Source organism: Choristoneura fumiferana, chromosome 14, assembly GCF_025370935.1.
Source record: "Choristoneura fumiferana chromosome 14, NRCan_CFum_1, whole genome shotgun sequence".
Lineage (NCBI taxonomy): Eukaryota > Metazoa > Arthropoda > Insecta > Lepidoptera > Tortricidae > Choristoneura > Choristoneura fumiferana.
Window position 1 is genome coordinate 9397503 of NC_133485.1, and position 72089 is coordinate 9469591.

At 37.1% G+C, this 72089-nt stretch overlaps 3 protein-coding genes and 1 long non-coding RNA gene across 7 annotated transcripts in view; 2 read left to right on the top strand and 2 right to left on the bottom strand.

Moving 5' to 3' along the window:
- Window positions 1-28419: 28419 nt before the first annotated feature.
- Window positions 28420-46024, bottom strand: LOC141435073 (growth arrest-specific protein 1-like). The gene is made up of 3 exons (XM_074097613.1): window positions 45678-46024; window positions 34067-34300; window positions 28420-29884 (listed from the first exon to the last, which is right to left on the bottom strand). Exons 2-3 carry the CDS (start codon window positions 34295-34297, stop codon window positions 29414-29416), a joined length of 702 nt encoding a protein of 233 aa, XP_073953714.1. The 5' UTR covers window positions 34298-34300; window positions 45678-46024; the 3' UTR covers window positions 28420-29413.
- Window positions 29920-34178, top strand: LOC141435074 (uncharacterized). 3 transcript variants are annotated; one of them, XR_012452110.1, is made up of 3 exons: window positions 29920-30146; window positions 30411-30766; window positions 34093-34178. It is a non-coding gene; the product is annotated as an uncharacterized lncRNA (long non-coding RNA). The 3 variants fall into 3 exon arrangements; XR_012452109.1 differs by lacking the exon at window positions 34093-34178 and adding an exon at window positions 32588-33808 and having other exon boundaries at window positions 30411-30770; XR_012452108.1 differs by lacking the exon at window positions 34093-34178 and adding an exon at window positions 32588-33808.
- A 10291-nt stretch (window positions 46025-56315) lies between the features above and the next one.
- LOC141435076 (uncharacterized) lies at window positions 56316-57490 on the top strand. Its single transcript, XM_074097616.1, has 2 exons — window positions 56316-56636; window positions 57218-57490. Exons 1-2 carry the CDS (start codon window positions 56441-56443, stop codon window positions 57385-57387), a joined length of 366 nt encoding a protein of 121 aa, XP_073953717.1. The 5' UTR covers window positions 56316-56440; the 3' UTR covers window positions 57388-57490.
- Window positions 57383-72089, bottom strand: part of Mfe2 (peroxisomal Multifunctional enzyme type 2) — a 17739-nt gene continuing 3032 nt past the window's right edge. For both annotated transcript variants that reach the window (XM_074097614.1, XM_074097615.1), the window contains exons 3-14: window positions 70603-70754; window positions 69751-69922; window positions 68871-68977; window positions 68300-68429; window positions 67901-67997; window positions 65056-65216; window positions 64409-64535; window positions 62736-62919; window positions 61680-61802; window positions 61141-61298; window positions 58713-58919; window positions 57383-58263 (exon numbers count right to left, since the gene is read on the bottom strand). In XM_074097614.1, the coding sequence (XP_073953715.1) occupies window positions 58052-58263; window positions 58713-58919; window positions 61141-61298; window positions 61680-61802; window positions 62736-62919; window positions 64409-64535; window positions 65056-65216; window positions 67901-67997; window positions 68300-68429; window positions 68871-68977; window positions 69751-69922; window positions 70603-70754 (1830 nt within the window). In that variant the 3' untranslated portion in view covers window positions 57383-58051. The remainder of the gene's footprint in view (window positions 58264-58712; window positions 58920-61140; window positions 61299-61679; window positions 61803-62735; window positions 62920-64408; window positions 64536-65055; window positions 65217-67900; window positions 67998-68299; window positions 68430-68870; window positions 68978-69750; window positions 69923-70602; window positions 70755-72089) is intronic.

A 72089-nucleotide genomic window follows, 5' to 3' on the forward strand; every position in this document is an offset into this window, starting at 1 on the left:
GGCCCTTTGAGAGACTGCATAGGCTCGTTTTAGGGTTCCGGAGCCAAAATGGCAAAAACGGAACCCTGTGTCTGTCTGTCTGTCTGTCCGTCCGCGGCTTTGCTCAGGAACTATCAATGCTAGAAAGCTGTAATTTTACAAGAATATATATGTAAACTATGCCGACAAAATAGTACAATAAAAAATTCAAAAAAAAATTTTTTAGGGTACCTCCCACAGACGTAAAGTGGGGGTGATTTTTTTTCTTATCCAACCCTATAGTGTGGGGTACCGTTGGATAGGTCTTTTAAGGGGTTTGCTAAGACGATTTTTCGATTCAGTGATTTTATTGCGAAATATTCAACTTTAAAGTGCAAATTTTCATTTAAATCGAGCGTCCCCCCCCCTCTAAATCTAAACCGGTGGGTGGAAAAATTTGAAAAAAACAGGATCGTAGTAAGTATATCAAACTTACAAGGAAAACTATAATGGCTAAATTTTCTTAAGAATTATTAGTAGTTTAAGAGTAAATAGCAGCCTAAGGTATAAAATATACCTACCTAAACTTGGGAGATTCCGTATAAAATACAAAATCCTTAGAAAAATATTACCTAATTTTTCGTAATGGCTACGGAACCCTATTTTTGGCGTGTCCGACACGCTCTCGGCCGGTTTTTAAATATCCCTAAGCTGTATCGCTCCGGAAATACAATTTATTTATTTATTTGCTATTTACTGGCGATTTTATTTTATTTACGCACCCAAATAGAGTGCAAATTAAAAACAGATTTTCGGCGAACCTGAAGTTTCGACCAACAATTGGCGAAAACCGAAACTATATGATCGAAACTGGCCGAAACCAAAAACGATAACTTCGGTCAGTTACTAGTTAAATATAATCCATTCTACGGGCCGCCTGGCCGCTTATCATTAGCCATACATCCCTTGATTTTTCAGCTTACTGCTCTAAGCTGTTTGCGTGCTTGATATTTGCCTTTCCGGCTCATCACGCCCAGAACAAGATAATCCCAGCCCGTGGCATAGATACCTGCTCAAATTATGGGACTGTTTGACTCTGGGCTGCGTCAACATTTGCTCAGTGCCTACCGTATGTAAACTGACACCATCACAAAGTTATTAGTACGGTTGGGAATTTAGAAACTGCGTACTGGCATTAGGAGTTAGTAAGAAACGAGCGTTACAAATTACGTGGTAGTGTTGCACGTGTCGACAGCTCCTGTTTTTGGCTGAGCTGCTCTGTTTTTGGTAACTTTAATGTGAATAAAATGTGGTTCTTTAATACTTAATTAATATTTTCCCAGAGATTTATAATTTCCCAAATTAAATTACTCATTTACCAACTGTTTTACATGGATAAACGCTCTTTTAATCTATTTCTGGATTGTTATAAAACTAACCTAAGGTTCTAAAAGAGAGAGAACACATATTCGATACACAGAAAAATACATTAGAAGGAAAGAATAAATACAATGAATGAAATGAAGAATAGTACAAATGCTACAATGCTATTTTTCTGGTGGGACCTGAAGGGTTGGGTTCTATACACGATAGTCCTGAAATGTATCCTGAATAGTTTACAGTTTCAGAAAAAAATCGTTCGTCCAAATGTAACATTTGGGATATGAATAATTTTGGATTACATAATTTCGGCGAAAAGCCACAACCCCATAAAATGTATTCGTTGACAAAACGTAAATTGAGAAAGCGGGTCTCGAGAACCGTAAGTTTTATAAACATTGTAATATAAACAAAACCGATACCAAATCGAAATGTTACTTGCATACGTACCAATAAATATACGTTTTTATTCATCTTATTCGAACCAATAACACTGCATGGCTTTAGTATCGTGCTTTAGTAGCATCTGTAGACGTTTTGATGTTGGGCTGGTAGCGATCGAAAACCTTTGGTGGTATTATTAAGTTATGAGCAAGATTTGGTTTGATTTTCCCCTTTGTAACTAGTAATTTATTCGCTTTATCGGTTCTGTCAACGGAATTGTCTCAGTTAAGTAAACTTCTAATTGTGAATTAATCGCCAGTGTTGTTTTACTACTTTACTGTAATAGTTACGAAGGCGACAAATAATGAGCTCCAGCGACAATAATGAGGACTTAAGCCTTAATGTAGCATCTACATATTAGTACACTTTTTTTAAAAGCTTTAATACTGTCTCGTCGTTTCTTCCTCGGCTGTACGTACTGCAACAAAAGACCATGGCGGAAACCGTGTCATGTCGGAAATAAATATTACTGTGTAAGTTCAATGTAGGTTTATGAGCGAGATAAAATCCTACTATCCTATATTTTGAACATATCAAAAATGTTGCTAATCGCTGTCCACGATCCTCTCACATCCAGCTGCGATATCTTCATTTGGCGGCCGGCAGGTGTCACGTGGCTCCATACGTTGCATCCCTCTCCAACACTACCTAAGCTGTGTACCCATCTCTTTCGCTTTTGTGCTCGGCTACGTAGGAAAGCTTGTAGTTTTTTATTTTTATTTAGTGAAGGTTTTATTTATTTCTCTCGTATTCCTGTGTACAAATAAATATGTTTGTATATGTCGTAAGTTTATAGCCGTTAATAGTCGTGAGTACTTTCGTGCTAAGTTATGAATATGAATATGTAGATGGGCACCTACTGGCTCTACTAATTTTAACCCCCTTTCAAAGAAAAGAAAGTTGCAACTTATTGCATGTCTGTGTTTATTCCGAACAGGACAATTAAACAGGTACCTACTTACTAACTCTAATCTAGCAACCTGTCACTATTGTACCTTTTTTTTGTCAAACTTTAAACCTAAAATTGTGAAAAGTGGCTCTGAAGCGGTAACGTTTCGTGTGCTCTGCCTACCCCGTTTGGGAATACAGGCGTGATGTTTGTGTTTGTGTGTGTACTTTAATTGTTATTATTAATAGAAACCAGATTATTTACAACATTTAAAGCTTGAAATATGCGTATAAATAGGAAAGAAAAGTTCGGGCAGTAGGTAGACCATCTTAGTTTCTATGATTCAACGTAGCACTCAAGTCTCACATATCAAAATTCAACTTTAAATCCCAGAAACTAAAAACTACAACACAACCCACGCGCTAGCAGGAAACAGCTAGTTTCAAATGATCAATCAAAATTGTGTATGCTCATTAAAAACCCCGAGTTAATTGTAGGCACCTGTCTGAAGCTCACAGGCCGCATGACAGGCGTTTTCGTGCTCTTCGTTGTTTTTAATGGAGATAAAAGGAGCTGTCAGAAGACAAGGGAAATTTGAACTTAGCGTTAGTGTTTCTATACTACCAATCAATACTTAAAACATTAACATCAATGGATGTATTATTGGAGTAGGCAATTTTTGCACGTAAAGCTCCTGACCGATTCAAAGTAAAAATGGACACATAAAACACAGTGCCTACATATAGGAACAAAAATTGTTATGTAATAAATTCATTTAAGTTTAATTCAAAAACCGGCCAAGAGCGTGTCGGACACACCTAAGATAGGGCTCCGTAGCCATTACGATAAAATCAAGTAATATTTCTCTAAGGATTTCGTATTGTGTACGGAATCTTGGAAGTTTAGGTATATTTTATAAATAGGACTTTTAAACTACTAATAATTGTCAAACAATCTTAGCCGTTATAATTTTCCTTGCAATGATATATTTACTACCATCCTCAAATTTTTCAATTTTTTCCACCCAACAGTTTAGATTTTAGAGGGGGGGGGGAGACGCTCGATTTTAATGAAATTTTCACCTTAAAGTTGAATATTTCGCAAACCAATCACTGAATCAAAAGATATTCTTGGAAACCCCCCATTGTTTTAAAAGACCCATCCAACGATACCCCACACTATAGGGTTAGTCAAGATAAAAAAAATCACGAGCTTTGTGGAGACACATGGCGACACTATAAGGGATCCTAGTTGACTACGGAACCCTAAAAATGATGCTCAATATATGTATTATGTTAGAAACAGTAACTTAAATACTAAATAGAAACTTATATAGTTACGTTCTAAGATGTAATTTACAATCAAATCGGTTGAAAAAAAATAGAATTAATAGCTGCATTAAATCAAAAATTAATTTAAAAACAAAATAAAATAAAAAAATAACAAAAATTAAAATTAAATTGTCAGTCAAAATAAATAGAAATAAGATTATAAATAAAATAACATAATTGAGCATAGTTGAGTCGACAATCGACGTTTATCGGAGAACCACCGTCACAAAACGGCTACTTACTCGTATATCTGAATGTGATAGAAACTTTATTTTTACAATAAACCAGCAGTTAAATTAATCTCACCTGATGGAAATTGCAGACAAGGCCAAAGATAAATCACTGGCCTTTTCACTATAGCCTTGAGGAACCTCTAATCATACTTATCTGTCCGGTAATAAAGTGAATCTCATTCCCTAACAGTTTGCATTAAAAATAAGCAAAATGAAACTGCAGTCAGGTTGAGGTTGGATCACAGAGAACCTAGCCGGGAGTTGGTTGTATCCACAGAGTTCAATATACTGTACGGCTAAAGTGGTGGGGTCGCCCACGTGTGGTGTTCAGTGGGGGGCGGCCTAGCTTTGCCTCCTTCAGAGGTGGTCATGCTCGTGAATCTCTCGAAATAAAAAAGCTAGCAAACAGTTAGTGCTCAAAATCAAATTTAATGCAAAAAAAAAAATATTCAAAAAAATTATAGACTAGGACGTTTTCAGTAAAATTCAATAAATTTCGGTAAACTTAAGAATGTTTTCGTTTGAGATTCATTATTATAATAAAATAGTACGTTATGAAATTAAGGCAAAATATACCGTTGCTACACTTAAAGGGTTTTCATAAAATTACAGCGCTCTATAAGTGGTTCAACAATACCTTGCAGTCGAGTAACGAAATGTGGCGATTGTATTATAAATGCACTTGCGCTACCAATACAAAAGACATCAACGGGCAATGCCTCGACGTTCGAGTACTTTTCTGGATTAATATTCAACAAAAATGGTCGGTATCTCTAGTAAAGTTCTTGAATATTTCTATTTTATTTAAAAAATAAAAAATATAAAAAGAAAACCCCGTCCAAAAGATCTGCCTGTGGCAGAGTTCCCATTAGTTAAGGTTTCTTAGGTAAGTTTTATTTGTCTTTTTAAATTATTGAGGTTTTCCTAAATATTTTCAATTACATGGCTCGGTATTTTATTTTTATTTTAAAATTAAAAGAAAATTGGATCTTATTCGATCTAAAAATCATAATTTTTCCAATCTAACTGTTATAAAGTGTAATAATAATTAAAAAAACCTACTAATGCTACAGGTTCATTTAATCGATCGAGTGTTGCCATTATTTCCGGATTGAAAGTTTCTTTGCGAACTTCCTTCCGCTGGCGTTCGTGTCGTCATAGTGTGTTGTATGTTTTTATATGTTTTCGTTTTTAAATGGGTCCCACTGAAAAACAGCGTTGCGGCTTGCCGTAACACTATGCCGAGTGGGGTCCACTTTATACTATTCGATGTTATTTTAACTTTTTCCATCTAATGTATTTTGATGTGTATCGAATATGTGTAAATAAATGTTTCTCTCTCTCTCTCTCTATGCTGTAAAATTACTTATATTAAATTAATTACTCGAAATTAAATGAGTACCTACTTAAAAATTTACAAGGAGTATTAATTTCAGCTTGATACGAATCAAGCAGACTTGAAACGAACCTCTAAGCTGATAAGCTGATGATGACGTTTTTGCGATGGTGTCTTTTTTTTCTTCACCCTGTTTCTTTAACTCAAAATCATTTTTAGAAGAACCTTTCTCGTAACATCATCAGTCTTACGGGCAATTTGTCGCAACACCCACAAAAGGCTTTCTCTTTTTTAAAACCGTATATTTTTTATCGATACACGTTTTTTATGGCTCTAAATCCGTCCCGTCGATAAAGATTTCAGTATTTTTTGGTCAGGTGTAGGATTCGAGAATTCATATAATACTTCAGGTTAGAATTGTGTATAGGTACAGCGTGTTTTTTGTTATAACATAATAAGTAAATAAAGGCCATAATTAACATTAGTTTCATATGCTTTACTAAAAAAATGCAAACTTACAAAATAAATTATCGCACAAAGTTTCACTCTTGCAACAAGTACAAGTAACATATTGTGCATAAGTTTCAGCCATATATCTATTACAGACAGAAATACAGAGAGTATAGCGACATTTGTTACCCCTTGGGCATGGAACCCTAAAAATCATGGCTGCTAAATAGAAACAAACGATAACATTTTTATTCTTGAACTAAACCAATTATTTGCTCACCCGCGACTTTATGTTAGCTACGTGACATAAGAAATGCGTGTTCATGCAATTCCCCCACGTCCATACTGTAAAACACACACAAATCACATAAACCCATATATCACCACCACACTATATACTGACGGGTTTTGAACTCAACCAGAGCTCATCTTCAGATGTTACACTCAAAACTGTGGCTGGTGTGGTGGGTGAGCAAAGTAATTATTTTAATTCATTGATATGATATCATATTAATATGAACTTCCGCAAAGTAACGCCTGATTCAATAACTTATTTTTATTCTTCTTTTCTCTCAGTTTTGTGAAGAACATTCCCTGTGCCATGGATTTAACTAGGCACGTATTGGTACGTATAAAACGAATCTTCATCCAATGTCCTGGCCCTACACTACGAAGTGCAAAATTCAAACTTTATATCTTGCCGTCCCGCTGACGCTAACATTATTTAATACGAGAGTGAGAGGGGCGGTACGATACGAACTTCGAATTTCGAATTTCGTAATAGCCCCTCTGCTACCGCAGACGTTATCTGCCTCCCCGGCGGAACTGGTTCCTCGTTAGCGCCGATGAAGTTGTTAAACGCGGCGACTCGCGCCCGGTCTTGTTCCTTTTGCGCTTGCGCGACACCACACGTTAAACTGGAAAAAAAGACGCCATTTTGCGGAATTTCATGGGACAGTAGGATTAATCTTGTCGCTATAGAGATAGCCTTGGGAGATTTTATGGAGCTTCTTCCAGCAGTCTATTAAATTTTTCCATGCGATAAATCACCCTATTGCTTACCTTGTTAATCTTGTAATTTTCTCAAATTTTCTCTTTAATGAGGAATCCTTGTACTGGATTATTTTGTGTTATATATTTCATGTTTCTAGGACAACTGTAAGTACCTAGCCTAAAGGTTTTTCGGTTACCTGTAGGGTAGTATATATCTACTGTAACGTCGTATACTATACCCAGAGTTTGATGGATAGAAATACTGATTTCCATTGCGATCGTGCGCTCTCGATAATAATAAAACTACTGATGTGGCCATGGTCACTAAGAAATACATTTTTTACTTACCTAATTTACTATTGAGAGTTTTCACAGGCAGCCTAAAACGGAAAGTATATATGATAAAAAAAAACATAGAGTATTGAAGAAGGGAAAAAATCCTCTTGGATTTTCTGTGCCGAACATGCTAAATGATAATAACACCAACTCACACGATTAACTTGATCAAGCACTTCAAGGCTTGCTGGGGTTGAATTTCTTCTTCATAAAACAATAAATGACGGATTTCTGAGGTAACAAACATAAAAAATTAAAAAAAATTGTTTTTGAAATTTTTTAATCCGTGTAAACAACTGCTGGGCAAAGGCCTCCACGACTCCCGTTCTGACGCTAAAAAAATGATGCTACATGTAAATGTTTATATGAGATGGTAGGTTTTCATACAGATTGAGGTGTTTGCGTTATCTAGTATAATCTATATCTGTGGTCAGGCCAGTCCTTTGCAAAGTTAATTCTAAATCGCTACACTCTTGACAGAGTGCTCGTGGTCTTCGGTTGAAGTCTTCGTGACGACTGTCTTAGGCAAATGGTGCAGGATCCCCTTGCCTTTCACATCACGCCGCATCGCTAGAGCACGCTGGAGCCTGAGGGGCTACTATGAAATTTGAACATAAAAGTTCGTATCGTACAGTCCGTTCGTACCGTCCCTCTCCCTCTCGTATAAAATATTTTTCTTTTTTATTCTACTGGATGGCCAACGAGCAAGTGGGTCTCCTGATGGTAAGAGATCACCACCGCCCATAGACACCTGCAACACCCAGGGGATTGCTAGAGGCCTAAGATGGGATACCTCAAGTACCAGTAATTTCACCGGCTGTCTTACTCTCCACGCCGAAACACAACAGTGCAAGCACTGCTGCTTCACGGCAGGATTAGCGAGCAAGATAGTGGTAGCAATCCGGGCGGACCTTGCACAAGGTCCTACCACCTGCATCATGTAAGCGTCAGCGGGACGGCAAGATACGAAGTTCGAATTTTGCACTTCGTGGTATAGGCTCTGGTGTCCGTAGTCAGCAACGAAGAACACAACACACCAATCCAGTCCCACAATCGCCATAATCCTCTTTTACCACACCCACGGAAGGCAGAGGTCCATCCTATTCTAAAACCGGCAATATCACAAACGTAAGATTACGTAAAACGTAGGTATGTATTAAAAAACCGGTCAAGTGCGAGTCGGACTCGCGCACGAAGGGTTCCGTACCATTATCTATACAACATTAGACATTAGCAAAAACGGCATAAAATCACGTTTGTTTTATGGGAGCCCCCCTTAAATATTTATTTTATTCTGCTTTTAGTATTTCTTGTTATAGCCGCAATAGAAATACATCATCTGTGAAAATTTCAACTGTCTAGCTATCACGGTTCACGAGATACAGACTGACATTGAAGTCTTAGTAATAGGGTCCCGTTTTTACACTTTAAAGTAAGAAAAGAAAATAAGTAAGAGAAAGTAAGTTTTAAATCTTATTTCAAATTCGGGCCCAAAGGGTCACCAAAAGGTAATAAAGTTATATGTATAATCCCCCAGCATCCGGGCGCGCGCGCACGTGTAGGCTCGACTCCCACTCGACCCACTCGTCCGCATTAACGGGGCTAACTAACGATTGTATTTTAATTTTCTATATTATTTAAATCACTTCCTCTCCAGGACATGCATATGCATCTTGCAAGGAGTGTGGGTACCTTTGTGATTGCTACATGTCATGCTTGCTTCTAGGTTCTGTTTTGTTCTACACATTATTCATCCCACTAGTCCCACTAATATTATAAAAGTTTGTAAGTTAGCTTGTTACCTCGTCACGGCTGTCGCTTAACCGATGATGAAATTCGGTATACAGATAGCAACTTTCGAAAACTTAGTTTCCTCATTTCCTCAATCCTTTATCTATCTTATTACTGGTTTTTTAAGATCAGCGAAAGGCTTTATTTGTAGCGGAATGCTGCAAGAAATACCTAGTACTATTATAAAGCAAGGTACTAAAATGTAAGCTGTATAGCTTTTGACTCCGCCGCGGCCGCCCAGCTTCCCTCCCGCGCCCCGCGACGAGTTAATCAGGCGGTGAGAATCAGTGGTGGTCAAAGTTTAAAGGTCGATGATTTCATTTGTCATAAACACGATGCGTTGTGATTTCTTTTTAGGGTTCCGTAGCCAAAATGGCAAAAACGGAACCCTTATAGTTTCGCCATATCTCTGTCCGACCGCGGCTTTGCTCAGGGACTATCAATTAAACTTACTAGAAAGCTGTAATTTTGCACGAATACATATGCCGACAAAATAGTACCTTAAAAAATAAAAAATAAAAATTTATAGTAGGTACATCCCCATACACGTAAAGTGGGAGTGATTTTTTTTTCTCATTAAACCTTGTACAGTGGGGTATCGTTAGATAGGTCTTTTAAAACCCTTAGGGGGGTTGCTAAAGCATTTTCTCAATTCAGTGATTTGTTTGCAAAATATTCAACTTTAAAGTGCAAATTTTTGAGAATTATTAGTAGTTTAAGAGTAAATAGCAGCCTCAGTTATAAAATATACCTAAACTTGGAATATTCCGTACAAAATACGAAATCCTTAGAAAAATATATTACTTAATTTTTTCGCAATGGCTACGGAACCCTATTTTGGGCGTGTCCGACACCCTCTTGGCCAGTTTTTTAATGACTATGTAGGTTTGCAGGACTGAAACATTACTTTTGGAAGTGAATAAAGTTTTTTAAAGTAAGTTAACTAGGTACTATTGAACTAAACTGGGACCCGCTGTGAAACCATTGTATTACTTAAATGTTTCTTTTGTCATAGAGACATCGCATTGCTTGGCAAAGAGATAATTATGGCACTTGTATGGTACTCGTACTTGTTATGAAAACATTAAATGATAAGTCGATAATGCAATTGTTCAATCCCACTGTTTGCATAAGCAATATAACTATCGAGTTTTGCCTTTTATTTCTATTCTAATTCGCTGTGTCAAATTTTCTGAACATCGCATTTAATTCCGAAAGTTTTGCACGACTATAAACTTATGCTTATACACTGTACTAGAACGGAAGAGATTGTCAGCGATGATGTTTCAGCAGATTGAGGTTAGTTTGCCAGATAACCCTTATCAACTTCCTATTTATTTATATACCCATTTATGTGCGAATGAAGGATAATTTGGAACTGAAATCACATACATTGGCATTTATTTTGTTCTTTTTTGCGGTAATCATATTTACCTCAAGAATACATTTGGTTAATATCTTAAATGAGATGACCATTTTAGTTAATTTTTGACAGGTACCTATTGTGGTCAACAAACGATCCCATGCATTGATCAATGTTCAAATTGTATAGCGTCAAAGGAGTGACTATACTTCAAATTGATTATAACTCCGATGAAAAACTTTTACAAGGACGTTCAGTGAAAGTAACCAAATAACCTGAATTCCGGAAGAATTTGAAGGCATTCTGATAGCTATTAGCAAAGTGAAGTGTCAGCATAAATATTCAGACAATAATTATTTACCATTACTAATTTTCTTAAGCCTATATAGCTAAAGTAAACTTCTACCACCGAATAACTAATAGTACTACCGCACTTCTACTCACGCAAACACATTCACACAACATTTATTTCAATTCATAAAATTCAGGTTAATAACCTTATGTTATAATTGAGCCGACGACTATAAAATGTTGAGTGCCGTTGTCGGATAATGGCACATAATGACTCTATCGGCTCGAAGGCCGAGGGCGAGCGGATCAGACGGAGCCATCCGCTTTTTCTGCCGCTTCCTTCTGGGAACACACAACCGCTTATTACTGGGATGTAAATGTACGCACGACAAGGATGAAGGCATAATCTATGTTACAGGATACAGGAGCTTCTGTTTTCAAACATGTTTTCTTTTTACAAGTTTTTATTTAACTTACAATGTTCGTTTGTAAGCAAGACGAGATTTTAAAATTTGCAAACGATTTTTCAACCACTTCCTCGTCTCTCATTCAGCTGAAATTTGGTACTTATGCTTAATTTGACCTCTCAAAAAGCAACTTAAAATCGAATTTTACAGTTATTTGAAAACTAGTGGTTATAATGTAACATTTTTGTTAGAGTTTACTGGTTAATGATGCTACCTTAGCTAGTCAAATTACCACAAATAGGACTTATCACGCTAAAACACACGAGTAATATTTACCTCGACGTTTCGACCACATTACAGTGGCCGTGGTTACGAGTAGAATCTCCCCTACATGCGGGTAGATGCTACCATTTATTATGTCTTATTATAATATAGTTAAATGCAAAGGGCAACTGCCAAAAATACGATGATACCCAAACAACAAATGTTGTCCATGCATGACTGTTGGAAAATTAAAGTATGTACAGTCGAAACATTTGATTCCTAACCCACCGTAGTAAGTGTCATAATAAAGTGTGTACAGTCGAGAGCGTAATTTACTATCTATATAGCATAGCGTCAAAAATTTATGTATACATCGACCTAACCATAACAAAAACATAAGATTTTGTCAAATAAATAAGATCCCACCAAAAACATTTCATGTACAAAAGTTTTGTGTTAAAAAAAATATTTTTAATACAAGCTTTTTTGCATTGTCGCCAGATTTATCTACATAAGTATGCCAAATTTCAAGTCAGTCCGACTACTGAAAGTAGGTCAAATTCCACTTACAAGATTTGACCCGCACATACATACATAGTTACGTACATACATTGCAAGTTAAATAAATGCTTGTAAAATGGCGGCCAAGACTCACAAGCACATAACGCTTTCGGTGTAAAATGTTATCAGATCCAAGGAAAAGCCAAGCTCCTTAACTCTGGCTTTACTAACCCTACACCTTGGTTTTAAAGTGTGACCTGGCAGTTTCATAGCTCTATTGCATATCATAAAATTTAAGACCTGTGACTTAATTTTCGACCGTACAGTCTATCGGAACGTCTGGCTAATATTGCAAGAAATTAAATTTGTCTCCAATATAGTGATATTAATATATTATTCATATAAATTTCTTACAATATCGGCCAGACGGTCCAATAGACTTCATGCCAAATTTCAGCTTTCTAGGACACTGGGTCGGAAAGTACCTACCCTTTATTTTTAATAAGTAAGTGAGTGAGTGACTAAATTGACATATTTTGGTATCAATAAAATCTCAAGTATAAAAATAGATCAACAAAACTTGGTGCGTTTAATAAGTTTTCTAACCACAACTTATGCTGTGAATTTGGGCTCTCTGGCATAAACGGGGACGATTGAGGGTTTGAAAATACGTCGAAATGGTTCGAGAAAAGGATGGTAATGCCCCGTCTTCTTTTTTTTCGTCTGGGCAGATTTTCTACCATTCCACTTTCGGTTCATACAGCTGTAGTTGGTGGGTAAAATTATTAATTGTTTTATAGAAGATGTAAAATAGAACATTAAAGTAACAAAACATGTAATTCGTAATGACGATCGATCAACGAGAACATCAAGATTTTAAAAGCACTACTTATATCACATTTTTTCGCTCCATCAAATACTATGATGAGGCTTTGACTGATAATAATCTCAGAACAATCATAGTGGAGGTGTTCGAAACAAATGACAGATCGAAAAAGGCTTAATGAAGACCTCATGCGCTCGCGCAGCGGCTGAAGTACAAAGACGTTCGTTTGTAGTTGCCGCCGCGCTAGGGTTGCCTCAGCAGCATTGTAAATAAAATATTATTGACCTGTTATACTAAATTCATAAAAGTTGTGATTAAGGCCAAAGTATCAGTTCTTCAAGGGTGGTCCCTTCTTTCGCAGACAGAACTTTCATAGAATTTCGTTTCGCAGAAAATGCTCAATATAATATTTGGTCCTTGTATTTTTACTTCGAATATTATTGTTTCAACGACTATTTACTTGAATAAAACATATTTAATAGAAAAACTATTCAATGAGTCTAATAATCTCACTTTATTATTTATCAAATTTTAGAATTACTTTTTAACAAATATTATTTGTTCGATAAAATATATTAGAATAGGTTAGAAATCGCTGAAAAGTTGGTTAGGTTAGATTAGGTTAGAACAGTGACCTCGTCAGAAACGACTAGCTACTAAAAAAGTAGGTTAGGTTAGATTAGAACTGCGACCACATCAGAAAACTAATTGCATGTTTTTCTTGGTAGTAAGTTTTATAATTAAGTGTTCTGCGTATTGATTATTCTATGAAACGATAATATGATAAAAAAACTGTTAAAAAATTCTATTAAGTCTATAAAACAACGTGTGTTCTTAAGATATAAGAATAAGAAACTGTGCCATGGCTGGCACATGACTTATCTGGATCGTGATGATGTGCTTAACCGGGTCGCGGCCGGGATAGAGATCCGGCCCGGGTCACCACCAGAGGTCGGTGGTGACCCAAACACTCACAAATATCGCAAACAACAACATAATCCCAACATAACCACCCAACCCAACATACCCTAAAGAAACATTTATTTCATAACTTACATAATCAATAGGAAGTAAAAATATTTCACTATCTAAATACGTTTGTTATAAAAAAGGAATCCACTCAGCATTCGTCTGGCCACGGAAGGTGACTCGACGCTGATATTATGTAGATCCTAGCTTTCATAATTTAACTTAATTCCTAATATAGTAAAATTATGCTGTGCTAGTCGATTAATGATACGTCATACCCTTTTCTGTATTCTTAATTCAGTTATTGCATGAAAATTAATGAAAGGATTTTGATTTTAAAAGGGAAAGTGCGTATAAAAACCAATCCGGAGTGACCGATTTTTGATACCACATCAGTCATCAGTCTAAAATACCGTTTTAAAGTGCGGACAAATTGTGCGGAATTTGAAATACGAGTAGAGCAATAGAAACTAGTTAATCATGTCTACTTTTTTCATTTCTATCTTGTAACATACGCAAATTTTAACTTATTTCCAATGGTGTTTTCTAGTAATGCCACTTTGCTTTGGCATTCGGTCTCTGAATTCAAGAATACAAAACTTCTAAGTATACTTGAATAAGTATGTTGAACTTTGTTTATTTGTTAGTTTGTAAACTTGCATGAAAAATTGTTTTGCATAATTACTCGTAACGCTCGCTCGAGCAACAAAAAATGATTTTTCTTTATAAGTGGACTCTGCTTTGGCCTAGGTATTGGCTAAGTTATATTTATATTCAACTGTGTTATATATGCTGTTTGTTTCCCAAATAAATAAATTAAAAATTAGTAACCCAAAACAAAGTAGGTATAAATATGTAGGTAAAATTCGTTAAAAATTACGGCAAAGTCGCAACCCTTGCAAGCCGGGTGACAGTGCGGAGGCGATGACGCCTTCATAAAAACCCAATGATTTATTCCTCGCCGATGTGTTCATCCCAATGCGCAAGGGCATCATTTGTTTTAATTGGGATTTGAACGTGCCTAAGCCTTGGTTGTTAAAAAAAAACATACCTGCATACTTTGTTTCGCACCGAATTTCATAAAAAAACTTAATTTAAGTGAATTTTCACTCTTACTTGTTTTTTATCCTAGGAAGATGGCCAAACATTAGAGATTTGTCGCTAATATGGTAGATTACTACCTACCAACTTACCTAACCTACTAGTACCTAAGGTAAGGTATACCAGCAGGTATACCACGTACTATTACACCTACCTACCTACCTACCTACCTACTACTAACATCATCAAATGTGAGCTTTTCGAAATGATAGAATCTAAAACAAGATTTTACTCGTAGCAGTTCTTCGTGTATACTTTATAGCATGGATAGATTAAAGAGTCTTTTTAAATAAATGACCATTACAAATGCACATTTCTCTACTATTTTTCACCCATGTTTCATAAGTTTGATCACACACACATCTTTGTTGACGATATGATACTTTGCCTGTAGCAATACAGCCGCATGTTAAGATTGTTAGGCCTGTTAGTTTCTTAATCTCGGACGTGGCTCCACCAGTTTGCTATGAATTAGACAGCGGTCCCATGTAGCATAACGGTACTTAAATTTGTTGCGATACATCTTAATATTATTATTATGAATAGCTTAGAAACCGGGTTGAACATGATAAATGTTAGAAGTCGCCAGTTCGATGTGGCTGGTGAATAGTAAATTAACTTTTCTATTACCTATAAACCGACATCCACTCGGAGACTTTCGGTATTTTCTCATGGGTTTCATCATCAAATCTTCACAATTTAGACTTATATGTAGGGCTACTATAAGGGTTATATTTCGATCCAAAAATTATCAAAGAAACTATAAACATTAGGTACTATTTACTCACCACCACGAACTTACGATAGCTACGTCTGTGCAACAAATGTGTGTTCCAGCAGCTCCTCCGCCTCCAAGCTGTAGGATAGGAACACACACACATCACACCACTCCAACTAATCATCACCACAATACGCTGGCGAGTTTCGAACTCAACCAGAGTTCGTCATCAGAGCAACACAATCGTTCACCTCGCTATCAGATTTTCAGGTGTAGTAGTTAGCGTGGTGAACGACTGTGTTGCTCTCAATCTGGGGTTTACAAAATAAACTTAAGATTTTCATTTTCATTTAATGTCAACACTGGCATCTTGTCAAGGGTCTTGCCTAGTGACTCGTGTCTTCTTTGTTACTCATACACTTCTCCATCCTAACGAGAAAACCGCTTACAGGCTTTAGCCGAGTCGGCGCACGCCACACACGCGGCCATGGCGCAACAATGAGGAAACTATTCGGTTTGGAGGCATAATTACTGCATCATCAGCGGTCATTACGGGACGGGTGACCACCCATGGTGGTTGTTTATGATTTCAGTAGCCTGAGATACAGTCCTGCAACCGTCTCCAAAAGAAAGACAATATTTCGGAAAAGGAGCTCTTTTAGGACTCGCGATCGCTCATGCGACTGACTTTCTTTTACTCTCATCTACATTCACATGTACAGCTAAGAACATATGAAGACTGGTCGGATTCTTGGCATAGGTACCCACTTATACATATGTACATATATGATGATTATAACAAAAAATTGATCCGACTACAAAAAACCGTGAAAATAATTTTCTACCAGTCTGAAGTCGGTTGGTGTATCAGCACGAGCCAGCAGGAGTGATTGAAACCCAATATAAAGTGCGTAGGTGAGATAGATGACTATAGATCCACTCCTGCTGGCTCGTGCTGAGGCACCGACCGACTTCAGACTGGTTGAAAATTATTTTCATAGTTATTTGTAGTTGGTTAAATTTTTTGTTATATTTTTTTTTCACACTTTTTAGTGTAAATAATCTGAGATACAATAGTTTAATATCAACTGCTCGTCACTTTGTACGAAAGATTGCTTTTTTCGATGCAGAGACGTTCATTATTGATGAGTCCTGGTGCTTCACCATCCGTTTTACCATACACATTACGAGGAGCATAAATTGCTTAGCAACTGTGTCAAAGTAGGTAATTAAAATTCAGCCCGTGAAATACTTGTTATTGGGTAGTAACTCCGATGGTCAACTGTGGTCTTCATCGTCAGTTCCACTTCAACAAATAATGATTTTCAAGAGCAAATGCACGAGTTACTACTTAGTACTTACTAATTATATCCAATTTACTATAGGTGTCCCTACAACATTTGAAGAGTTCCCTCGATTTCCTTAAGATCCAATCGTCAGATCCTGATTTGGTGCTTATGGGACGTAATTGAAGACATTCCTAGACGAACGCATAAAAAAAATATTAAATCGGTTCATAAATTACGGAGTTCTGAGGTAACAGACATAAAAAAAAAAAAAAAATACAACCGAATTGATAACCTCCTGCTTTTTTTGAAGTCGGTTAAAAAAGAAGCTTTTTAGAGTAGCTTATTCCTTCGAAAACTCGAGAAATTTTATTCATCAAGTAATTCAAGTAAGAAAAAGCGTCCCTGTACTTAGTTAATATGCCCATTTATCGCGTAGAGTAGAACTAACCACGTGGGTAATAACTTTAATTCTACCTCTTTCCGACCAAAATTACGACTATTAGGTAGTTACTCTGAAACTTGATGGTAAAACGCTATTTAAAGTTAGTCTAATGCAATTAACGGATAAAGGAAAGTCATTAAATCCCAAAACATTAAATTCCGTGTTATTCTACAAATAAATTGCAATCGACGATGTTATTTACTCGTTCAACTCACGGGAATAATTAGCATTAACTTGACAACTTAATCAGGTTCGTATTTTCCGAAGATTTAAAGCTTTTAGTTGAGTGTGGAGTTCTTATAGCAAAATTGAAATGTATTAGTGATAGAACATGATAGAACTTTAACTATCAATATTATGTAACCTAAAGCTAGAAGTCCCTATAATAAGGGTATTTCTCATTTTTGTGTGCACAGTAACAATGAAATGAATGTCACTACTGTGGATGTAATTACCCCTTCTAATATTTTGAGAAAATGTAAATGTTACAATGGATTGACTAATTATTTATGAAACGCATGAACTTATCATAAGATTACTGTTTTTTTGCAATAGGTATTAAGTATAAAAGTTATTACATCCACGGAAGTGACTGTGTGCACAAAAATGATAACACTTATTATTATTCGAAATATGAGAAACAACTTAAGTCGTCATGTACTGGCATCAATGTTTTATGTAGGTTTGAATATTACTTCAGTATATACTCATAACCACAACCGCTACAATGTGACTAAAACGTCGAGGTAAATACTCATTTCGTTAAGTGTAATTAATTACGGGTGTTGTAATAATTATATGTATTTTGTTCAGATCCCTTAAAACATTTTTAAAGAAATTTTATTCAGAAATTATATTGGTTATTTTCTACGCATAAAGATTATTTAGGTATACGTGACCAAAGCAGGAAACAGTTAAGCCAAACCGTGAAGGTTACAATTCTTTGATGAGCTCCGACAAAACGACTTAATAATTGAGATTACCAGATAGCCGAATGCCGGTTACAAAAATAATATAACATTTTGACAAAAGTCGCTATCACTGTTATCTCTACAATAATTTATGGTATAAATATTACTTATCATCAATAATTTCATTCGTATTACATGGCACGTAGGAAGTCAGGGGAATCACATATCATTATTATATAGCAAACTTTTATAAAACGAATCCCTCTTAATTTTCTTCTGATATATTTTATATTTTGCCATTAAATTAAACAATCTTTGAATTTAACACGTGTCAGTTCTAAAAAATACGTACTGCATGTACTTACTGTACACGCTCGCTCATAGCTTTGGTTTGATTTTTACCCATTTCAAATGCATCTTCCAAGTCCATTTCTAAACAGACATGGCGAAACTATAAGGGGGAAATTCGTGTCTGTACCGTTGTCCAGCAGTGGTGTAGCGGTGTAGCACGCGGCACGGAATGCCGAGGACCTGGGTTCGATTCCCAGTGCTGGTCTTATTTTTCTGGTTTTTCTGTGCATCTATATTTCAGTTTGTATTTTCAATATAAGTTTTCCGTTTTTGCCATTTTGTCTCCGGAACCCTAAAAACACATTAGCCTTAAACATTACGGACGGACAACGTTCTAACTGCAACAGGAGACTGCACATACATTTCAGTCGCATTAGCCTGCAGTTTTGCAGCTGCAATAGAAAATGTATGAACAGTCGCCAATATGATAGGTACCTACATAATAAGTATCCGGAAACGTCAAATTTGCAGACGAACTGCGTTCCAACTGTACAGATTTATTATGTCGTACCTATGTATGATAGCCTAGCCTAGTGGATAGAGAACCTCGTCCTGGATTCCCCTGAGATCGTCCATCGGGCCAGATATTTGTATGAAAAATACATATAAAAATTTATATAACAATACCCGAGATGGATTTTAAATAAATATTTAGATAAGTATTCATTTACCTGTATAAATAGATATGTTTAATTTATCCGTTGTCTACTGACACATAATAAATACCTTATTGCTTAGTTTGGAACTAGGTCAATTGGTATCAATCATAAGTCATTATTAGGTACAGTCACCAGCATTAATATCTGCCACAGCGGAGCGTGCAAAAATATCTGACACGTCCTTCCGGCCCTAGAAATAGAGTCGTGTCAGATATTTATGCACGCTTGTTGTGTCAGATATTGGTGCTGGTGACTGTACCTATAGCTCTTAGTAATTTATCGTAGTATAAGTAATCTAGTTTTACGAGCTTATATAGGTCTTTTATAGAACTGTTATAGCGCTCAGTATCATCAGTCGTGCTGAGTGTATCCGTCTCGCATAAGAGGCGTGGAGCGTCGTGCGGTGCGCCCGAGCGCGGTGGTCTGCGCAAGCGCATAAAAATTAAACTTTGTTACTCAGAGCAGTTTTAGAAATTGAAGCAAATCATCCATGTATACAGGACAGTAGGTCATTTTACCCAGAAAATAATTAAATCAATATTTTTATCTGGTACCTAGTTTTATTACTATGTTTGTTTCAGTCAGAGATTCGACTTGTCTCCAAAAAATAATAATAATAATAACGATTTATTGAATAATTAGCAGCACAAGATAACAAAATACAATGTTTAAACTAATGTGATTGTTTCGACTATTGAGTGAGTGGTCCAATGCCAAGTAAAAGGCCCTCTTCTCTTTCTACCACCGGTTCTGCGAGGAGCATGCTCCTGCTACACTATTTTATATGCGCCCAAGTCGTTGCGCTATCTCCTTTTTCACTGATTTGATTTTCTTAAGCTTCAAAGGCCATCACGTAGAACCCAAAAATAAGGATTTGGGTCCATCATTTAGGTATTGTATTGTATTGTAACTCTTTATTGTAGGTACATAAGACATATGAAAATTACAGTTAACAAGAACAATTAGAGTTATGTTATGTAAGTATATGGCATCCACATCTGCAAAACGGGTTTTGAATTGGAGATCAACAATAAATAACCTAGCCTAACTAACAAAAAGTTGGAAAACCCCCGAAATTGTCACTTCAAAGTTCAATATCTCAAAAACAGCTGAACTGATTTTGATAAAACATGTCTATGAACCATCGCTAGAAAATCTGTTTTCAAATGAAAAAACCGCATTCAAATCGGTTTACCCGTTTAAGAGCTACGGTGCCACAGACATACAGACACATAGCGGTCAAACTTATAACACCCCTATTTTTGCGTCGGGCGTTAAAAATAAACAAACGTACTTTTATTTTCTTTCAAAATATTCTTTTTTTTTGTCTTTTGTCGCAATCGAAGTAAAAAGTAGAGTTTTATCTTAATACAAACTCCATACACCCTCGAATTTTCTTAGACTTATTATGTAAGTATAGGTACCATGAGTTTAATTTATGGCCCGAATTACTACGCTTCGATATAAAATCTGTTATTGTTCACTGTAGAAACACCTCCATATTACCAATATTTTTGACCACCTCAATATTTTTAATAAAAACCAAGACATTATTGCATAACTCTCAATGCAAATCTGTTAGCCCGTTTTTCTATTGTTTCGTTAATAAGAGCAGCACACGAGCTCTAATTCTTCACTTCCTCTAACTTTGTTTAAATGCCAACTCAAGCAAATCCAACTTCAGTCCAATTTTGTCACGGCGCATCACGACTTACGACAGCCTAAAAGTCTAATTATAGAATTCACCATAACAAAAGCGAACGACCTCAACTTTTTGTTCCGTCTGTAATGCTCTGTTATTGTATCGGCTAATGTTCATCTTTACTTGAATTGCTAGTAATTAGAAGGCTTACGCAAGCCGGAGAGACAGGGCTCGTGTAATTGGGACCACCCGCGGAGGCCGGGGCTCCAAGCTGTGTAGGAAAACAATGCATTACCTATGCGAATTCAGGCCAAGCCATTACTTTAATTAAGCCGTCCACAGCGCCGAGGCGACCTCGAAAATTCAGCTAAAGGTCGCTTATCTGAGTCACGGCAGGGTTTTAAATACTTTTAACAGTGATTTAGTTCTATGGGAAAAGGAAATGAAATTGTTTTATCCTTCTGTTCTCTTGCTTGCTCAGTGCACCACTTTTAGAGCCGGGCCACGACCTCGTACAACCGGAGTAGCGGAGAGACCGGAGAGTTTTCTCTGTTCATTGCGCGTGTTGCCAGGTAGTCACTGTGTGGCGAAAAACGCATGGAGAAAACGTCCGCCGCGCCATCCATCGCACATAAGTCGTGGTTGGGCCGTTACATTTTTATTTATACTTCCTGGAAGAAAATGGCACTGGACGGCCAAGCAGATCCAAACCGCTCGTACCAGCCGTGCAAGGCCTTATTGTCTAAACACACTTGAAATCACAATCTTTTCACCACTTCTTTCTGTCAACCGGTATGAGACGAGGGTAGAAACAGATGGTGATTGAGATCGCGAACATCAGTTAGACAATACGGCCTCAGGTTTGGTAGATGAGCTTCTGTTATATTGGTAAAAAAAAACAAGTGACATCTGAACACAACGAATCAGTGCAATGGCCTATAAATTAGCAAAAAGATGAAATGCAGGGTAGACAAAAGGCGATACTACGAGTATTGTACTGATGTGTCACATAAAATCACCAATCGTACTAATTACTCTTCTTCATCTTTTAGTCTTCACAAGATTCTTCACCATCATCTCATTTCCGGTTACCATAAAACTGACTTCCTCCCACAGCGTGAGATATTTTAAAGTCTCTTTTAAACCGCTAATATTGAAAACTGCATTAAAATACACCAAACTCTCTATTTTTCTCACGCTTACACGGGATGTGACACTCAGGAAGTGACCTATTGTGATTTTTTAACGCACTTAAATGGTTAATACGTAAGTGCCACTTTATTATACGTGAAAGCACTTCATAACTAACTTGAGTCATGAGTTGGGGTAATTGGTACGTGATATTTTGGCGAACCTAATCCTACGGCGTGAGAACGGATGTCGCAAAAACCGGCGACAGGGCTATTATAGCATTATCGGAATTTCAAATCAGTGCTTACGCAATAACTATAGTTGACTGCTGTTTTAATTGCGCGAGCGATTGAATTTTTTATACGACCGCGCCTAAAAACTAAGGTTTAAGTTTTAATCTAATATTTAGGTAATCGAAAGCAAAAACATCGTACAGCTTTCCGTATTTCACGTGATCCTTGTGTGTTGAAGTAAGTATACATGTTTGTTTGTTACGCCTTCGAGACTAAAGTACTGAAATTTGGTATGAAATATTTAATTTAGAACATAGGATAGTTTTATCCCGGAAAATAGTATGATTCCCGTGGGTGCCGGATAAACAAATTCTTAGCAGACGATACGTAGCTATTTGGTATGGAGATAGATTTAGACTCTGAAAAGGACATAAAGATTAATACTACTACTAACTCTTCTCAGACTAAGGGACTGTTTCACCATCCATTGATTAAATTTATTTGACGGATAAATGTGATGCCGTCTCTGTTTGTTTTGCTCGAATAGACGGAGACAGCATCACATTTATCCGTCAAATAAAATTAATCAATGGGTGGGGGTTTTAGCCCCTAATTCTTCTCATAAGGAGTCGTGGGCAACAGTTACTTTTCTAGAAAATAGCATTTGTAATCACGAATATTTCAGGTGGTCGTGTTATAGTTTGACTGAACATCCCCTCTAAATGCGTTTTAAGGATTTTTTTGTCATAAATAGTCGCCTAATGTTGACAATAAGCACTTTATAATAAGGCATTACTCTATTTTGAATCAAAAATTTCGATAAAAACCTTGCCAGGGGTGATCATTCTAACTAACCCAACCATCTGCGTAAATATTCTATTTAAATTAAAAAAAAATTGAATAGTAAAATGGATTTTAAAAACATCTTGACCCATTGCTATTGCGCTATTCGAAACATACCTACCGGCCGCTGATTTCCTTTTACGGACAAGTTTTTTTTTACGTACCTATCTTCACTACACTAAGGTATGTAAGTACTTAATGTACACAGCAGGGGGCCTCATCATACCAGGGGTCGATAAGACCTCCAAGTAGACACTAAAGTCATTACGTACCTACATCCGTTTTACAAGTTGGAAGATGGATGTTTAACGATCCGTCTGTTATCTAGGTGCAATAGTACCTACCATTTAAACTGCGAGGCTCTGTAGAATCTTTCTAACGTAGACTTCATTAGACATTTTTCTTATGCAGAGAAGAAAACTTGTCACGATGCGAGCGACAGTTGCGAATCTGTTGCAAAATACACATAAATACACACACACACACACACACACACACACACACACACACACACACACACATTTTTTCTTAAAAAATATGGCAATTTGTTGCTATGGAGAAGCGGGGCGTCCTAATACAAGTATTTCATGAGTGCACTAATTTACGGTTTAATAAATATTTTTCATTTTCATTTTCATACAAAAATAGACTTAATATAAAAACTAACAAATTTGGACGTTTGCAGTTTGCGTTTGCTCGTAGAAGGACGTATATTAAGGTCAGAGAATAGATTTAAATAGTAGGTAACGTTCAAAACTTCAAACTCGAGAAAAGTTAATCATGGTCAAGTTGGCTCCCGCAATGATTTGATGTATTACGTTCACATTGCATTGCACTTACTTTTAAGCTTTTGCACTTTAAATCTTCAATTAGCTGGTGCAAGACATTTGCGGGTTTCGTTACATTGTAGTACCTATTGTATCGACGGAAATGTACTAGTAGCGCAACTCACGCGATATTTCTCCGACCATCTAATGGAATTTAAGACTGCAACATTCTCATTGATAGTTTTAAGACTGGGAAAAACGTGCACTTCGAATTAAGGCTGCCTTTTCACCATAGGTAGAGGTGTTGCGTTGCGAGGAATGTGTTCTTTATGAACCAATAGAAATGCTTCATTTACGTACGCTGTTTCCACTAGAGCTCTGCTGTGCGAGGATAGATAAATGAAGAGTTTCTTTTGATTCATGAAAAACAGATTTGTCGCAACACAACATCAACCAAGTTTTTTTTTATAAGTTTGCGATATTTACCTAGTGAGACAAAATCGGGAGTTGTCGAACATGACCGACGGTAGTCAAGAAAATTTCTTTAAGTAATTGTGAAAAAAGGGAATGAAAGCTGTAGCTTCATATGTTCTTAATTGCTCTATTCTCATACCATTTCAATACATAGTTTTTAGAAGAAACGTGTCAAACAAGTTCTTAACATTTTGTAAGGAACGCTTGGTTTGTGTCCCGTTGGGATTTTCGATGTCATAACTATCACAGATGCAGTTTTGCCAGTTTTTCCTTGTAACGTGATAGCTACATATCATGCCAGTCTATGTTAAGTAATTCACTTGAAATAGTCCTATGGACTTGGAATTTGATATGTGACAACGATTGGTACAATTGTTTCGGAACATGATGAATAAAGGTAATCAATAATAACTGCTTCATCCGATGAAATGGATGTAAAAATAAACAGTATAAAGAAAACAGAATTTTATTTTATTACAGTAAAATAAATACCAATAAATCCTTAACACAAATTTTACAAAACGAACAAATGCAACAATTTTTACAAACTCTTAATTACATCACTAAATATAATCTAATTCAATAAATTATTATTTATTTATAATTATAATTCCAAAATACTTTGTACGAATTTCTATATTGGCATATACCATTAAAAACACTTTGACCCTAATAAAAATTAGCTTTTAGTTCTAGAGATTTATCTTACTTTCATCTTGAATGATGATCAATTAAATATATTTTTGATTAATTTAGATTATCCTTTAATACTCGTTTAATGACAATTTGTACTTTACTATACAAAAAATATATAGCCAAAGTTACTTCTGAAGGTCAAAGTTCTCACCAGTTATGCGACGTATTGTCTACCGCACTTATGAAAAAACTTTCATTAAGCCACTAATCTAATAATCTCACTTTGGTAAACTGTGGTTAATCGGTTTAACAATTATGGATATTACTTAAAATTAAACTAAACTACTTTTTACCACACGCACACTCAACTTTATACTTAGTATTCTTGCACACATCACGCTCACACAAAACTGCCTCTAATTTTATATCGCTATTTATAATACAACCAATTATACTATTAAAAACTTATGTTAATTACTATCTACGTTAACAACTGTGCCTTGTTTTTCATAACGTTATAATGAATCACACACAAAATGTCAAAATGGTGCTTTGATTTGCGATAGTTGGACCTTCAGGTTTTTTTTTTGCTCTACCAAAGTTGAAAACCATTGTGTTTCCTATATCCATAGTAGCTATGCTTGTTTTTATTATAGTGGCAGATAATATAGGTCCAGCCAGAATTTGGCCTTATCTTTCGGAAACACTAATTTAAATAATATTATCATAATGTACATACTACATGGATTCAAGCGAAGCTTCTCATGGCCTTACTATACTCGCATTTCAGACGCTACTATATCCACATCATATCTTATGTTACAATATATGTATGTCCGAACCAATAGACAACACGTGGGAACAATGACGCAAATACTACCAGCAAACTCGTAATGTAAGATTAAGTGAGCAATATTGTACGGTCATTCGTATTCTGCAGGCTTCTTCACCGCTGCATAATGCATGATTTGGCGTTGGAACATTAGTAAACAATCGCGAGATGCATACCAAACATTGCACTACATCAAGGTCTCTGTAAAACTCAATGAAGATACAAGTGTTTTAGCATGTGATGACATGACATAAATATAATCACATGTATATTTTGACGGGTCTGTGACTCAACCTCGGATATTAAATTCAATTTAATAAATTGGAATATCTACTTTATGATTTGTATCTATATTCTAACCTAACCAAGAAACAGTTGGAAAACCCCCGACTTTGTCACTTCAAAGTTCAATATCTCAAAAACGGTTAAACTGATTTTGTTGAAACATGTCTAAGAACCATCACTAGAAAACCTGATTTAAAATAAAAAAAATCGAATTCATATCGGTCCACCCGTTTAAGAGCTACGGTGACACAGACAGACACACATAGACACATAGCGGTCAAATTTATAACACCCCTCTTTTTGCGTCGAGGGTTAAAAATGGTCGAATTTCTCAAAATTTCATATAGGTACTAGGTTGAGTCAGAGACCCGGCGATGTGTAAGTGTTGTTTTTAGCGTCGATAAAAGAACATCATTCCCATCATCCCTCAGCCTCAGTGAAATGTTGATGGAATAACAGTCAAGTGCAAAAATATGTATCAATTTGAACCGCTCAAAAATACATATACCACGGCCGTATTACGTCGGAATAGTCTGCGCTACCTACATATTTTCGAAAGTTTAGATAAGTCTATATGTATTTGGATTATACTGGACTACAGAAGTGTAAGTTGCGGAAAGTTTTCAAAAAGTTAGAAAGTTCTCGGATATTTCTGGAAATTTTCACAAGAAAATTAAAAATTATAAAGTACCGGAGTAAGATCCAAAAAGTACCGGGAAATTTGATGAAATAAACAAATTAGAGTTTGAAGTATGAAACTTCTGACTAAAAAATCTGACAAGTCTAATATAGACCCTATTCTTATACCTGTATCTATACAACAGACTGTTAATGTTAGCATCTACCTATACTAACAGTTAGTCTGCTGTGCTCTCATTTCAGTTGAACAGTTTGCAGCTCTACCTACCTCGAATAGGCTGGCTTCAACCAAACCGGTCCAGCCTCTTCATTACCCATTACGGCACCACAAGGCGGTTGAGAACGTTGAATTTAAAACGAATGAAAGGGACACCGCTACAATATCCAAAGTAGATGATACATATTTGAACATATGTAATAGCCGCGGGATATACATATCTGTATTATCTGTTCTAGAAATTAATTAGTGCGAACATTTAGAAGACGTTTAAATAACAACCGAGAATGCTAATTTGACGTTTGGAATCTCAACCCACATATTTCGTACAGACTCCACCGCCCTACATCACCTCTAGCGATTAGTGTCTCGCTTACCGGAATTAGCTTCGACTGTCATTAGAACATCCACTTCCCTAACCCGTTACCACGGGTAACCTCAGCGCTTCTCCTGTTTCTTTCCAACATAAGGAAGAAAGTAGAGACAGTTCGTAACATTGACGTGTAAATTCGTGTTTGACAGTGCGTGGTACCGGGCAGCCGTTAGATCAATCGTCGTGGCGCCGCGGCGGGAACAGCCTAGCATTTGTCACCGGACCACCGGCGCCGGCATATTTATAGCGACGCCCGCGCACGCGAGCTGTGGGCGAGCGCTAGCCCTCTATCATGCAGGATTGTTGCATTATCCAGTGAGTTGCTTACGATTTACGCCGCGATAACGAAAAAAATTGTACCCTAAAAGGTTTCTTGTGGGACTGTTTAGTATCGTGTGTGTACCGATCAAATAACTGCTACACAGGTTTAATGTCACATGCACTATTTGTTAAGATATATATTTCCAATTTTAAAGACTACCTTCATTCAACCTTTAATATGTATGTACATTTAACAGTAACACTATGACACAGTGGTCCAGCAACGGGGTATCAAAATTTAATAAAATTTCATAAGTCTAAACCGACACCGGATGATATTTTGAAAAATTTATAAAATGTTTCACAATAAGTACCTAGTATTTCGGATTGGAAATGATATGTCTCATATGCATATGATATGTAAATGTAGCAATAGAGCCTCATGTGGACTTGAAATGGATAGCTAAAAAGCTAAAAATAATAAAAAATATTTAAAATTAAAATACCCTTATCAAATCTTACATGTCGACCTAATCATCACATTGTGTAAAACTTACCGGTGTATTTATATATGTAATAAAAGTACGTTCCGTGTAAAAGGGGCAGGTGCAAGTTATAGCTGTTAATTTAACGGCTGTTATTAATTAAAGTTCAATATGATTAATTTTAACACCGGTGTTAAAAGACTTCACTGACATGCGCCTCATTTACTTAAATTTTTCTTGACCCAGGCCTAATGTACAGTCACCAGCACCAATATCTGACCCAACAAACGTCCATAAATACCTATCTGATACGACTCTATTTCTAGGGCCGGAAGGACGTGTTAGATATTTTTGCACGCTCCGCTGTAGCAGATATTAATGCTGGTGACTGTACCAAAAAAAATCCTTACTACCCTAAAGTTCGATGTCAATGTGGCTTAAAACATCAGTCTATGTATATTCACCTTAAAATCAATGTGACAAGAAGCCTTATTGTTTTTATTCTGATGTAGAAACTGTCAGAAAAAAACCGGCCAAGAGCGTGTCGGACACGCCTAAAATAGGGGTTTCCAAATATATAGGGGTAAATATATAGGGGTTCCATTACGAAAAATTAAGTAATATTTTTCTAAGGATTTCGTATTTTATACGGAATCTTCCAAGTTTAGGTATATTTTATACCTAAGACTGCTATTTACTCTTAAACTACTAATAATTCTCAAGCAAACTTAGCCGTTATAGTTTTCCTTGAAAGTTTGATATACTTACTACCATCCTGAATTTCAAATTTTACTACCCACCGGTTTAGATTTTAGGGGGGGGGACGCTCGATTTTCATGAAAATTTGCATTTTAAAGTTGAATATTTCCCTAAAGGTTTTAAAAGGCCTATCCAACGATACCAGATACAAAAAATCACCCCCACTTTACGTCTATGGGAGGTACCCTAAAAAAGTTTTTTTTTTTTTAATTGTACCATTTTGTTGGCATAGTTTACATATGTATCCGTGCAAAATTACAGCTTTCTAGCATTGATAGTGCCTGAGCAAAGCCGCGGACGGACAGACAGACAGACGTGGCGAAACAATAAGGGTTCTGTTTTTGCCATTTTCGCTCCGGAACCCTAAAAATGGTTAAGCACTTACTTGGTCGAGTGTACTTGGAATTGTAAAATACAGCATTTGAAGAAAATAAACTGCATTTTTTTTTTCAATATAGTAAAGAGCACCTTACCCATGGCACATATTTTGCCCTTGGATTCCCTCACCCCGCTTAATTGTTACACTAGAAATATATGTACATGTATTTACATTTTTACAATAAATTCTATCTAATCGTGTGAGGTAACCCTCGCTGTAAATTATCACGAATAAAACGTTATATAAAAAAATGCTGACAAAAGTACCGCTTTTGAAACAGAGGTAAAGGAACTGCTGCCTGTCATCACAACGTGAGGAGGCTGCGTCTTATTAATTTTGTCTCCATTATCCAACTTCTTGTGGAAGCAAAGCCTCGCAAGATTATTCTGCATCCGCGGACAATCATACTCTTCGTTGCCGTCGCAATGACAACCTGTTAAAGCAGCCGCTTTGTCCTGTTTTCTTAAAATTTCTATAGAGTTCAAGCACTTGTGGGAGCACTTTCTGCCGCGATACATGGCGCGGCACAACCGGTGGTAGTAGGAGAGGGCTGTCGCACACTGCGCGTCGGCGGAGCAGATCAGCTGCGACAGCCGACATGACATCGTCGCATTGGCTGTGGCACGCAACACCGACGGTCGACACACGTCTATCCGACTCTTCGCCTCCAAACAGTACTCGTCCTCGCACTCGCACTGCAACAAAAAACAATTCTTCACTGATGGCAACACGTTAAATCTTCGACTTTATACATCCAATAAACTTTTAGAGTAAATCATAAATTTCCGCGGTCCGTATCGCATAATAATAACGTTTCACGCTCGTAAAAGTTTTTTACGACATATGAAACATTCCAGCCACTATCAAAATACATCGCGTTTTGTAAAGTCTTAATAAATATTAAACGTAGAGCCGGCCGGATGCATTTCACTCACGTCTGGCATCACATAACTTAGGGTAGGTACTACATTATTTCATGAAAATTCAAGTTTGAAAAATAAATATTGGATAAAACCAGGTTTAACAGCAAATTAATATTTTTGACCAATTATTTCACGCGGGAATAAAGTATAAAGTGCAGTTTCGTGACCTTTCGAAACTCGTCAAAAAACTTGTTTTATTAATTCACTGACAAGAAGAATTAGGTTCTACGAAGCGTTATAAATCTTGATCCTATTCAAAATCCGTTTTAATTTCATGGTCAATTTATTTCATACCTAGGTCGGATGAGACTAATGATGGACCGCCGCCGTCTTACGCTCGTTTTTTGTGGAGGCTGGCAACACCTGCCCGCGCAAGAGTCGATGCGGTAGGTCTCCGATCAAGACGTCAAATCTCAAGGCTGAATAAGGCCGCTCGGTACCTCGATACACATTGCCCAGCTACAACAATAATCACACCGCCTCTACTAATTAAGGCTTTAAGTGATGTTAATCTAAATTATGGACGCGCGCCTTATAAATATGAATGCGACCAACGCTGGAATTTCTGTGAGAGTGCCTTTTAAATGCGCGCCACTAAGAGCATTGCCCATACAGGGGTGCTTGTCTTGAGTAGAAAACCATAAGTACTATTACGTAAGTAAGTAGTAGCAACATTATTTTATTTATTGGAAAATATAGATTTTTTTTAAACCGCTGTTGATTGTAGTGACTAAGTATTTATGTTTTATTTATTAGCTACTCAGACGGAAATCAATTGCAACGGTTGGTAACAAAAAGAAGAGAATGTTAATTGCGATTTGTTTTTGTATCACGTATCTACAAATCTCTAATGAAATCTATACCTATACCACAACTTTATTACCGGTAATCGAACCCGGGTCTTCGCCAGTCAGGGGCGCGTGCTGTAGGTACCCGTACACCAAAACCAGTTTTCATTTCAAAGCGAAATTACCCAAACAACAGTCCCTTAAAGATCCCTTTAAGGGATAAGTTCACCTTTGTACATCTCTTTCTCTTGGTAACTGTAATTTTCATACATTTTATGTACAATAAAGAGTAAAGTTATACAATACAATACAATAGAACAGTTCATAGTTAAACAGCTACAGCCGAAGAGCAATCTTAAATACGATGCTCTAGGACTTTGAAGACTACTACTATGAAGGTGGAAGTCCATAAACATGTTCCTCAATACTCTTAATAAGAACTATAGCATCCTCACGCTGCGCTACATCATCATCATCATCATCTCAGCCGTAGGACGTCCACTGTTGGACATAGGGCCTCCCCCATAAGCCTCCAGTCGCTTCGGTTGGCAGCGGCTGCATCCACCGTGAACCCGCGGCATTAACCAGGTCATCCGTCCGTACATCTCGTTGGTGGACGTCCTACGCTGCGCTTGCCATCTCTTCTCCGTGCTATATGGCCTGCCCATTGCCACTTCAACGAGCTAATTCGCTTGGCTATGTCGGCCCAAGCATAGCTCTCTCCATAGCTCGCTGAGCAACTCTGAGCCTATTTATAAGGCCTATAGTGAAGCACCACGTCTCGGATCCATATGTCATCACTGGCAACACACATTGGTTAAAGTCTTAAGGCACTGATGAATTTTGGACGAGAAGACATTGCGGAGCTACAGCCTCTGCTCAATTACATAGCATAACGTAAATGGGCATGCACGCTGCTCCATATAAGAGCATAATATCATGAATACGTGCACAAGCAACAAGTTACCGTCTTTAATGGACATTTAATGGATCAACATCAGTATCGAGGTATTGAGCTGATTCGCGAAACTTTTGGTAATGATCTTCCCGTACATGTATGGAGCAATACATTGTAGGTAATTAAATGCAGCGAGAAAACACCTGCACTTCACGGAGGTCTTAATATCTTGTAGATATACGGCGATTTCGTAAACAAAGTTTTACAATGCAGCTTGCAAGCTGCATGCATTTGCAAGTACTTAGGAAGGAATAATCGTTAACTTTTCTAAGTTAGGTACCTACCATGTAACCATATACACTTAAATTAGTTTGCTAATGTTGTTCAGAACTCGAAATAAAAGATCGGCTTTCCTTTTCTTTCTCATTTGTATCTTTAGGAAAACGAAGAAAACCGACGAGTCCCGAGCGACATTATCATTCTAATTGTACCGTAGGTACCTAATAAAGTTGAAATGCAAAAAGGGTTCCGTATTGTGTCTTTTTTTCGCTGTCACTCAGTAGCGTAGCTAAGTAACTTAGGAAACCAATGCAAAAAAGAAATTGGGCCCCCAAATTTTAGCAGGATTTATTCAATAAAATTCACATATCGCAAACATGCATTAGAATGCAGAATGTAGGGCACACACAGCAAAGTAAGGTGACTTAAATAAATTCAGTAAAATCGATAAAGATTAAAAAGTTTGTAAAGTCAAGGACAAACGGGAGAAATTTTCTCTTTTGATTTCAGTTTAAAGAGCCCCTGAGCGTGGGGGGCTCCAGTACATGGCAACGCCTAGGCGTCCGATAGCTACGCATATGTGCCTACATAACTGGATTGATTAAACCTATTTAAAACGCACAGTCAAGCTTACAGACAAGAATGCGTGCGTAATGCATATGATGCATAGATTACCTAATGCAGATGCTTCAATAGATTGGTCTGGTCGTCGATGCATAATAATACTTATAAAATTATTCGAGCCATTAGTAGGTAGGTAAAGGTATCAATCAAGACTTAATTGATCTGAGATTCAAAATAAAGAACAGATTTATGAACTCAAAGCTCAACAACAGATATGATTTCCGAGAATTCTAAATAAGGAGGAACGGATGACGCTTTGGAAGGATTTCCGTCTATGATCAGTCCACAAGACGCGTCAACATCATACTTCCAATTCATTCAATTAGTTTTATTTGAATGAAACTGTAATAGCCATCAATTGGATTTGAGAAACAATACCACAGGACGATTGGGAAGGTTTCTTCCAACGTCAGATTACCATTGTTTTGACTTGGCCTGGGCATTGTTATTATAGGAATAAACTGGAGACTAATATAATTTAAGATGATGAACTGATATTCTTTATTTTAATGAATTTATACGAGAAAGTAAAAAAGACCCTTTAAAGAACCGGTTCAAGAGTTAGGACAGAGAAAAAGATATCTTCCTAAATGAAATTGGTATTCCTATGGATGCAGTTTATTTGTGATGTGTACGCAGAGGTCGTCAACCGCGACCCTCGCCCGGCTGCGATTTGATCTCGTTGCCGCGTCGTGTCCGACAAATCTGCCCGACGACGTCTAAATTAGATTTTATTGCGGGGCGTCTGCGTACACGCACCAGTACAACCCGACATCACCAGTCTACCACGACCCTTCCAGCCTGACGACTTCATTCAAAACGTTAGAGCAAGGCACCCTTGAGTGAGTAATGAGAGGCCAGAGTTAGCTGGCTGGTTGTTCAATTGCGACAGACGGACTATAAACAACCGCTGAAGAAAAGTGATTTTGACAGGCTCGAACCCTTAGTTCTGAAGTGTGAATGAGGTGTGTCATAAAATATGTCCATATTAACATATTGTTATTAAGATTGTATCAGCAATCCTCGTTTATTGTACATTCACATTCATGAGATTCTTGCTCCGCAATCCGTCTTAGTCATAATTTTGAATCATCCAACTATCCTACCTTCCAGTTTAATAAACATTTCTCGGCTGGATTGACGACCTGCCAATTGCAACTGACAGAAACTGGCTCACAAACCCTAATGACTCATATCGTAAGTATCGTAGCGCTCACGCTATGCTGCTAGTTCTTTTTTAACTTTGGCCTATCACTCTGGCATATCTTGATTATTTTTTTTATAGATTTTAGATTTCTTCGCATTTTAGTCAGGGCCACAGGAAATCGCTATGGCGGACTGCCTATATGAAAACAAAAATCTCACCTTCATGAGCTCTTTTCCCTCCTCAGTGGAAGTCAACGCGATCAGCGCGTGTTCGCACGGCTTAGGGCACACGCTGGTGGGCTCAGTCAGCACATCATTGCACAGCATCATGTAATTATTGAGCGCGGCACCGCAGCCGGTGCGGTAGGCGCAGCGCGTGCGAGCCTCAAAGCACGGCGTGCCGGCCACGGACGCAGCCAACGCCGCCAGCAGCGCGGCTAGCTGCCACATCACCTGGACACAGAACGGTTACAATAAGTGTACGGAACAATAATTTATTGAATCAGGCCCTACACTACCAAGTGCAAAATTCTAACTTTGTATCTCGCCGTCCCGCTGACGCTAATATTTTTTGCGTACGTACGAACTTCGATTTTAGCCCCCCAGAGACAAGCCTAGAGCAGGGTGCTACTTTGTAAGTTTGCGGCACACCCGCCTCATACACGGGTCCGCATGGGAACTACAGTCCAAGCCCTGTCATTCTGGGACGTAGCCTATGCTTGCATTGGGATGTGTATGTATAAACAAGCGTACAATGATGAGGATGAAAGAAATGGAGAACGCGAAAAAAAGTAATATAGAGTAGAAATAACAAAATTTATTTTTTTATTTAATGACAAAATACAGTAGAAATAAAATGATGGCACTACTGACAATATTTCATATGTAACATTTTAGTTCCTTTTTCATCCATTTTCAACACTTTTATGTCGACCTAAGCTTGGCTGTAAGCACAAGTCGGGAGACTACATAGGTACTTAGTAGGTATGTACTCCAAACTCCAACAAGAAGAAGTAAACTACATACTTTGCTAAGTAGGTATCACCGTAGTATCACCGCATTCACCGCACTCTGGGGGTTGTTAAGTATCAAAAAATATATAAGGATCCAGTTCTCCAAACTTCAAAGGCATAATTTAGAGAATTTCTATCAGTGGAAAAATGGTAAAACGGCTGCTGTAGGTTCATAAACCCTGTTTATTATGTTCTTTTCATGTCCAATCTAACTGTCCATAACGACACATTTGGTAAGTACCTACCTATGTACCTCAACTAAACTTATAACATAGATAATTCTCCGTAAGATAATCATAACGCCAGCTAGGCTCTTGACAACCTCCATGACGAAGCAAATGTAATAATCTCACTATAATAAATAAACGTTTCATAATAAACAGTCCCTTCGACGACATGTCTGGCGTTCTCGGAAGGCGCTGCGCGGCCGCTTCAAAACAAACAGAATCGCGGCACGTCCTCGCCTCACTTGCTACTAACTTACACGCCAACTCCAATACCGTAACCATGGGACAGTATTAGGGATGACACTTTGTTTGGTATCTAGTTTAGACAAATTCAGATTAAAATGGGTTTATGTTAAAAAAAAAACGCAAGTAAAGCGCAGCGAAAGTGACAACTAAGTACTCGTATAGATTCTAATTGCTTTAATCTGAAACGAATCATAATGCGATAAGATGACGATGGCATTATTTACACTGACTTTAGTTCGTTATGTACTTAACCAGTTCATTAAATTAAAAATTCTGATTATAAAGTAAGTAAATATTACCGCAGATAAGCAGCGTAAATATCATAGGTATTTCATTTTACCTTTTACTTGACCCACAACCTGATTTATGCTATTATGTATTCGGTTCTACTCCAGATTCTGAAGTCTACTTTATTGCTTACTTTGGGGTTTTCAGTTATTTAATTAACACCTTGTAAGGGGTGTGTGTGTTAGGTTCGCCCCTGGGGTGAAGCCAGACGAGCGTAATTTTTTGAGTTGTGGGTCGCGTAATTTTGGTTTCAAACAAAAGTCATTGAGTAGGAGAGACCGAGGAGAGTTGTGACACCATCGATTTTTGAGAACTTATTTACTGCTAGCAAGATCGCAACATCGCGTGTTCGATAACTCAAGACCTGAACTAAAAAAACACTTGCTATTGCGAGCTCGCTAGCAGTTAGCTATCGTCTAAGCAGAGTCAAAACCTCTGAGTTTTTGTCATGTGCTACATTTGAAATTTACCACGAGCTTTGTCATCCCTGCACAAACCTGCGAAGCAATTCAATGTGCGTGTGAAGAATCCGCACGTCTACGGCCCAAGCCCTCTTGTTCTAGGCCTGTGCAGTGAGACGTAATACTGGGATGATGATGATTGCGAGCTCGCTAGCAGTTAAGTAAATAAGTTCTAAAAATTAGACGTTGTCACTACTCTCCTCTGTCACAACTGTCCTCGGTCTCCCCTACAACTCATTTTAAGTGTGCGTGTGAGTTTTTTGAAATAATCATGTATGTAAGGAAGAACATATGTGATTTTCCCGCTAACGTCGATAAGCCAAGGCTACCTACTAGAAACACAGGGAAGCTTAAAGTTCCATCTTACAGACTGGCTAAAACCAAAAAGTCGTTTCTGGCAAATTGCATACGTTTTTTATAATAAAATTCCAAAAAATATTATAAATGAAACAGATACAAAATTCAGATCTATAGATCTATTATTATCTTTAATAATACATTATAGGCATTAATATTAATTATTATAAAGTTAATGACTATATCATGGACAGGGATATTTGGAAATAATTCCGATCCGCATTAGCGATCCCTTTAAATAGCGCACCTACTGTGTTAAAAATAAAGTTGTGTTAAATACTTGTGATGAATAATATATATACCTCGTTGAGTTTCTTGCCGGATTCTTCTCAACAGAGGTTTTTCCGAACCGGTGGTAGACTTTTTTTGACATTCATAAGTGCTTGATTTAACCTAAATTGAATAAAGATATTTTGACTTTGACTTTGAACTGAACTTTTGTATAAAACCGAATGCAGCAGAATTTACGCGACTCACAACTCGAAACATGACGCTCGTGCCTTAAACGTAAAGAGTCATTACAACGCCATCCCTAGCCCGAGGATCCCGAGGGCCAGGGTCGACGGCCTGAGACGGGATGCGAAAGAAAACAAAGTGACAATTCGAGATGTCCACCACTCCTGCGTCGAGAGTTAAATTACAATAACAATGCCCCCGCGACAATGTAGCCTTTATTTGTGTAACAATAAAGGCTAACGACGGCAGGTACACGGCGTGCCACTGTTTAGTTTAATTATTAGTCGACGTCAAGCGTCTGAAGTGATATTGTAATGAGTACAAGACACCGGTAAAATTTTCAGATCGTTAGAAGACATTTTATTTAAGTATTCATACTGTTTATACGGGTGACGTATGCAGGACCAATCTACAACCTCCGTATTGATAATGGACTTCCACTCTTTTAATTGCAGTGACTATTATGCCATTAGTAAATACGTACTTACATAAGTACCTGACTGAATGCTTTTGATTTTCAACATTTAAAAAATAACGTTAATATGGTAGGGTGGCTACCGACGAACTGAATCCGATATCTCTCGAATCTTCCTGTGTACTACTTAGCGATCAATTATTATTTATTATTTTATGTAGATCAAACATATTACAGTAGGTACAGCAAATTAAGTGTGAATACTTACTAAACAAAACCAATGGTATCGATTGAAGTTGCCTATCTATTACACTAAAAGGGCATTGAAAAAATCATACTAAATGAAAATAGCACCGTAAACGTATGGGCAATACTTAAGGTCAACGCACAAAACAAATATAATAGGGGACGGATTATATATCTTGTCCTCAAATTAAACAATAGCTAGTAAAGAGCAATTTTTCTAAAAAAAATAAACAAATTATTTAATTTGCTTCTTAAACTACCTACTTTAAACTATTTTCACCTACAAGGTACCAAGGTTAGCGTAAGCTTTTCGTTCCTATATTTTTGAATATATAATAATATGATACTATCATATCATATTTCAAAAATACGTAAGTACCTACTTTACTTTAAATCTCTTGCATTGTAACCAGAACACGAGACCTAAGTTTTTTTTTTTAAGTTAAAGTCAAGTTTATCTCAAAGTTATGACCCATATACGAGTATCTATTAAACTTTCGAGTACATCAGATTCAAAGAAGTGTAATAAACCCAAACGTTGAAAGCATGGCCTGATAACATCAAACATCGATTACTGCGGCACACGTCGTGACCACAAACACTACGTGACATCTCAACACAATTTTTCTTTCACGACGCGTCACTATCTAATAATCGAGATCCGAGAAAAGCTTCGCTGCGACATTTTTACCTTCGTAATCCAAACGGACAAACGTTTAGCAGGCACGTGTGAAAAGCAAGACAAGTCAACAGAAAGCGGTTAAATCAGAGAGTTAGAAATGCAACAAAGATTTACTTCGCTGCTTGCTTTCCCTTATTTTTTTCTGTAATCTTTTTTTATGTATAATATTATAAACGCGACAGTGAGTATGTTTGTTTGTTTGTTTATTAGAGAGCTATATTTTGGGGTGGCAGGCGTAAGCCTTGCCTTCGGAATCCAAAGCTTATACATTATGTATTTTGACTTTGAAAGATTTTATACATCTCCAATTTTTTTTACGGAGGAAGCATTTTACACTTCCTCTGAATGTAGCTATAGTTTATTTTTAAATTTATCATGATCGGTAGATCTCATTTATTAAAAAACAATGACAAGACAAAAAACAATTTAGAGTTAGATACATAACCAGGGACCCCTACCTACATCCCTACAAAATTTAGACGTGAAATACATGTATTTTGTTTCTGAGAATTTTAAGAATTGTTTTGAAAAAATTATCTTCGGCGCATTCTTCTTGGCAATGATGGTTTTTTATGAAACTGCTGGTAGTATAAAAAATACGCATAGTTATAGCAGTTTAAAGAGAACTTTACAAAAGCGCAAACTTTAAGTTTTTTGATAATTAGGTGGTTTATAAATAGATCATTTTGAGATCTTCAACTATTCACCTTTTACAAACGGCTGCTGCAATGGAAGCGGAGGAATAAAGTAAAAAGGTTACTGTCCCAAGAAATGAACACCAAGTATAACTGTTCGTCAATCTATACTAATTACACGATACAGATACGAATCTCGCTCGCAAGTCACTGTGACATCCCTTATTCGGTGTCGAATAGACCAAGATCGACTCTCGCGCACAAGCACTAACCAGCGTTCAAACACGGGCATTCCCGCACGCCTCATCATTGCGTGTCGTTTAGCGCCAACTGGCATGGCAAACAGCTACCGGCTACAGTGCCATGTTTGCCCACGGCTAGAATTCTTGAGAAGCAAGTCAATGTTGCGTAGTGATCTACATAGAATTGACTGCTCGCTACATTACGCGGCAAAATGTGTACCTATGCCAACGTAAACGAACAGTTAAGCTGTTGCTAAAGAAAAGGTAAATGATACTCTGAATAAGCTATTGCAGCAGTGATAAGTTTATGATTTATTTAATAACAATCAAACAACTAAAGCATTCATAAATACACCATTATCGTAACGTCTCACCATTCTTACGAAACAACCGAATAGCAATTACATGAAAACAAGTGATTTAGATAACGTTATCGCCGCTTTTGTGATAAGACCCTGCATTGCGTTATATGTTTGAAACCAGAAACTCTGACCTCTAAGCTAAATGGGTGTTCGAGTAAGATGTAAGACATGCGGAGGCCATGCTACATCGGTTGTGGTGGGAATGTATCACAAAATTAGCAAACGTACATACGTGTGAAGTTGGATGTTCAGAGCCGGTTGTGGACGGTTGTTAAAGGGGTTATCGCGTTTTGATTGTAATACTTAAAAGTCACATATTTTTTCCCTTTTTTATTTAATTTTATCTCTTTTTTATCTAAATTACTAATTATGTATATTTATTCGAATTACTCTTTATAAGTGAATTCACAAAGCAGTCCTGGATTTGTCAATAGGCCGTATAGGCCGCGGCCTAGGGGCGGCAGATTTCGAGAAAATTATTATTTTAGAAAGTTACATAGGGCGACGGATATAAAGTGGCCTACACTCCTAAAAAACATAAATCCGCCACTGTCACAAAGGTAGCACTATTTCTTATATATTACAAGAATAATTAATTACTTAAGTATATATTAAAGCGAGAATTTTATATTTATATTGGAACTTCTCTGTTGCATTAGGTCAAGCCTGTAATGATAGATGTAAAGTGCGTGTACAATAAATAACAAAATAATAATAATAATTAAACCAATTAAAATTATGACCCATTGTGGAATATGTATTTCTGTCTCGGGGTTACATTATTTCTGCTACAAAACGTAAAGGAAGGTATATGTAGTGCCACGAGAGTTGAAGTGAATGATTACACACACAGCTACCACATGTCGTGTAATGACAGCAAGATTTTGACATTTACTCATTTATTTCATTCGATCATTCTCCTTTTGTGCAATCAGTTCTTTTTGAAGCTGTGTGTGTAATAATCATTCACTTCGACTCTTGTGGCATTATCTGTATATGAAGTACTGATTGCATAAAAGGAGAATGAATGAGTGAATGTCAAAATCCCTCTGTCATTACATGACATGTTCTTGTGTGCGTGACCTCAATTCTGGTGGCACTACTTATAATATTTATTGCATAAAAGTGTTTCTTTAATAGATTAAATAGACAAAGTAAAATTAAGTCGTTTATTTCTAACACTTTACAAGCCAGCTGCAAATGGCCAAGTGGAAAGGATTAATTGGATAGGTAATAATCATTTTGGTCGCCCTTTTAGTATTGCTGCAATTCTGAGTACAATGCATTATGAGAGAACCGACCCTGACATCTGAATGTCTATCTCTGTTTCAAGGAACCGTTGCAACGGAACCCGACACGTTTGTGCTTCATTCCCACTAGGTACGGTTTCTTCAATAAACATTGCCATAACATTCAGAATTATAAATGCGATGTAACTGACTCTAGCTATTTCGCCGTAGTTTATTTTAATAGTAGAAATGTCAGAGTTTATTTATTATATTATATTAAGAAGACAGTATACGAGTAGTGGTCGAGTGTTTTTTACTTAACTAATCTTTACCTAATTAGTGCCTAATTATATGAGAAGCCAAGTTTAAAAAAATATCTTAACCTTAACTTAATCTTACCAACAGACTTTAGCAGTAATCTAGGTTTCTGCTTGTTTGAAGATACCCGAAACAAGTTGTTAAAGCTGGATTTCAACTTATTCGCAGTTACAATGAAAAAAAGAAGATACTCTCCAAATAACCGGGATTAAGCCATGGGATTTAACAAATCTCTGAAGTTGGATATTTAAAAAGTTTCTGTACAAATTTATCTTGCGAAAGTCAGTAGCCGTGTTTAGAAAAGTAGCAAACAAAAAAGGGACGCTAACGTGTATTGGGCTCAGGTAGCTGATGTTGAGCCTCTTATAATTGTTCAATTGTGCGTTCAGACGAAATACATTAGCAACCAGCCGGTCTTTTTACTATGCGAGATAGCTTCACAACTAGGTTTTCACTTAGATCGATCCCTTTGTAATGCTAGGTTTGCTGGAAGAGATCCCTTTTTAAGGATAAGCTCGCCTTTGCTCTCCTTTCTGTGTAAGTATTCGTATTTCTTTGTATTTTAATTTTATGTGCAATAAAGAGTTTAGGTACATACATACATAAATTAAATGCAAATAGTAAAATAAAACAAAAACCCAGTCAAGTGCTAGTCGGAGGATTCCGTACATCTCTAAAAATCAAACTGACTAGGTAGAACCTATTTCGGTTTATAAACTACAGCCGTAAACAATACGGTTCTTCTATGGGCCCCTTATTTTTTTTGTTTTGGTTCTATCTCTGTAGTGGTTATTTATATAAACCTCAAACTTCGAATGAAAATAGAGGTAGGTACAGTCCAACATTAATATCTGCCACAGCGGAGCGTGCAAAAATATCTGACACGTCCTTCAGGCCCTAGAAATAGAGTCGTATCAGATATTTATGCACGCGTGTTGTGTCAGATATTGGTGCTGGTGACTGTACCATCAGCCAAATATATGGTCTACCACCCTAAAGTTGATAATCGCTTGCATGCCATAACCATAAAACAATAATGCCAATAGTCGTGCCTGTCTTTCAACTTGAAAGTTCGACTTTAGCGACATATTCATTTGATAGGAAGTTGTTTAAAAATTGATAGACCACTTATTGGCTGATGGTACCTAATTATACTGCTTGTCAAAAAAATATCAAAAAACGGTCAAGCGTGAGTCGGTTCTAGGGAAAGCTTTAAATCCTTAACAATGATTAAATATACGTTTCTGGTATGGGGACCCCCTTAATTTTCATTTTACTTATTACTTATTGTTGTCTGCTAAAATTTATTCGTTACGTCTCCATCCATGCCATTGTAAAGGTTGCCTGAAAAGAGATCGTTCTGAATATACCTGTTACCTGTTTTCTGTACTGTTACTATGTGTTGGTGTGCAATAAAGAGTGATTTTATTGTATTTTTGTAGCGGAAATAAAGATATACATTATGTGTAAATTGCAGCTGTCTATCTATCTAATACGGTTCTCGAGATACAGCGCTGTGACAGACACACAGACGGACAGCGAAGAGTATGTCACTCTTTGGGTACGGAACACAAAAAAAAGATTTAAAAAAAACTTTCCCAAGATCAGCGATTCCTGACGTCTCAATACGACGTATGCGATCATAAATCACCAAAAAGGTTGGTCTGGAAGACAAATTCGTGGCATGTGGCGTGCAGCTGCAGGCATACGCGCTGAATCGGCCATTTATTATGATTTGACAGCTTGGAGATGCACTACGCACGCAGTGCAGTATGCTGCCACAGTTATAGTGGCATACCAATTACCAACCAACAGCACCTGTAGCATATTTGAGTTTATAGTTATTCATTCTTCTATTTCGCACATCGTACGCGGACCTTCCTTACCTCAAGCGTCCCTCCATTTTTAATCTACTAAGTTTTATCTATTCTGTGGCGGCTTAAGGTTCTTCCGTGACGTAACCGAACCTGAGAGTGCTAGCCATTAGGGAGTAAGATGCTAATGCGTCGGTAATTTTATATTGTCGCTCATTGCGTTTGTCAGCGTCTAATTATTTTGGCAAGAGCAGTTGTTTATATTCCGTAACCTAAAACGAAAAGTCCAAATGCTATAAACGGAAAGAGGTCGGTCCCACACGTGACTGAAGTCAAAACAAAAGCCAATATCGCAATCCGTTTTGGTAGCACTCACCATAAATCGGTCGTAAAACGAACCATTTTACCGTTCCCTACTGTGACACCTCGTAAATAAAACTCCGTTTATCGCTAATTTTATTTATTGAAAATAACTATCAAATCTACAGGCTAATCAATAAGCTTCTCTTCCTAAACGTGATAAAAATAGATTTGTTTACCCAGCGTAGTATAGGGTAATTGGTAAAACCCATTTAATCCAGTTTGTTTCTTGTCACACTTATGAGAGTGACATTATCATATCATTATTAAGATTTATACAAACAATGATCGCGTCTCGAGAGCGGAAAAGTTGAAGTACCTAAGCAATGCAGTAGATTTACAATACCTGTGTAACTGAATATGCTTGAAGACTAGTCACCGTTAATTACGTAGACAAACAAAGCAAAGTGACATAAAACGCCTGAGTTATCGAATTACTTCTACAAACATAGAGGAAAATAGACTTCTAAATAGAGGACAGTAAAAATCAAAGGATTTGTTGAGGTATTTTAAGCCACATTCACATAATCACATTTATCTGTCGTGTTGTGTCGTGACGCATCAGAACGGTATCGGTTTCATACATTTTATATGGTTGCGTTCACATTTATCTGATGCAATGTGTTGTGACGGCTTGTGTTGTGTCGTATCAAAGCTATAGAGAGTGAGAGAGACAGAGATCATCACAATACAACACGACAGATAAATGTGAATAAAGCCGCTTTAGTCTTCGTGTGTCGTTCATGATTGTTTTTTGCATAATCTTCCGTGAAACAGTTGCTTCGTGTTCAATTCATAATTGAAAACGTTCTACTTATTACAATAGCTTCCTTTCAAACTAAGACTAATACCGACTTTAACAAGCTCATACAATTTTGTTTCCATGTCAAATGGCGTCTGCGTTTTCCATAACCTGAAATGGTTTTTTATGTTTAATTAGTCTTTAGTCTTTATAAAAACTGTTCCATCGTCAGTGTCTCTGTTTGTAATGCTGAGTTCGTTTGTTTTGAGCCAAGATAATCGCAGGTAAGGAGCTAGGACATTATCATGGGCAGCGTAAAGCCATGGGGCTATAAATCACTTGGCGCCGAATGCCAATGAGCACTATTTATGGGCAGTGCGTACGTCAAGCAGCAGCTCTACAAACAATCGCGTAGACATAATTAATGTCTGCACAAATTTCGAAACGCTTATTCGGTTTAACAATGAACGTAAATGTAAATGATTATGGTAACTAACTAATTGAATAGCTTATGAATATGAGCAATAAATCGTTTTACGATCCTATGCACCCCTTCAAACTCTTTATTGAAGCCCCTCACGATCTTAACTTAGAATTGCATACGCTGAACTCATTAAAAGCTTAATGACTTAATCAATTGTAAGGTTTTATACGGAAAACTGGATGAAAGTCGATTATGATCGCTAAAGCTGACGTTGTTTTGGCGCAGTTTTTTTCCAGAGCACATCTTTAAAAAAAACTGTGCATATAAGGCAAGTGTCTCCATCAATAATGACCGCATGTCAATAAATTTACGTCAAACCGCTGGACCATCTCATTAGTTCAGTCCACGTCTATGTTACAGCTAAGGACACAGAAAAAGCGAGGACGTCGCTTTGAAATCAGTAATATGTCGTATTATCGTCCGATTTGTATGCGTTATCACGATCATCACTCGTATGCAAATCTGTTTTATTATGCAGTACATTAACATTCGCAATACCTGTTATTTGCACCTCGGCATTCATTGTTTCAAGATTTACGATAGCGGTACAGTTCCGTTCCGTTGCACTTACATTAGAAATCATCAGTTTATCTTTTTAAAAAATCTGTTGTCTATATATATTACAGACTAAACATTATTGAATACAGCCCATCTTTAGCCCACAAGCTAGTTCATACACTGTTACTTTCAGAAATTTTTAAGTAACCAACACATACATTTAAAATAATATAAGTAGATTTTTTCTAGTTAGGTATTTACATAATATCATCATCAGATTTCTTAATAAAATACCTACGCGTGCGTGGCATAGGATAGGATGGCAAACGTCAAACGAACAATTGGATTGGATTACCTGAAAGTAAGCGTGCAATATATACCCATGGCCAATTGGACACTTGCAACAGAGAGGATTGCAGAAACGTTGCCAGCCTAGAGGTCTGAGATTAATTAACTCATGTGCCAGTAAGTACCTTAATTCTAAGTTTGTATACTCTTCACGCCGCAACATGACCTAGCATACAACATACCTGCTTTTAAGCATAGAAATCTTCGTCATACTATGCTATTACATTGCAGACTTACTTTAGTCTACTTTATCTATTTAGTCAAAGTGACTTAACATCTATAAAGACCAAACCTTTTACGCAATAAGAAACTAACGAATCTTACAACTAAAAGCAAGTAAAGCTAAGTATGCAATCATTCATTCTTCTATTTTTAAATGCATTACAATAAGGTAAAAATGTACGTACAGCTCTATTACTCGCTCTCTTCGAAGTCACATGGCTCGCGTTCGTTTGAAAGTTTAGAACTCCTGTGTTTTGTTAACTTTTACGACGTTCCACAACATTTATCACAGTTTATAACAGATTCGAGTTGAATTGGTCACTTTTAGGAAAGTTTCGCGCACAGTTTCATTTAGTGTTATTGTTTTCGTGGCGATGTTTAGGCCGATCCGATTGCGTGGTGACCGCGCAACAGCAGAGTACGTGACGCCGGGCCGCGCGCGCGCTCTCGATTGAGTTGTGTTGTGTGTGCGTTGTGCGGCGTTGGTTCGGTTGCCTCGCACTCGCCGGTCCCGCCAGATGACAGCTTCATTCTTCCCTTCCCTTCCCTTCGTTCCCTTACATTCCCTTCTCTCGCGCTCGCCTCACTCAACGGAATAGATACGTTTTTATTTTATTTCAGTCGAGTACCAACCGGTCCATCAATGTTCGAACTGTCTTGTATTTCGGTATAATACTGACATGTAAAATAACCATGTGAAAATTAAATGGATGCTTCTTACAAAACTAAAAAAATATTTGGTAAGTTTTAACTAAAACTCCGGAATCGATGTCCGTCCATATCGCGTGTAAAGTTAACCGCAAATGTAAAAATGAAGAACGAAGTGTGTATGAACCTTTTTCCTAATGTCATTGCCCAGATTAGGTAGATCTTCATTTATTTTGTTTAATTGGCATAGCGTAAAATGTAACGTCGCACTGAGTATCCGATTATGTATTTATTAACGCCTTGCCGCTCTTAATTCTGAGTAGGTACGTAGGCACAGAAGCTATGGCCCGGAGCCAGCAAGGGCTATTGTCTCTAAGGTCCGTTTTGGCCCGACTCGGAACCACAACGAGTTCTCGAGAAAGCCATTATTATTAAGACCTTCGGCCGTCGAGCCGTATTTTTTGTTCGCCTCGGTCAATGTTTGTAGTGTTTAAAAAAAGTTTATTTTAAAATTGCGTTGATTGAGTTGTTACGGCCTTGCGGCGGGGGAATAATTTTATGCTTTTGCCTCCGCAGTTGGTTGCGGAGATAGCGAGTGGTTTATTATACTCAATTAATTTTTGCTATTTTGCTAATTGATTGACGCACGAGTTACAATTATAGCTTTTGATGTGTTATGATTTCATTGCACGATCTTAGTGTAACGTCTCGATCGCGTTCGCGTTAAAATCTCAATTTGTATGGAAACACGAACAGCGCCTCTAGCGGAACTTTTGCGAGGTTGCTGATGTGATAACGACATTTCAAAAGATGTTCCTTTTCTGATTAAAACCAGAAGGGGAGTATCAGCATGTAAAATACATACACGCATTTATTATAGGTAGGCACTTATTGTACATACTGCAGCAAAACTAAAGGCCCAAGAGCACTTATGGTGCCCGTAGACCCAAGTCAGGCCGGCATAAATTAAACAACATAGAATTTAGATTAAAAATATTATTTATTAAATTTTAAACCGCAAAATAAAGGGAAAAATAACAAACTCAACATAATTTTTATAAAAAAAAAAACCGAAAGTTATACAATAAAATCACAGTAAAGGAACACGTGTTGCGAGACGGAACGGAAAGGATTATGAACAGTGAAAAGGAATTGAAAATTTATAAGGTTAAGCCACGCAAAATTTTCTAACCGAATAAGACCCAATAAAACTTAGGAGCGCTTGTGCGAAGCCTCGATTTGAATTTTGAAAATTAATGTCCAAGTATAAATACGCAAGGTACTCAAAAATATAGAGCAAAAATAACCCTATCCAGTAAATCCTAACTGTAGAGAACTAGTTCGGGTACCTACATGCATACATATACCTAGCAACTAGCCTACAGCTTGGGGGAAAATAACATTACTCACACTGAAGAAATTTCAAAGTACCTTAAGTATAAATTACAAGTACTAATATACTAAAAAAAGGTTTAGCGCAAACAGTAAAACTCGGCACTCATCAAAATGCGTAATCGAACCAAAGCGGGATTCATTAGGTATCCTTTCCACTTGCACGGAACCCGAATGCCAGCGTAGAGAAACCACAGACCAGTGGAAGAAGCGCACTCGTATCCTCCGCGGTCAAGCGGACGGGAAATCCAGGCAGTTGATGCCTACATCAGGTAGGTCGGGGTAAGGGTCGGACTGGAAAGAAATTTATAAATTAGCCCACAACAAAGCAAAAAAACCTAACTTACACGGCCCTAGGCAACAACGAAATAAAAACTTCTCATACCAGCCTATATACGTCCCACTGCTGGGCACAGGCCTCCTCTCAGAATAAGAGGGCTTGGGCCATAGTTCCCACGCGGGCCCATTGCAGTGCGGATTGGGAAATTCGCACGCACCATTGAATCGCTTCGCAGGTTTGTGCAGGTTTCCTCACGATGTTTTCCTTCACCCCAAAGCTCGCGGTAAAGGGTGTAGTAGGTTAAGCGAACTAGAAGTGCCCCCAACGACGGATCTGGTCATTCTTTCAGGTGGTGTACTGGCAAGTCCTAAGAACACTCTATGCTTAATATCAGTCCTCGATCTTCTTTTGTTTTCGAGTTATTCAGGATAATGTAAAATCATCAGCGTATCATTGAAAGTGGCATATTTTGTAAACTGTTCAAGTTAGATTAACCAAACAAAATAATATTTGACAATAATAAAATAGGCTACAAAATACATATTTTTAACCCGCATCATTTCCTTATACTTCATTATGTAAAAAACATTTTATTTGTTGAGGTAAATTTTTTATATTGACAACAAACAATGATAACAACAAATCAAATAGACAGGGGTACAGCCAGTATTGTTATAGAGTAGAAGTGTTTGCTTAAAACCTCTTCTAACATCCTCCCTTTTTGGCAAACTCTATCTACAGTGTTAGGCCAATTAACCCACTAATAAATGCCAATCTAGGCTTAAAAACAGCTTTTGTGAGAACATCTGCACATTGATATTCTGTGGGAACATATTTAACTTGCAGCTCTTTGTCAGTTACAAGTTCTCTTACATAAAAATGCCTTATCGCAATGTGCTTCGTTCTTCTGTGCATTTCTGTGTTTTGTGCAAGTTTTATAACTGCATCATTGTCAATTTGTAGAGTTGGGATATTTTTCAGTGTGAGAGGCGATAAGTCAAACCACTAGGCCACCACGGATAAAAACTTACCCGATGAAAAATCGGCAATGCTCATAAAGTATGGATAAAGTGCCCTTTAGCACGGGCGTGCAGGAAAAACATCGAAAATTCGAAGTTAAAAGGTTGTGGCCCAGCGGTACTTTCACAAAATGACACCGCAAAGCACTGGTAAAACAGCACAAACACCAAAACTGATCACTGGAGACTATTATAATAAAAAAATCACTTCAATAGAGATGTATGCTCCGCAGTTCCGCACTCAGCAACAAATGTTCAAGGAATTAATCCGAAACAAAAACGCCGAAAGAACTATCAAAACACAGAATTTAAATTTCAATATTCAAACCAAAAACCAACTCATAGTCAAAATACCATATACGGGACTTACTGCTTATCACGCTATTTTTGTTGTTGTTGTTGTTTCTTTAAAAAAAATATGGCTCTGTCCATTCGAGGACAAATTTTGCCAGTGTCTAGTAGTTTTTGCCGTTATTTTTATTTTTATCAGTGAGAATCACGAAAGTTTAAAACGTCAAAAACCAACTACCTACATAGCATTAAAACGTTAACAGCCAGCTGGGCTACTCCGAAACTCGAAACTCGAAGTTCGTGTCGTGCGGTCCCTCTGACACTTACACTGTTTGATACGAGAGCGAGAGGGACCGCATGACACGAACTTCGAGTTACGAGTTTCGTAGTAGCCTTGCAGCTGAAAACCAGCCAGTGAAAACGCCTGGAAAACAACCGAAAAGTATGCAACACGATACACTCATGCAGCGTTGTAATGCTGCAATCAAAGAGTATTAGTAACAATGCTGCAATACATACTAGAATATTAAAAATAGCATATGGCTCTGTGCACGACATCAGCGCCACCTAGCGTCCGCAACTTTTATGGCTCTGCTGCTCTGCGTCGGTGGCAGTGATGCGTTAATGCTAAAATCGCCGGAAGGATTGGGATAAAATTTAGTAAGTATATCAGGCTGGAATAAAAATATTGGATGGAATAAAATGTAGGCTGGAGATCTAGAATAACACGCTAGGTTGTAAGAATATCACGATAAAAATAGTATCACTGTTCCAAAGGGATCGGGATTAAATATCAAAGTTTTAAAAGTTACGATTAAAAATATGAAATTTGGCACGAGTGCTTTAATTATACCGGGTGTGGCCGGGCGGGCCGGGTGGACGAGCAAAAAATTAAAACATAGATCGTCCTCGTCAAACTGAACAACATTGGTACAGCGACTTTTAAAAATAATGGAGTCATTGAATTTTCCCTTTTTCATTCAAATTAAATACTGCTTGGCGACCGTACTGGAAATCACGGGCACTGTTCGTTTTAACGAGGAAAAAAAAGTGTAAACTGTATGAAAAAAGTCGCAAAACTGACCAAAAATTAAGGATTTCTTTTTCGTGGTGCTAGTGATTCTGAGGTGGGAGGAATTCAGTGGAAATGCCCAGCAGGGCTACTACGAAACTCGAAGTTCGTGTCGTGCGGTCCCTCTCGCTCTCGTATTAAACAGTATAAGTGTCAGAGGGACCGCACGACACGAACTTCGAGTTTCGTAGTAGCCTTGCAGTTTATCAATCAAACAAAACGACTGGTCGGATTAATTTTCGTGTCACAACGGAAAAATCGTGTTTCGGAACTTTTGCGGACGAATTTCGGACCAAAACAAAATCTGGTCCTGGCAACACTGTTTCTGTTTGTCACGATGCGGACTTTTTGGCGGGAAGTCGAACTAAGCGCGCGCTTTGAAATTTTCTGCTTTTTGAAAAATTATTTTCTTGTATATAATTGTTTATTCTTGCTGTAAATATAGTGTTTTTATAAAGTGTATATAGTATAAATAAAAAATGGGTGAAAACAGCGCCGGGGTGATCCCCCCGACAAAGCGGGAAAAAAGAGAAAAATGGACTTGAATGCGAATAAAACTCGGACTATAAAATGTTTACGAAAGCTAATTATAAAAGACAATTTCCCGAGCATCACAGCACGGAATGTGTAGTTTTTGTGGAATCTGAGGACGATGAGAAGTTGGGTAATAGAAACCCTATTACTTTAACAAAACTTTTTACTGAGCAAGTGAAAGGTATTGTAGGTGTACATCGTATAAATGCCTACAAAATTGGTATCACATTCAAGAAACCTGCACCAGCGAATAATTTTTTAAAAATGGACCAGTTTTTGAGCAGGAACAAGCTGAAAGCTTTTGTTCCGTCTAATCTAACAGAGACTACAGGAGTACTACGATACATACCCAAAGAACTCGGAAACGACGAAATATACAAGAACATAACATGCGACGCTGAAATAATATCCATAAAACGTTTTATGCGAAAAGTAGAGGGAAAGCTTGTCCCTCTGGGGACAATAGCTGTAACTTTTGCTACGACTACACTGCCACAGTACGCATACCTGAACATGTTCCGGTATAAGGTGCACGCATACATTCCGCCCTTGCTACAATGCTATAAATGCCTAAAGTTTAACCATTCAGCCAGAGTCTGCAGAGGCGAACAAATGTGTTCGTCTTGCTCCGGCCGACACTCATATAAGGAATGCGATGTTGAGGAGATCGTTTGCATCAACTGCAGCGGGAACCACCTCGCCATTTCAAGGGATTGTCCTATTAAAAAAAAGAAAATGGAGGAGAAGAAAAAGAAATATGAAAATTCAAATCGATCCTATGCCGATGTGGTGAGTAAACCACCTGAACATAACATTCTCAACCCAACTGCCTTTCCAGCTATCCCTAAAGTTGTCAACAGGTCTTTCAATGCCGATCAAATTATAGAAAACGATATCATAATCAATGCAATAATTAAGTCCCTAATCACTTTGGGAAATGATAAAGACAACAGTCCAATTACAAATAAAAAGATAAAAGACATTCTGTTAGCAAATTTAATTAATTAATAATGGATACATACTTAAAAATAGCACAGTTCAATGTACAAAGCTTACAGAGTAAGACAGCCTTATTAAAATCATTTCTTACTGAACAAAATATTGATATATGCTTATTAAATGAAACTTGGCTTAAGAGTACAAGCATAATTCCTAATTTTGCACCATATAACTTTATACACAAAAATTCTTTAAATGCACATAATGGAGTAGCCATATTAATTAAACAAAATTTACAATACAGAGTTATAAACACTACTTTTTATGAATCCATCCAAAATATCTGTATATCTATAGAAACATCTATAGGTACTTTAAACATTCTCTGTGTTTACTGTCCTCCCAATGCTAGTAGATTGACACTAACAAAATGAAAAAGATATTACTGGAAACTCCTAAGCCATGTATTATTATGGGGGATTTTAATGCACATCACATACTGTTTGGATGTCATTCAAATAATAATAGAGGCAACTGTCTTTATAAACTCATTGACGAGTTCGACATGTGCGTTTTAAATGATGGTAGTGCAACAACTGTTCCATATCCAAATAGAAATCCGTCTGCCATTGATCTAGCTCTAGTTAGTCCCACGTTGGCCCCTCATTGTGAATGGCGTGTTCATGATGATGCAATGGGCAGCTATCATTATCCAACTCAGGTGGTTGTAAATGTGAAGCCTTCCATATACGAGGTCCGACCTGTAGATGAAAAATATATTTATAGTAAAGCAGATTGGTCCAAATACTATTATTTGTCAGAGACCTGTTTTTCTGAATTAAACATTAATAACACAGAACCACTTAATTTGTATAACAACTTTGTAAACATTTTATATCAAATTCAATCAGAATCAGTTCCAAAACAAAAGCCAACCCAAACTCCAAAAGTCATGAGGAAACCTGCTCCCTGGTGGAATCAAACATGTGATGATGTTGTACAAAAATCGAAACAAGCTTTAGTACAGTACAGGAAATCACCAAGCATTACCAACTTCATAAACTATAAAAAGCTTGATGCCCAAAAGAAAAGAACATTAAAGGAAGAGAGAGTTAATTCATGGCATGACTTGTGCAGTACTTTTAATAGAATGACGCCTATTTCTAGAATTTGGGCTTACATTAGGAGATTTAAGAGAATAGGCTCTTCTCATAACAGATATTTAAATGACGAATGGGTACCAAGTTTCTTAGATAAAATATCAAATTCATCTCAGTTTAATATGAAAAACCTTGAGGACATATTGAATCAGTCAGACGAGAATCAAAGTAACTCCTTTCTTAATACGCCATTTACATTAAATGAACTGCATATAGCACTTAAAACTAGGAAAGACACAACACCAGGGTTGGATAACATACCATACATATTGATCAAGAAATTACATCCTAATGCAGTAGAAATCCTTTTACAAGTTTATAACAAATTATGGAATAGTTTAGTGATCCCGCCATCATGGAAAACACAATGTGTTATTCCGATTTTAAAGCAAAATAAAGCTGCAAATAATCCTTCATCATATAGACCTATTTCCTTATCATCATGTTTAGGCAAACTTTTTGAAAACATGTTAAAGTTAAGAATAGATTACTTTGCTGAAACACAAGGAAAATTACCAGATGTTCAATTTGGATTCAGAAAGGGCAGAAGTTGCACTGAAAGCTTTGTATCTCTGATATCTGATCTCAAAAAGGCAAAACTTAGTCATTCTAATGTTATATGTGTTTTTTTAGATGTTAAAAGGTGCCTTTGACAATGTCAACATTGAAAGACTAATTCATATTTTACATGAACTGGGCTTACCAAGTAAAACTTTAAAATGGATTTTAGAATTTTTACACAATAGAACTTTATTTGTTAAAATTTAATAATAAACTGCATGGACCTAGAATTGTTGATAAAGGGACAATGCAGGGAGCTACATTGTCGCCTCTATTGTACAACTTATATACATCTCAAATCCTTAATTTTGTAAATTCTTCCCAAGTTAAAATCTTGCAATTTGCAGATGACTTGCTTTTGTACAGTGAAAATCAAAACTTAGACTTGGCTGTTCATAATATGAACACAGCATTAAATCAACTTCAATTTTATTATCGCAACACTTTAAAATTAGAAATCAGTTCAGAGAAAAGTAAAGTGTTAGTCTTCAGTAAAGATCCATTTGCCCAATCTGCTATAAACATTATATATGATAACAATTCAATTCCTATTGACAGTCATCATAAATTTTTAGGAGTTATTATAGATGATAAGCTAAAATTTGATAAACACATAAACCACATATGTCAGAACGCCATGAAGAGCATAAATGTAATGAGAAGCTTAGCAGGAACATTCTGGGGTTCTGACCCAAAAACTCTTAACATGTTGTACAAAAGTATAGTCAGAAGTCACTTTGATTATAGCTCCATGGCTTACATGAATGCAAGTTGTACATTACTAAAGAAGTTGGATGTCATTCAGAATATGGGTTTGAGAGTGATAAGTGGTGCTATGCGCACCACTCCTATTAACACTATGGAAATTGAAAACTGTATACCTCCATTGTCCCTGAGACGTTTACAGCTGGCTGAGAGATTTTGCTTGAAGGAGTTGTCTTGTGAGAATAATGTTGTCCTAGATAGAGTTATACACCCTCCAGAAATCACGCAGTCAGCTGAGATACCCAGGATCACGGCGAATACTCTGATTTCAGGAATGTTACCTGAAATTCCAACCATAATGACACATACAAAAAACCTGACTAGAAACATGTACACCTGTAACAAGTGGCCAATTTACAAGTGCCCATATAATATCTTACTAAGCTACCTTAACATCAAATGCCATTTAGATTCTGTAAAGAATAAGTTTGATTTCTTGGAATTCTTAAATGAAAAACATGACTACTATATCTTGTATACCGATGGTTCTAAAGGTGAGCATGTTAAGGCAGCATACTATGATCCTCAAATGAAATCAACAAATTGTTATAAAATACCAGATATTTGTAGTATATTTACTGCAGAAAGTTGGGCAATATTGGAAGCTTTGAAATATGTATATTCAAATGTAAATAATGTAAATATATTAATAGTTAGTGATTCTAAAAGTGTGCTAACTACCTTATGTAATAGTAATTTAAAATATAAACAAAACTTTATTGTATATAGAGTCAAGGAAATGATTGTTAAGTTAGGAAAAAATGTAGAATTTGTTTGGGTTCCCTCCCACATCGGCATAACTGGTAATGAGATTGTGGATCAGGCGACTCGCTGTGATCACGACGAGGACTTAACAGAATCATTTAAAGTACCTTTTACGGACTACTATCATCTTTTTAAAATGTCTTCAAAGAGAATATGGAAGGAATACTGGGACATTACTACAGAGACAAAAGGAAAATGGTATGCAGAGCTTCAGCAAAACTTACCAACAGCACCATGGTATTATGGATTCAGATACACAAACAGAAAATTCATTACCTGCATTAATCGTATGCGCTCTGGTCATTGCCTAGTTCCAGCACATCTAAATCGAATGAAGATTATCGCTGACGACAAATGTACATATTGTTTAAAGGAAAATGCTGATAAAACACGTTATATTTGAATGTGAAACTTTTGCCATTCAAAGACTGATACTTGTCAGTGTGATTAGTGATGTTGCAGATGAAAACTCGTTAAGTGTTCCCCGCCGCGTCCAAGATTTACTATCAAACCCTATCTACTTCATACCTCTATATAAATTCATTTTAAACACTGTAGAAAAAATTTAATTATTCGTTAGCAATATATTTTGTCATGTAAGATTTAAAAAAAACTTGTGTTGTACTTATGTTCTATTGTTATAATTTTGTAGGTTAAGTTCTTCTTAAATTTTCAGAAATGCAAATGTTAATATAATAAGTAAGTATATGATAATTAATTTCTCATGTAACTCAAACTTTTCTAGTTAATTTAGTCTGTTCAAAATTTGTGAATTTTATGTTATCTCTATTATTCCGACTGAAGGACTTTGAATCCACGGTCATGAAATAAATTAAAAAAAAAAAAAAATTTGTCACGATGCCGTTTATGTCACGGACTCGGACTTCATATAAACCAGTGGGGGCACACCAAAGAGTAGTATAATATACGGGCACACTTAAAACGTCACCTTTTCACGTACACGCCAGCGCCTCTGGCGACAAAATGATAGCACTAAATTGATAAATGTGTCAAACGTGGACTTGAAAAATTCAGTCTGTCCGCCATCTTTCCGCTGTATGTTGGCTGTCTGGCTTTCGCGGATGATTTTTAAGTTTATCTGATTTTTTGCTGTTTTCTTAAAGTTGTATTACATTGCTAAGCTTGGGTGACCAAGTGAAGTGACCACCATAAACTCGTTTGCTTTCCGGCCTCGCGGTGTAATGCAACTTGCGCAATTTTCTTACAGGTCTAAACTGGGCTTTATAGACGTTAAGCTTGTTGTGTGCGTGCATGCACATGTGTGTGTTGTCAGATTTAGTTCTTCAGCTAGCTACCAGATAGCGCTTGTTACCATACATGCAAATTTGACCATAGAGTTGCCACTCTTTTTCTATATTGGTACTACTACTCTTTGATATAAACAAACAAGGTTTATTTATGTATGTATGTGTGTTATCAATGTTTTGAGTTTTTTTTTAGTTAAAACTGGCTGGTGACTTGTCCTAATCTTTCCTAATTTCAACAAAAACCAACAACTGAAATGTCGTTAAATCCTAGAAAGTACTTAATTAAAGAACTACTTAATAAACCTTCACCTTTTGACGTGTGGTTACAAGGTACAATAGAGCAAAATGTTGGAAACGACATTCTTATAATCGCCGATACATCTGGGAGAGCAAAAATAACAAAATGTGAAAACGCCGACGGGGTTATTGATAACAAATCCTTACAGAAAGGTTAGTAGTATTTTGTTTACTTCTTTAAGTTTTAAGCTTTCATTGCTTTTCGTGTAAGCATTTCATGAGCTAACCTTCTTTATTGCTGAATTGTAATGTAATAATAATTAAATACCCCTGTTATTTAATCAAATACTTTACGTATTACTTGGTTAGTGCTTATTATGCTTGCAATTTAAGTAAAGAATGCAATACATCAGACAACCGGATGGCCAAGTGGTTAGAAAACCTGACTACGAAGCTTGAGGTCCCAGGTTTGATTCCTGGCCGGAGCAGATATTTGTATGAATAATACAAATGTTTGCTCTCGGGTCTCGGCTTGGATGTTTAATATGAATTTATCTATAATATAAATATACTTATCCATTGCCTAGTATCCATAAGTACAAGCTTTGCTTAGTTTGGGACTAGGTCAATTGGTGTCAAGTGTGCCATGATATTTATTATATTATTATTGTTAACACATGGTGTAAGCATGGTGTATACCTACACATAAAAAGAGTAGAAAATGGTTGAAGGAAACAAAAATTATAAGTTATCTGTGGGTTTTTTTTTTCATCATATAAGTCCCTACCTTTCAGGAAAGTACTGCTGCATTTTAGGCACAGCTGTGAAGACAAAAGGACTGCCCGAAGTGCAAGCAAGCAAGTTTGTTGACCTCACTTCGCAGCCACACATGAAAGAAGTTTGGGAAGACGAAATAAGGGAAGCTAACTTAATACTAGAAAATAAAATAAAACCATCAATTTAATATAAACATTTTATAACATAATAATATAATCCCTCACCTATACATAATAATAGTGAAAGTTTAAGCTTATATACATGACTATTTCTCAGAAAGTTGTCCATTTTTCAGTTGTCCACTTATTAAAAAAAAAATCCTGATGCTATTTCACCACAAAAAATAAGTAATAAGTACATATTGTTTTTAAATATATACAAAACCTTGTGGTAAAAGTGATAAAAAGTCAGATAATCTTTGTTGTTGGATCCAATAGAAAGTTTTGATATAGTTACAAAATTACGATTTTTTCCTCACAAGATTTCGTGACGTTTTCCTGATGTCAAGAAATTTTGGATGTTTTATGTACTAGTTTAGTTTTATGATATGAGTTGTAGTTTTATGATCTCGTCCTTAGGGTTAATAATTTCTTGACAAATCTGATTTCTTGTCAATTTCATGACAGGACAACTTTTTGAGAAATACTCACATAGCAAATTGTAACAATAAGTAAAAAAATCTTGAAACCCTTCCAACATTTCTGATAAAAACTTTATTGCACATAAATCTAAGTTAAATCAATCCCTTGGCATTAATATAACTGGAATGCTTTAATATGTTAAAAAAGAACCTGGTTATTAGGTGTATCCTTTTTCAATTGATTCAATGAAATGAAATAAGTACATCAGTCTTATAATTTGGCATCGGACTTCAAAAGCGGTCCCAATTTCTGGGCCAGCATGATGTTGCCAGCGATCTTGAGCTTGCCCTTCATGAAAGCAGTCTGCGGGTTCAGACTACCTGAAGCGATGGCTAGTAAGTCTTCATCAGATACAGTCATGGTCACTTCTGGCTTGCCCTTAGGGCTGCCCTCGAACACTGCGGCTGCTTTGAGGTCTAAAGCTGTAATGTGAAGGATTTATTAGAATAAGTTTTGTTAGTTTTCTTTTTTATGCTACATGCATTGTCATCATATCTACACATCTGTATTAAAATTCAAGTCAATCTAGAAGTAGATCAAATTCCATTTACTATTTACATACCATACATACCTATGAACATAAAATATAATAAAAACTTGTAAATATATTGGGTCTGCAAAAACGTGACTAATTGTTTGGATGAATTTTCTATACTTATATAATTATAAAACACTAAAAGATGCAGATATTCGTCATCAACAGGAAATTTTATTTATAGGAGACTGACGTTAGTCTTTACTTTCTGTAGAAGTCATCAGACTGTCTGCCAAGTTAGGTCAGCTTGTCAGTTGCTGATTCACTATTAGGCAAGGATTCCAATTTAAAGTAAGATTTGACAAGAACAAAGCTTTATTAAATTTATTAACTTACTCCATTGCTTAACAGTCTTGCCACCGTCCAGGATGTTGTAAAGGAACACTCCGCCAATAGACTTGGCCTTTGCTGGGTTCTTCTTTACTTCTTCGGTGATCTTAGCAAAGAGGGCATCACTCTTTAGAGCACCGGCCGACTGAGGAGCGGGCGCCGCAGGCGCAGCAGCGGCAGCACTTTCTACCTTCTTTAAGTCCACGTAAGCACCTGAAGAACACATTATATTAGATCAAAGAGAAATTCTATGAGATTTGATGACAAGGCAACTTGTATGCACAGGTGGCAAAACGCAACTAATATTGTGCTATGCATGAGGTGGTATTTATTATAAATCACTTTACTTGTAGATGTAACAATAAGCTAGCGACCATTCTTTACGACTTTATTTATATCTGCAATAAAATAAGACGAATGAGTGTTTCTGTGATCTGTGACAGGCTACAGTGCTTTCATTCTAGCATGGTGCGGGTGGGTGATAACTATTTACCGGACGTACAATACCGACATGATATTTTGTGTACACGCCCATAGAAACTCTTGTCAGTTTGACAACTGCAGGTCTACTACGAAATTCGAAACTCAAAGTTCGTGTCGTTCGGTCCCTCCACCTTGTACTATTTAATACGAAAGCGAGAGGGACGATACGACACGAACTTCAAGTTTCGAGTTTCGTAGTAGCCGTGCAGTTTGTATGGGCGTGTACACGCAATATCGGGTCGGTATTTCCATGTGCGGGCGACACTTGATGCACCGTTTCGAAGTTGCTGCGGTTTAAATACTCTTATATGGAAGTATATTTCAACTGTAGCCTGAATATGACAGGCGTAAAATAAAGAACGAACCATTGTTATACGAAATAAATTTAACCTATCAGATTTTTTAATAAATTAATAAAATTCAAAGCATAATTAAGTGAAGAAACATAATATACATGTAACATAACACCAGAGACTCGTCAAGTGATGGGACCTAATGGATCTTGAGCATACATCGTTATCGCGGGAGCAAAAATGATTTGACAGTACTGAACGATTATGAAAAATAAGCAAATCGAGCAACATTTTATGCCTACGAGTTCAAAATTTATTAACTTTATTTCTAACATCAGACCTCCATACTTGACTTGATTGATAGTACATACTTAAAAAGATTAACTACGCAATCGCAACGCAAACTCTTCAGTCACTTTTCCTATTTGACATTGTCATTTATTAATTATTCGTAATAATAATTTGTGTTCACGGAATTCGCGCTGTCATCGTTCATCCACCATTACGTCTCATATTTCGTTTTCTAGAATTTTTTACCGTACAACAGCAAAACCTACTAGACACTGGCAAAGTTGTTCTCCAATGGACAGCGCCATATTTTTCTAAAAAACAACAACAATTGTGTTCACAACATAATTACCAAGTGCTTTTAAAAATGCCGCGAAGGAAAAAAACGTGCGATGATTTTGTGGAGTTGTGGATAAAGGATTACCCCGAATTACAGGTTCGCGATACAAAATTATAACGCGCTAAGTGCAAGGTTAGTTTCCGTCAAACAAAATCTTCTGTGGAACGACATTTCAACTCGCAATTTTAACTTCTTACCTATATGCTTAGAATTTGTAGGCAGAATATATCCGTTTTACTAAATAGACATTCTGTTGTATCTATTCTTTAACTGATTTGTTTTTGCTCCCGCGATAACGATGTATGATTGAGTTATATCGGTACTTATTAATTGGTAAGTAACGAACATTCTTGCAAACTCCGTTTAGCCTTACTTGTGGCAAATAATATTCCAACCTAGAATTTCACTAATATTCTCATCAAAATTAGCGTAATAATCGGATTAATGATGACATTAATTATGATTAAGATTTTAAATTATTAAGTTTTATCGACCCAAGTTTCCACAGTTTCAGTCTGTAGGTAGTCTGTGATATTGACAGCGTACCATGCTAGAATGAGAGTACTTACTTGTAGGTAGTTGGGAGCTAGTATCGTGAGGTCCGTTTGACAACTTCGCCATTGTATTCGTGTCACTTTTGCGATTGGTTAAATAACTGAATGAGCCAATCGCAAAGCAAGGCTGTAACGTCAAACGGGCCTCTCGATAGTAACGCCATCTAGCGATATTTAGCCTGTAAAAAACCCTCCTTGAAATCGAACAGATCATCTGTAATGTTTTGTAACAAACATTTTTAGCACTTGGTCTAGAAGGCGTTATAATATTGACCGTTCGTCCTTTGACACTTTAAACTTTAGTCTCTTTTTCGTCATCGCGTATTTTAACACTTTCAACCGTCAAACAGTTCTATCATGTCTACGTGAAGTCAGAAAATGATGGCTCGGTACATAATATGTGCATTGCCTGTAATGCATGGATGTATCGGCCCCTGTCACCGGAGGAAGCGTAAAAGTGTTAAAACTAAGTTTACCTGCAATTACAACGTTGCCGGTCTCTTTGACTTTAGTCTGGAAATGGACGCGAGTGCCTTCCACCCACATTTCCGTGGCCAGCGTGTGTCCCGGCAGCACCGGCTTCACGAACCGAGCTTTAAGGGCCTTCACGTTGGCTGGGTTGTTACCGGCATATCTAAACACAAAATATCAATTATAGTGGGTTTTGACTAAAAGTATGGAATATTAAAACAACTGCCAAGACGACGCTACGTACGCACTATGAGATTAGCCCCGCAGTTTTAGCGTGCCGTCCCTCTTCAAAATATCGTTTAAGAAAGAGACGGCGCTCTCAAATCGTACGGTTAGCCGCATAGTGCCGTATGTAGTCTAAAGCTATTGCAGACACAGACAAAAACGTCTTAACAACTTTCTCCTTATTTGGTGTATAAAGTCTTGTACCTTCATTTTCTATTGGTGTTTTTAGGTTTTTCAGAAGTTGACAACTAGACAATAATGGAATTTGTATGCAACATTGCTCGAGAGTTTGGCGCTAATTGGTACCTAAGACACTTACTTGGCCAATACGTGTCTCGCTGAAATACCGAGTGTTGCCAGTCCATGCAAGATAGGCTTAGGGTGGCCGGCTGTAGTCGCCATGTTGGGGTCGATATGCAGAGGATTGTAATCTCCGGATAGTCTGAGAAAAACAGCTTCATTCATTAGCATAATAGTTTTTTTAATAGGTAGTAGTTGATTAAATGTACAACTATACCGTCAAGGACCTACCATCTCGCATAATATAGCTATCAAACAAAAAGGTTCCCGAGGCCAAAAATACGAAACCTGAGGCCTTATTGTCTAACACACTTGGAATATAATAAATAACAATCGTTTTCACCACGTCTTCTTTCTGTCACACGGTACTTATACGAGGGTAGAAAGAGATGGTGAATTCGATCGCGAACGTCAGCGTAGTCAATGCGGCCTCTGGTTTTCGCTTTTGTCTCGAACTTGCTAAAACCATACTCGCGTATAACGGATACACGAGCCACAGCACAATCTCTCCTTGTTTTGGTAAAGTTCGATAGTGATTCAAGCATCATAGACTGTTGATGATTTAAAATCGGATGCCCCTTGAAATGTCGACAAACTATTTATCGAATTTCATTTGATCGAAAACAATTCATAGAATATTCAATACTAATATTTTCTCTTGGAGTAATTTCACTTCATCGACTATTCATTACATACACATTATAAAACATCAGAAAATAGGTTAGGTTAGAACTACGACCTCAAAAAAAATCGCTACTAGAAAAGTAGGTTAGGTTAGGTTACAACAGTGACCCGAAAAAAATAAACCGGTACCAGAAAAATAGGTTAGGTTGGGTAAGAACCGCGACCCCAGCAAAAATAAATCGCTACCAGAAAAGTAGGCTAGGTTAGAACTGCGACCCCAACAAAAATAAATCGCTACCAAAAAAGTAGGTTAGGTTAGAACTGCGACCCCATCAAAAATAAATCGCTACCAGTAAATTAGGTTAGGTTAGAACTACGATCCCAACAAAAATAAATCGCTACCATTTCTTCAGTATAAGCGACAGGAAACTGATAGCGGAACTATTCTTACCGGTACAAAGCAGCCTGGTCCTCTGCTGTGCGTTGTTCGACCACGGCGTCGGGCTTCCTCTTCGGTGCTGGCGCAACCTCCGTGGCAAGTTTGCTGGCCCGCGGGCCGCCAAAGCCGCCCTGCCCAAGCACGAATATGTGCTGCTGCGTGCGGTATATCAGCTCCTTGTCTTGGTAGATTTCGCCTGGGAACAATAGGTTACTTAAGAGCGCGTAATTGCTTTTCTATTCAATAACATGCACAGCTGGACACACAGACAACCCAGGACAGAGCGTACAGGCGCCTAAAAACGAGAAGGGCCGACCCCACCAAGTGATGGAAAAGGCACGGAAAAAGCTTAAAAAAATATGACTGTCCATCAGAGGACAATTTTGCCAGTGTCTGATGGGTTTTGCCGTTGTTCGGTAGAAAAATCTAGGAAATAAAATATGTGGAGTATTGGTAGACAAATGACGACCATATCACGCGACTGTAACTTAAAACTTAAACTGCCTATAAAAAACTGTAACGTAAAAATCTCAACGATACTAACGCACTACCTAAAACTACACTTTATTAGCTAAATTTCTAATTCTACTAACCCTAGTTATATTATAAATGCGAAAGTACAACTTGACGGCTGGATGGATTTGGATGAAATTTGGTATGTAGATAGCTGGACATCTGGAATAAAACATAGGCTACTTTTTACTCCGATATTGCCACGGAATAGGGATAAAATCTCGAAACAACAACCGCTGGGCTTAGAGTCATGAAATTTGACATGATTGTTTTTAATGTAACGTCTATGAAAACCACGATTTCATTTTCGGGAATTCCCACGGGAATTTTTCAAAAATCCCAAAGTTTAAATTCAGCTGCTGGATCTAATGATTTACGTGTGGCTGCGGAAGCTGCGGGTAAACACTAGTATTATAAATGCGAAAGTTTGAGAGTGAGCGAGTGAATATGTTTGTTACTCCTTCACACTGAAACGGCTGGACGGATTTGGATGAAATTTGGCATAAGTAAGTTTATAATCTGGATTAAAACATAGGCTACTTTTTATCCCGATATTCCCACGGGATAGGGAATAAAAACTTAAAATTTTAACCGCTGGTTTAAGAGTTTTGTAATTTTGAACAGTTGTTCCTAACACAGCTTCAATGAAGACCATGATATACATTTTGGTAAATCCCAGGGGAATTTTGTAAAATCTTGAAAATAGTAGATACTTTTAACTACCAGATCGAATAGTTTGTGCTTGCGATGTAACCTAACCTCTAGTATATCATACACAGTGTAACCTGTCGTACGGTTCGATCGTGACACTCGTATGCAATCAGTATGCTCGACGGTTACAGTCAAAAGTCTTCAATTGTTGAGCATTCATGGAATGTTGTCACAGAGCTTGTGATTATAAAGACTTGGGATTCGCAAGTTACGTACGCATGTAGAAACCATATTTATATATTTTGCTAGTTTGTTTGTTAGTTTAGGTAGAAACATACACATCATAACACAAATTCATATTGTACGCAACAGTACTCCTAAAATAATTGATCAAACAGATAAAAGGATTAACAACACAACTCTATCTATGCATCTGACAGATTGAAGACCCACTCGTAATAATGGTGTATTTATCTTATCTTATCATGTGAATATCATTCTACGACATAGGATGGACTTACTGTTGACGACAGCGACGGCACTCGATCCCTTATCGAGTATGTCGACGACGTAGCAACGTGTGGTGAACGTGCCTTCAGTGCGGGGATAGTCGCCAACAAACTCGATGTACTGCTCTCCATGTAGGATCTACCAAAACCATAAATAAGTATATAGCTCAAATTCGAAACCGTCATTTGAATTTGCCTGCCGTGGTGATTGATATACCTATTGTTACGAGCTTTATCCCGCGGCTTCGCTCCAAAGGAAGAATAACAATCTGGCTAGCTATCCTTCCCGCGAGAAATTGTGTATTATGAGCCTCAAGGAATACGTAAGTCTCGAGTTCGTGGTTAAGGATTTGCGAATCTGTCAGGCAATTATTCAGTCGCGTTAACTCTTTTATAGATACATCGCTACCTATGTAGCTGAATTTGCTTGCAACACCATGCCAAAGGCAAATGGTAAAAGTATTGGTAAAACGGTAAAGATAATCTACTGCCTTCATAGTCGAGGATATTGATCGCGTACCTACCAAGGTTTGACCTTATCATAATCAATTTCGCTACAATTTCTTAAGCAGATGTATATGATGTCAATATGACATCGGCAGCACAAAGGTTCCACCATGTTACGCGATTAGTTGCTTTGACTACATAATAACACTTACGTTGGTGAAATCGGCGTGTTTGCCAGGAGGCATGCTCTGAGCAACGATCGGTGCTTCCATGCACATGCCAGCCAAGATGAAGTAGGTTGGGAGGGCAACAAAGTCCTCGTGACCTTCGTAGAGGAATTTCAAGTCTGACGGGTTCACTACTGATGCGCCCACTGTAACAAATTGTAAGTTTGTGTGAAGCTTAGGTACATAGTCAAAACTTACTAGGAATATAGGTAGGCAAGTTTCTTTTTACTATAGTAATGTTTTTAAAATATTAGGAGAACAGCGATGTACTAAAAAAATATTATTATATTTAAAAAATCGTTAGTTTAATATTTATTTTCGTTAATTTTCTTACCGATAGAATTCGAAAAAAAGGAACCCTCGGATTGTCCCGGAAATGAAATGCCTGAATCTGGCAACCCTAACTACTACAGGACTGGTCAGGTCAAAAGTTGCCGCATGGTCTTCTCTCTGATCAATCTTAATTAATCGAATTAGTAATAGTAACCGTCAGCAGTAATAACCTAATTGCTTTATGTTGATGATATGAAAATTGTTTTATATATCACTACAACTAGCTTTTGCTCGCGATTTCGTCTGCTAACAACTCGTTTATCGCTATCCCGCGGGAATTACGCAGTTTTCGGGATAAAAACTATCCTATCCCGCGATACAAACATTCCGCACATTTGATCGGGATAAAAACTATCCTATGTACTTCCCAGGGTTACAAACATCTACATACCAAATGTCATCTACATAAATCATCAAGAGATAACAGACGTACAGAGTTACTTTCTCATTCGTAATATCCCTATGTTAGGGATTGGTATAACCTAGTGCCATCCTCGAAAACGCGTGATTTTCATTGATGACATTGAAATAAGAACCACGGCACGCGTCATCGTGAATGACTCTACCTATACACATGTACCTATTTAAGTTACAAACACTCTTAAACGTAGTGCATGGAACTATAGTACATTGTGCATTAAGGGCGTAAGAAGGGGATTACTAATGAGAGTCTATTAGAAGCCCGACGCCGGAGGGGCGGAGGGCTTTTAATGACTCGAGTTTGTAATCCCCTTACGGCCCGTGATACACACTATGATTTTCATCACATTGCGAGGAAAAAAAATGCAAAAAGTTAAATTATTTTGCGTCCAAACACTTCACAGCTCGGCAAAAGAAAGGCGCTAAAAAAAACAACTGAATAAGATAATGGCTACAACCTAGCCCCCCTGATTGTCACTTTTTTCGAGTCGTCTACCATAGATAATGCTAAGAACTGTGTTTAGTTTAGAATTCAAATGACCGAATGGTATTACGGCCAGATTGTTCCAAAAAAAAAAAAATATAAAAAAAAAGTAAATTTACAGAAAATATTGCAACATAAAATTAACGAAGATTCATGAAGGGTGGTAAATTTTTATGGGGTAAAATTAGGTAATAGCTAAGTTTTAAAGATATAAATAAAACGTTGGCTGACTTGAAACCTCTTTAGTCTGAAATTACGTATCTACTAACTTTTTAAAACTAAAGTCATAACTCCCTTGAGGAGAAAAACTGTACGTAAATTCATAGTTCCCGGTAAAAAGCGAGGCCATTATCTTTTAGTATACAGGTATGGAATAAAATCATTGACGAGCAAGTGTGATGAAAATTAAATACCTAACTACTTCATCGTACTTTAGTTTTGCTCCAGTCCACCGTTTAGTTTTAAATTTGGTATCTCATTAACGTAAGCAACTTCACAATTTCATGCCACAACATGTGTCAATAATGTTATAGGTAATTATTATTAAAATTACACATGCACTACGATTGCTGTGCCATTGCTGTGCCCTTACAGGGTTCACGTTTTGTCTCTATATTGACCTAATTTTAAGAACTATGTACAGTCTCCATCAGATATTTCGGAGCGGCCAAGGTGGTCAAAAATACCGGAACATGCACTCTATTATCAAGGTATTAAAGTTCATGTATCGATATTTTTGATCACCTTGGCCGCTCCGAAATATCTGATGGCGACTGTACCTACAACGTGAATTTGCAATAAAATTTGAATTTGAATAACTCGAAAGAATATACCCAAGCTTTTGATATATTTTTTATTTAAACAAGTGTTAAGCTAATTCGTTTGACAACGTTTACTGTGAATATGAAAAATCAATTTGTTTCGCATGTGCTTATTACCAAGAAAGGTAGTTATATACCTAAGTATTTATCTGGGTTATCTGGGTACTTAAGTGAAACCTTCTTAAATATGTAACTTTCCATATCAAGTTATTTTTCTAACAAAAATACATCATAAACCGTTTTATCGTAACAGTAAGTAAGTTTAAGTCGATAAAATGTATACGATCTAAATGATATATTATCAGTTCTTCGTGAACTTGTCGCTTGCGGCCAAAGATCAGGAATGTCACTATTGTATTCATGCATTGGAAGTTTGTTTAAACCCGGTATCCACAAAATTGACCCATTGCTACGGTACAGTACATTTAAACTAGTTTACTTGTCTTTCGGAAATCGAAACAAAAGATCGATTTTATTTGTATCTTCAAAAAACCAAAGAAAACCGATGAGTCCCGAGCGACATTCGTCATCAGGCTATAGCAGTCCACTGCTAGACATAGGCCTCCCCCAATGAGTGCCATTACGCCCCATGTTAGTGTCGCTCGGCTCGACCCATCGAGTAAGTAGGATATATATTATATAGTATCTAAATAGCACGAAAGTGGAATTCAAAATGATATTACTCTCTTGCTCACATTTGTCTCAAACAAGTGAGAGGGTAATATGATTTTAGGTTCTAATTCCGTGTCGTGTAGGTAATGTAAGAACTCACCTCCTAATGCGTACAGAGACAAGTCCTTGGAATTGTAGCTGTATGTGGTCCAATAGGATTCACGATCACCATCCATCTTGCTACGATCTTCAAAGTCCTGCAGAAACAGTATTTTTTGCACATTCCTATCCAGAAATCTGACTATAATAGGTGACTGTGGTTCTAATCTTGCTCTCGTAGTATATTTTTTAATGAAAAAGTTTATTGGTTATCATAAGGCAAGTTAACAATGATTAAAAAAGGTTGCGCGTTCAAGTAAGTGTGAAACACACTTGTAGCAGAAAGTCTTGACTATTTGGATCAAAGACAATTTTATATTGTTTAAGACTTATTGTTTATGTCTAAAAATTGCGGTTTAAAATTTTGAAAGATAAAGCATCTAAAAAGTATATACTATACCTGTAACTTGTCCACTAAGTTCACAGTAACTTCAGATATCTTCTGAATGTGCTTAGCATCCTTCATGTCCACAACCTTATCCCAATTCTGCTTCACAGATTCAATGGTTACTGGATCAGTCGGTTTCTTTCTAAATTCAAAACACATTAAAAACAAATGGATTACACAACGAAACAAGTGATAGATAATAATTTGATTTTAATTTAACATATCATCATCATCATCACCGGCGAAACTCGGTCGCCTATCATAATGAAAAGTATAGTACTATTTAATATTACAAAGCAACTGAATTGTATACTAGGGTGGAGCCTTTTCGCTGCAGAACCTGAGAACATCGTTAAATTAACTGTGAAAAAGTACATGGTACATGCTTGAGTTTTCTCTACTACTTAAGTCTGGTTTAGACGAAGCCAGTGTTGGCTTGTTAATTGTTATTGGCCTTGTATAAACAGTTTTTCAAGCCAAGCCAGCGTTGGCTTTCAGCACTGGCGGGAACAGAGCGCCGGCCTATTTTTCAAGGCATGCATATTTTTCCTGGCTTCGTCTAAACCTTGCTTTAAGTACGCACCTTAGAGCGCTGCCTTCCGCTCTGACGAGGTGTGTCTTCGTGGCGAATCCAAGAGTGGAGTCAATTATGAGGCCTGTGCCCTCAAACGACTCGTGGACCATGTAGCCCTAAACATAATAACAACGTGATTAGCATGAGTTATCATGAATATACCCATGCAGTGCCGGCCCTGGGACAGAGCAAAAGCGGCCGCTCTAGGCACCAGATGGCAAGGGGCGACACTTTTCAGTATTTAGTGCAAAATAAAATTTTAATGGCGCCTTTTGAAATGTGTGGAAGCACTATAGGTAGACAAGCTCGCTCTGCCTTAAACAAGAGCCAGAGCAGAGCTGCCAGACATGCACTTGGCCGGGTTTTAAAGCTAGGCTAATCCTACTATATACCTAGTGCCATCCACGAAGACGCGTGATTTTGTCAAAATCAGACATTAATGACATTGTAATAAGAACCACGGCACGCGTCATCGTGAATGACTACCTATAATAAGTATTATAAATACGAAAGTTTGTGTGTGTGTGTGTGTGTGTTTGTTACTCCTTCACGCTTTATAGCGTGGTCACGTATTATACATATTCAGCCGTTATCGGCTGAATATGTATAATGTAGATAGCAAGACAACTGGAATAACACATAAGTAGGCTACTTTGTATCCCGACATTCCCACGAGATAGGCGTAAAATCTTGAAATTTCAACCGCTACGTTTAGAGTCATTCAATTTTGGACAGTTGTTCTTAGTACAACGTGATTGAAGACCACTATATAAATTTTGGAAATTGCCAGGGGAATTTTGTAAAATCCCGGAATTTCAATTGTATCTAACTACCAGATCGAACATTTTACGCGTGCGTAGCCTCGGGTAAACTAGTACTTAATACTTACAACCACAGGAGCAATCAGATCAGGCTTCATAGCTTCAAACATGCTGGGAGGTAGGATGTCCTGCGTGAGTCGTGAAGCGGCAGTTGGCACGATCGTGTTCACTTTAATGTTATACTTCTCGCCTTCGATTGCCAAGGTATTGGCCAATCCTACAAGGCCTAACTTGGCCGCACTGAAATAAAAAGGATATGTAGAAATAAAAACATAAGAAATGGATGGTAAATGGCGTGTGATGGGAGGTGTCAATTTGAAAATAGTTTCTGCAAATGTCATAAAGTTTATCTGGAATATTTCAACTAATGGTTGCAACTGTACATAGGTCTATGTTCAGTGTTTGTCGGCAAAGAGGTGACTTCATTTTGAATCGAAAATCCCGATGTAACAGTGGAATTCAGTCAAACTTACTCAACCATCTGCTGAAATGCCTATTTCGGATTAATTTTAAGAAAGTGTGTGGTGTCCCCCAGTGTGTTGTCGGGTTAGAATTACACCTCTTCATTTCTTCCGTGGATGTCGTAAGAGGAGGCGACAAAGGATATAGGTTAAGTTAGGTATATACCGTAGGCGACAGGTTAACAACCCGTCACTATTGTACCGTGTTTGACAAACTTTAAACCTAAAATTGCTAAAAGTGGACTCCGAGAAACGGTAACGTTTCGTGTGCTCTGCCTAGCCCATTTGGGAATACAGGCATGATGTTTGTGTGTGTGTTTAAGAAAATGTATATTTAGAAACAAAGAAAGAAAATACATTTATGCACAACAACACAAAGGATAGGTTTCACCGCTAATGCGAATCGGACAGCGGCTCATCCACATAATTTCTACTCCACATTGCTATAAAAAAAAATACCTGTAGTTAGCTTGGCCAAAGTTTCCAAGGAGACCAGCATTGCTGCTCGTCATGACGACCCGTCCGTATTTTTGCTTCTTGAATATTTCCCATGCTGCCTGAGTGGTCTTGAAGGAGCCTTTCATGTGAACAGCGAAAACTAGATCCCAATCCTGAATCAGAAGCGTGTATTATTAAGAACGTTATAGATACAGGACAGGAGAGGTTAATCGAAAAATACGGTTCCCCTTGTTTACGCATATTTAATTTACGCATAATAGTATTTATGCCGAAACTGTTTTCGCATCACTATTTACGCAGAATTATCTTACGCATAACCAATGTAAGCCGAATGGGCTTTACGCATAATTAGTGAATTCCGGATATTGTTTAGGCAGAAAATTACTTACGCAGAAAGTTACTTTCGCATACTTAATGTAACTACCTATGCCTAACTATGATTATTAAATAAAAGTTTTTTATTACCTAAGCTTACTAACCTAATCCAATTTACTTCTCTGGAAAGTAGTAACTAGTGGGTGGTAGTATTTTTATAAAGCGGGGCCATGACTGTAACAAGGCCCGCTTCGCGGGGCTTCTATTTGTAATCTGAGGGACATAAGGTAACTAACTTAACGTTTCTGCCAAGTTTCTTGCGGCGCATTCTTCTTGGTAATGATGGTCTTTCCGAAAGCGCTGGTAGTTTAAAAAATGACGTGTAAAAGTGCCCATTGCGGCCTATTTACTGAATAAATGATTTTGATTTTTTGAGCGAACCTATCCAGGTTAAACATATTACACATAACACTGTTTTGTCGATTGTATTATAGGTACTTATAAAATTTTTATTCAGAATATTGCTATCACCAATTTTATGTCTGGAAAGCAAATATTCATATGAATTTAACGACTCTGAGGCGAGCTCCTATTCCATCTAGTATTTACTTTTATTATTTCCACAAAATACTATCCTAAGCTAACCTATAGTTGAGCAATCAAGTTACCAGGGTTTTCTTTATTGCGGGTTTACTGCTTCGCCTATCCAAGTATAAATTATTCATTTTTTTTTTCAAAAACATTCGTATGATTGTTTGTTTTTTTACATGCTTCGCCCCCCCTCCCCTTTTTTGTCCGTGCCTCTTTTAGTGGTGGCTGTTCGTTCCATTACAAATACAATTCTAACCTAAATAACCTATTTTTCTAGTCGTCAATAGTAATTAGGTAATTTATTTTCGGGCATAGATTTGGACATGATTTCGGCCTATCAAAATTGGGCTAAATTACAAATATGTTAAACAACATTATGCATAATAAAATTCGGCCATGTTAATATTATGCTAAAATAAATTATATTATAAATTCGGCGTACCTATACAGAATTATGCCGAACTCAATTTCGGCAAGTTTAAAATTCGGCGTAAATAAATTAAGTATGCGAAACCTGTTATGCGTAATAAGTTTCGGACATTAAAAAGTATGCCAAAATAGATGTGATCCATGGCGAAAAT

What these genes read in the sequence shown, in the direction of transcription:
- LOC141435076 (XM_074097616.1), top strand. Translation starts at nt 56,441, where the DNA reads ATGTCGTTAAATCCTAGAAAGTACTTAATTAAAGAACTACTTAATAAA. An exon ending in TAACAAATCCTTACAGAAAG is followed by an intron (nt 56,637 to 57,217) that starts GTTAGTAGTATT and finishes CCTACCTTTCAG; the next exon opens with GAAAGTACTGCTGCATTTTA.
- LOC141435073 (XM_074097613.1), bottom strand. Translation starts at nt 34,297, where the DNA reads ATGTGGCAGCTAGCCGCGCTGCTGGCGGCGTTGGCTGCGTCCGTGGCC. An exon ending in AGGGAAAAGAGCTCATGAAG is followed by an intron (nt 29,885 to 34,066) that starts GTGAGATTTTTG and finishes TTTTTGTTGCAG; the next exon opens with TGCGAGTGCGAGGACGAGTA.